Source organism: Telopea speciosissima, chromosome 11 (assembly GCF_018873765.1).
Source record: "Telopea speciosissima isolate NSW1024214 ecotype Mountain lineage chromosome 11, Tspe_v1, whole genome shotgun sequence".
In the NCBI taxonomy this organism is placed as follows: domain Eukaryota; kingdom Viridiplantae; phylum Streptophyta; class Magnoliopsida; order Proteales; family Proteaceae; genus Telopea; species Telopea speciosissima.
In genome coordinates this window covers 25,901,365-25,968,766 of record NC_057926.1, presented here as the reverse complement: position 1 = coordinate 25,968,766, position 67,402 = coordinate 25,901,365, and the positions used below count along the sequence as shown (strand labels likewise).

General features: G+C 40.0%; 1 protein-coding gene, 1 long non-coding RNA gene and 1 pseudogene across 2 annotated transcripts; all 3 read left to right on the top strand.

Annotated features, from left to right (window-relative positions):
- Positions 1–17,563: 17,563 nt before the first annotated feature.
- LOC122644897 (sialidase-like) lies at positions 17,564–20,981 on the top strand. Its single transcript, XM_043838265.1, is given in 5 exon segments — positions 17,564–17,715; positions 17,835–17,963; positions 18,766–19,726; positions 20,410–20,559; positions 20,561–20,981. Coding segments are annotated over 5 exon segments (1,653 nt in total). The 3' UTR covers positions 20,822–20,981.
- Positions 20,982–21,003: 22 nt separating this feature from the next.
- LOC122645451 lies at positions 21,004–42,602 on the top strand. The gene is made up of 3 exons (XR_006330454.1): positions 21,004–21,023; positions 22,205–22,206; positions 42,531–42,602. It is a non-coding gene; the product is annotated as an uncharacterized LOC122645451 (long non-coding RNA).
- A 19,521-nt stretch (positions 42,603–62,123) lies between these two features.
- On the top strand, positions 62,124–64,529 carry LOC122646908 (annotated as a pseudogene).
- The last annotated feature ends 2,873 nt before the right edge of the window (positions 64,530–67,402 follow it).

The following is a 67,402-nucleotide window of genomic DNA, read 5'->3' as shown; positions in this document are numbered from 1 at the left end:
ATCAACTTTTCATCTGGTTTAGTGCCCGGTTATCAGCACAGCACGGCGCATATAGTTCAATATGGCATTCAATCAAAATATTATATATAGTCTGGGGTTCCAACATCGGCATTCACCGACACCGTAACCCAATAAGGAAAAAGAAAACAACCACAACATCATCATATCATCATCATTATAAATATGCAAAATGCATAAGCATGCTTAATAATTATTCTACTAGCATGATACATGTATATTTAATGATAGCAAGCCCAAACAAGACTAAACCCACTCACAGTATGTGTTATGCCCCGATGTTACAAGTTGTCGCCGCGATTAAGTAACACGTCACAAGATGGGAATTTAAACCTAAAGAAAGAGTGAGAATAAGGTTAAATAAGTAAAGGGAAGGATTCCCAAAAGATATCTCATAAATCATTTAAGTATAAGGTTTCAGAGGCAAGCGATTTTATGGGTGGTCTCATGCCCAATTCCTGCAACCACATGTAAATCCTAGCTAAACAGGGGCTTAGGAAGGTCTCTGCCAAGGGTGGTTTGTCTCAGAACATGAAATCGCATCTAAAACCGACTTTAACAGGGGCTTATTCAGGGGGTGATTGCAAGGGTGGTTTCTCATAGGTCTTGAAACCGAATGTAAAACCACATACCTGCATAACCGAAAATTGAGAGGTTTCTTACCAGGGGTTCCTTTTCCAAGGGGTTTAAAGGTAAGGAGGCTTCCTTCTAGGTCCATTAGGGTTCTAAGACCTCACTAGGTCCATGTATCCCAAAGGATTCAAGAGGAAAACCAAGGAGAACCTAATCTATAGCTCAAATAGGGTCGAAACCCTAGGTTTCTCAAATAGAATTAGATTGAGAGCTTTAGAGCAAGCCATGGAGTGAAATAACTCCACAATAACCAAGGCAAAGAGTTTCAATCGATCTTCGGGTTCCAAGACAAACCCTAGATCGAATCTTTCCTATTTTTCAAACCCCAAAACCCAAAATAGAAGAAGAGAGAAGGCTTTAATGGCTTACCTACCCCAAGGTAGAGAAGCTCCATATTGAGGGCTCCACAAGGTGAGGTTCCAAGCCTCCAGCCAAGCTTTTCCATTCTCTTTCCTTCTTTTCCTCTCCTTTCTTCTTTCTTTCTCTTCTTTCCCTTCTTCCCCACGTTTTTGGTTGGAGGAGAAGTAATGAGAAATGAATTCTTCTCCCCCCCTTTTGTCCTATTTATAGTAAGTGACTTGGGTCCTTTAAGCCAAATGGGTCATGAGAGCTAAATGGGTCGACCCACTAGTTTTAAATTGAAAAGAACTCAATAATGGATGGGTCCATTTGGTTGGGAAAGAAATAGAAGAAAATCCATTCTTGGGATAAATAAACTTAAATGGGCCACTTAAGTTAAATGGGCCACCAAAGTTGGATGGATCATTAAGCCAAATGGGTTATTTTAAGTTAAATGGATCAATCCATTAGTTCTAAATAGAAAATAAGATTATTAAAGAATGGAGTCCACTTAATAATGGAACACAAGTCTCTCACACGTTTCTCGAGGTAAATGGGACCCACAAATAAAATATTTCTAACTCAACTAAAATAGCCCGGACGATCCAAATCTCGACCCGCACTTCGAGGACACCAAAGAAAAGGGTAAATAAATAAGTTAAGGGCTAGAACTTACTTCTCCATTGCCATGGTGCTTCACCTATGATCCCAAGTAATTTCCTCCACAGGCAAACCTGTATCAAGGTCAATAATTTTGTAGCTGGGTTTGACCATCATCAAGAATAGGTCACCAGCATACATGGCAGCGGTAACTACACGTCATGGAAAAGAAATAATAATTAATTATAATCCCGGGTGCGGGTGTAACATAACTTGCATAATCTAGATAAATAAGGAGCACTAATATGTCCTAATCTAGTATGCCACAAACTAAAAGAGTCAACAATATAAACGGAAGAAGCACTCGGCTTATCTTTTATTACGTTAAGAACACTGATTACAAAAAGAACATCACTTACATAACCCTTTCCAATAAAAACATCATTCTTCAATAATACAAGTTTGTTAGATTCAAAGGTGAGTTTAAACCTAGCCTTATTGAGAAGTGGACCCGAAACCAAATTTCGCCTGATGTCTGGAACATGAAGCACTTCCCTTAAGACAAGTGTCTTACCCGAAGTGAGCTTTAATGTGACGGTTCCTTTACTAATAACATTAGAAGATTGAGAATTTTTCATAAAAACTTGATCACCCGAATTAACAACAGAGTAAGTACCGAACGCATTGCGATCTCCACAAATATGTCGAGTTGCACCTGTATCAAGTATCCAATCTTTTGGTTTTTCAACCAAACTTACTTCTGTAATCATCGCGGTGAAAATGTCCTCCTCCAATAAATTAGCCTTCACTTTCTCAGATTTCATGGACTTCTTGTTCCGACAGTCTCTCTTGAGATGACCATGCTAACCACATGTGAGGCACTTCACTTTTGACCTCTTGAAATTCTTGCCTTTCTTGACTTAAAGACCTTTTTTGAAATGACCTTGTTTGTTTGATTCGACAAGGTTGGCTTTGAGTCTTGTGTACCCAAGAGGCTTTGCACCATTGTCCTTGTTCCTGTTCCGCTCCTCGATCTTGATTCAGATCACAACCTATTCAAAGGACCATTCCTTTCTCTTGTGTTTCATATTATTTTTGAAATTAGTCCAAGAGCGAGAGAGCTTTTCAAAGAGGGAACTTGTGACGAAAACATCAGGAAGAATAACATTTTCCTTAGATAACCTTCCCACCAAGATTTGAAACTTATCAATTTGGGAAGAGACGCTTTCGTCGTCGGTCATTTCAAAATTCAAGAAATTTGCTACCACATATTTCTTGCTACCTGCATCATCAAGAGTATACTTGTTGCATAAAGCGTTCCAGATCATATATGCATACTCGTATGAGTTATACACATTGTATAGATCAATGGAAAGCGCATTCAATATCCAATTTTTACACTGAAAATCGGCTTGAATCCATGCAATCCATTTTACATCTTCTTCCAGAACCTCACTTTGTGGTGGTTTGGGATCCGTCAATGCAAAAGCAACCCCTATTTGGGTTAAAGCAAAAAGAAGCATTTGCCTCCATCTCTTAAAATTCTGCCCATCAAATTGTTCGATCTTATCTAACTCTCCAACAATACTCATCTTTTCCAATGCGGGTTGAAGAGTGGTAACAGCAGGGATCACATTAGTTAGAATAGGATCAACACTGGATGTGTCCTTTTGACCAAGTGTATCTTGTCCAACCATAGTCTTAAATCTGTTTATAACAGTATTAAGATCCACTGTTAGAAACAGTCACGATGTTTAAAGACCTTACGATTGATAGCACCCGACTATGGGCAGAACAATATAAGAATACAAACAGTAATAAAAGCATAAACAGCAGTACGAAACAAGAGTATAAATAATCAAATAAATATACGTACTTGTTAGTTGCAGGATAACGCCAAAGGAGACAGTAGGTTGGATCGAGTCATATCTAGATGACACTCTCCTTAAGGTCTTTAATCGCCCCTTATTAGTGCAGATCGGGAATAGTGCGATTATACCTCCAAGATGAAATGATCCACTAATCACTAAAGATGGCACTCCCAAAGTGATTACAGAAGGGGTCCAAAAGCTATACTCAACACACAGAGACAGTAAGGACGGACAGAAACACTTTCTGACGAAAACAGAGAAGAACCACTCCTTGAGAAGCAACAAAACAGGAAGAGACAAAGTGAAGTTACCCCTGCCAATACCCTTGTATATATAGAATACGTAGAGGCAGGTTGTAAAGGTACCAATACACACTCATATAGGTACTGTAGGTCCATGTATAAAAATAAAAATAAGATATTTATTTATACACACCCACACTAGGACTCGGACCCAGACCCGGACTCAGCTTGGCCTGGCTCGGTTCGGTTTGGCGCGAGTGATTTAAAAGCACCCCGGACCAACCCCCACACAAGTGAGAGGACACACTTCTCTCTAAGGAACCCATGCCCCTTAAGGACCCATGAATACTTATAAGCAAGCTAACATCCTTGAAGCTAACCAATGTGGGACTAAACAACATTGGTTCTTTTACAAATGCAACTCAAAATATGGAGGGAAATGAAAACTCAAATTTGAATAAGATTGGACAATGAAAAGACCTTTTAGACAAAAGACAAAGACCACATGTGACAAAGACCTTTTGAATATTTAGTATAATGAGATATAATGAAATTGAATATAATTTTTATCCAACAACTTTCTCCTTAAAAATATACAATGCAATGTTTCACACACATAGACCCCCAAAAATAATGTCACAAAAGCATGCAGCAAACATAAACATACACAGGTTGGTAGATTGGGTATAATTTTAAATTCATTTAAAGCTGAAGCTTTTGTGGACAATGATCTAAGCATAGAAGCTTTGAACAAGTGCACTTCGTCCTATCACATGGAAGAGTGATGTGACAATTTCAATCATGAGATATCTAATTAATTGTATAAATTGGTCCATTGCAGATTGAATTTCAACAATATACCTTCTTGTATATTGGCATACATTCTCACATATGTCCATGCACCCTCTCAGCCACATGGCCAACTCCGATTTGACTGAAATATGAAATGTCAGTAGAGTCCTTCGAGTTTATCTAACCACAAAATTTCAAATTCATATGAACTACCACGTGGCAAAACTATGTGAGAACAGTAGGAGAACACACATGCTTTCTCCTACCCCCTCAACCACCCCCCCAAAAAAAACCCTTATTTTACAACTTTAAAAAAATAATGGGAGAAAGAATGCTAACCGGCGGTGTTGTGTGTGGACGTGTAAGACACAGTCGAACATAAAAAGACCGCCACACCCTTGGACTTTTCAATAAAAAAGAAGACTTATCCTTCTTTTGATTGTCCATTGTCTAATTCCAAAAATCCTTTAGGTCAAGGCCTTAGGGGTAAAAAAGGAGTTTCAAAGTTATTTGAAATTGATTTACCATCATATATATCATTTTCAATAATTGTCATTGTCTCGCATCCTTATCGAGTACATCTTTTACCCCACTATAAGAAAAGCGGATTAAATCAAAAGAACAAAACAATAAAATTACAAATTATTAGTACAATGTATTTATTTAGTGCATTAGGTAACCATGGAATATACCATCTTTTTAACCTAAGTCATATCTAGCATTCTTGGATAAGTATTTTAATTATACGTATTCATTAAATACAATTAAATTATTGTATTATTTATACATAAGTTTAAAAAGTATAGCAAACTATCTACCCCTTTACCATTATGTCAAGTTTAACATTGTGGATTTAGAATTTGAGACTTATGGTATTTTCTGGAGTACCCACATCAAATATATGGGAAGCTGTTCTCTGCGTGGGATGCAGGGGCCACGTTGCACGTGCCAACCAATGAGAACATGCGTGACAACACAATGGGCGGCAAAATTTCCATCATACAAGAGGAGTATGGTGGTCATTCTGTCACCCACTATGTGTGGGTGTGGCCCCTGTGTCCCATGTGGGGAACTTTTTCCCTTAAATCATTCAAGTCAATCTATTTTAATTATATGTCACTCAATTTTATCTTACTATTCCTTTTTATTTTCAATGGCTAATGTTTTTTATTTTTCACTTGACTTTTTCACCAATTTTTTATCTCAATTTTTGCCATGGAATTATTTATTTAATGATTAAATCATTATTGTAAATCAAAAGAATTGAAAGGATAACCTTAAAAAATTCCGAATATCATAATAAATTCTTAGGGAAGTTTGTGGTTTGAAAAACGAAAGATTGGTTCAGATCACTCTTTTGTTACTATTATTTCTATCAAAGATTGGGTCAATTACTTGGAAATCTCCTAAACTTAGTAAATTTTTAAAATTAAAAAAAAAATAACAATTTATTTATTTATTTAATTTTTGGGTGTTCAAACCTCAACCCTTCCTAAGTAAGGGGGAAGGGGGAATTCATTCATAGTTGTGTGTAGAACTCATGGCAACATTACAGTACATCTTCTAAAGTCATGGATCAGAATTAATGGGCCAAATCATCGTACACGACACCGATATAACCTTCTTAGCTAAGGAGTCAACCAAACTATTAATCTCCCTTGAAACATAATAGAAGTTACAATCAACAAGAGTGGACAAAGGGACCATCAGTCTATCATAACCTTTACTGATTGCCTCAAGTAGAGCAGCCCTGATAGCCAATGCTTCACCTGCAATAGATTTAGAAAATTATAAAGACTAGATAGAGCAAGCACTGCATCTTCGGATGAATTCCTAAATATAAGACCAAGTCCTCCTTTATTGCTTCCTAATTTGAGACTGCCATCACAATTATCCTTGATCCAATCCGGTAACAAGCAAATCAACAGTTCGACACCCCCATCGATTTGTATTGGTATCAATTGTGACCGATATCGATACTTGACTGATATGGATCGATCAATTCAATACGAACATTAATTTTTTTTTCTTTTAAAAATGCTATATTGATTTCGTATCAACCTAATACGACTGATTCGAATCAGTATCGATATCTATATCGTCAGTGATCAATGCTAATGTCGATACTATCAAATAAATCCTTGGAAAATAATGTAGACTCCCATGAGTCTATGGGTTTGACTCTAAAGCATTCCTTTCTCTCCCTTCTCTTGTAGTTGTAATCAAAGTCCCATGAAACCATGGTTCAAGGTATCAGCCGATACTGCACAATGTCACTATTCACTAGCCACCAATCCCGATAATTGGATGATACCATATTGATGAAACGGTACAGACCAAGACTGAAATTGTCCAAAATCTTATTTTTTTAGAAAAACTACAGAGTACGGGCAAAACTGTCTAATACTGGTCAATTTGTATTGATAAGTATCAGTTTTCAAAATTGCCGATATCTGGTCCAATACCGTACACTAAATCCATGCATTAAGCAAGATAGCTAGGTCGAACCCCCCATGGTTCTAAGTATCGATATTGTATCGTCCGTATCGGGCGATACGTATCGGTTTTGCTAGTCACCAATACCAATACTGTACTGATATCATATCGGTAGCACTATACAGACAAGGGGTAAAATGATCAGAAAACTCATTTTTAAGAAAATTCAATGGTATTTTTATTCGATACAGTCGATCCAAACCGATACCAATATCGATATCGTATTGATTTTGCGAGGCACCGATACCCTTCTGAGATGCTTCTTTGTTGCTGACATAACTTGTTAGAAATCTGAACAAAAAAGGAGAGGACTGAAAGATGGCCTGAGTTGAACGAAATCGTTCTGTCCTTAAGACAGTATTTGCACCCTCCTAATCCTGCAAAGGGTTGCAGCAAACCTGCCTCCCAAGATAAATCAGGTGGACTGTTACATCGGTTGCAGGGACAGTAACACTGTGAAGCTATCAGAGATTTTTTGATATCTGGACTAAGAGAATTCGTGGCCCATTTATAGGCCCACAAGGCCTGTTCGGATGGGTCACACCCATTGGCTCATATGGCTTGACCTGACAGGTCATGACTATTGGGCTGGGCTCCCTTGGCTGTTCGTGTGGGCTGTAATTCTTGGGGTCAATGTTAAACCAAGGGTTGCACTCCCTCTTTGATCAGCCACCGATCCAACGGTCGGATCGATCCTAAGCACCCTTTGACCAGACACCGTCGATCCTGAAAAGATTAAGGTGACATATTGCGACGATGCGTAGTGCAATGTGCGCCATCAAAGCACCACATTGCGCCTCATGCACGCGTACGCGCACACGCACACGCACACGCGTATGCGCTAGGACGATTACCGTCCTCGCTCGCAAGTGCACCATACAATCTCTTCTAGCATTACATGTGATAATAATAACTACTTACTACTAACACATATAAACCCAATGAGCTTTCCTTTCATAGCCGATGTGGGACTAAAAGTCCACATCAATATTTTGAAAAATTCCAACAATTTCTCCCAATTTTTAAAATAATTGAGCCTCAGTCAATAAACTCTCTGTACTTCTAAATCATACTTACATAAATGTGTCTTTCGACTTGAACCTTTATGTTGTCAAAATACATTAGTACTTGTCAAAAACGAAGTAGCCGTAGCCTTGAACTTAGAATTTTATAGCGACAAATCTAATATACTAGACATATGACATACTTGAACATAGTTTCAATAACACCCGCACATTTATGGCCTTGTGCTTTCATCTTAGGTTTTTATAAGTGCCTTAGAGACAAGCTTTGAATCTCGCAGAAGCGGCTCCACTTCCTGCACTTATATAGGTGAATCTAATAAAATGCAATTGTATGACTTGCATTTCCTATAAGGCATAGACTCATTGAAGGATTGATCCTACCCTCTGTCGGTTTCTCCATACAAACATGCACTACCTTGAGATGTCAAGAGATCTTATCTCTACTAGTTGAGTGCATAACCGGTTATTACTACAAGTGTTTTTCAATTGAACTAGTTGACTAGATGTTGGTCTAGTGTCTAGTTGGTTTTCACTTGTAGGTTACCTCTCATTTACAAGCTTTAGACCCATCTTCCTGGAAGTCTTCCATACCACATCCCTACCCAGGCCTTTTGTAAAGGGATCAACCAAATTTTTCTTTGACTTTACATAACTAATAGTCACAACTCCTTTGATGAGTTATTCTCTTATATAGCTATGTCTTAAACTGATATGCCTTGACTTTTCATTGTAGACTTTATTATAAGCCCTTGATAATGTTGCTTCATTATCACAAGATATTGATATAGCAGGTATTGGCTTAGGCCACAGAGGAATCTCTGTTAAGAGGTCCCTAAGCCATTTTGCTTCCTTTACTGCCATTGCTAAAGCGATAAATTTAGACTCCATAGTGGAGTGTGAAACTACAGTCCGTTTCTTGGATCCCCAAGAAATTGATCCTCCACCCAAGATAAATATCCAACCACTTGTGGACTTTAATTCATCAGATCCTGTGATCCAATTAGCATCTGTGTATCCTTCTAGTACTGCGGGAAAATCCTTATAACTTAATGCATAATTCATTCTGCCCTTTAAGTACTTAAGTACTCTAGAAACTGCATTCCAATGAATTTGTCCAGGGTTATGAGTAAATCTACTCAAAACACCAACTGTAAAAGCTATATCAGGACGAGTGCACTGCATGGCATATATTAAGCTGCCAATGATACTAGCGTATTCTAATTGAGATATACAATTCCCTTCATTAGAAATTAATTTAATAGAATGATCATATGGGGTAGCAACTGGTTTACAGTCCTCATGATTGAATTTCTTTAATATTTTCTTTATGTAATGAGATTGTGTTAAAGAAATACAATCAGAGGATCTAACAATTTTGATTCTCAAAATTATATTTGCTTCACCCATATCTTTCATATCAAAACACGAAGATAGGAAAACCTTTGTCTCCAAAACAGTGCTTGTATTAGTATCAAAGATTAACATATCATCAACATATAAACATATTATAACACCATGTCCATTCTTGAATTTAGAATAAACACATTTATCAGATTCATTTATTCTAAATCCATTTGCTACAACCTTTTGGTCAAATTTATCATGCCATTGCTTAGGAGCTTATTTTAGCCCATATAAAGATTTGACTAGTTTACAAACCTTACTTTCCTGGCCTTTCAAAACAAACCCTTCAGGTTGTTCCATGTAAACTTCTTCTTCTAAATCTCCATTTAGAAAAGCAGTTTTAACATCCATTTGGTGTATAACAAGTTTATTAATCGATGCTAAAGCAATTAACAATCTAACTGTACTAATTCTAGCAACATGAGCATATGTATTGAAATAATCAATGCCTTCTTTTTGCTTAAAACCCTTTGCTACAAGCCTAGCTTTAAACTTATCAATGGTTCCATCAGCTATAAGCTTTCGCTTAAAAATTCACTTACAACCAATAGATTTAAATCCAGGAGGTAAATCTGTTAAAACCCATGTTTTATTACCCATGAGAGAATCCATTTCATCATTTATAGCTTCTTGCCAAAAAGCAGAATCTTGAGAATTCATGGCTTCTCGAAAAGTCAATGGATCATGTTCAACATTATACACACAAGAATATGTAACTTCATTTCTGTTTTCTTCTACCAAGAATTGATAGAAATCTGGACCAAAGGATTTTTCCACTCTAACTCTTTTACTTCTTCTAAGTTCAACACTCTCATTATTCTCAGAATTTGATTGAACAATATCTTGATCCTCCTTGTTTGTATTTTCATTCTTCCGTTTCCTAGAGAATGAATCCTCAAAGAACTCAGTATCTCTAGATTCCAAAATTATATTTTGGCTAACGATCTCTGTAGATTCCATCGTTAGAAATCTATAGGCCTTGCTATGTTGGGCATAGCCAATGAAAATACATTCAATTGCCTTTTCACCTAATTTAGGTCTTTTAGGATCAGTTAATCTTACCAATGCTCTACATCCCCATATTTTGAAATATCCAAGAGAATATTTTCTCTTCATCCAATATTCATAGGGAGTGATATTAGTCTTTTTATGGGGTATACGGTTAAGTATATGACAAGCAGTCATTAATGTTTCCCCCCATAAATTCTTTGGTAAGTCAGAAGTAAGTAAAAGTGTATTCACCATTTCTGTTAGAGTCCTATTTTTTCTTTCTGCTACTCCATTCTGTTGAGGACTATAGGGTGCCGTTGTTTAATGGATAATTCCATAAACTTCACAAAAATCATCAGTGGAGAAGTATTCTCTTCCCCTATCAGTTCGTAAGATTTTAATCTTACGATCCAATTGGTTTTCCACTTCGACTTTGTAGATTTTGAATTTCTCCAAAGCCTCATCTTTAGTCTTTAACAGATATACATATGTGTATTTTGAACAGTCATCTATAAATGTGATGAAATATCTTTTACCACCTCTAGTTAAAATACCTTCTAACTCACACAAATCAGAATGTACTAATTCTAAGAGTTGTGTATTCCTTTCTACTTTCTTAAAAGATTTCCTAGCAATTTTAGACTTGATGTATACAGAACATTTGTCATGACTAGAAGATGTGCATTCTGGTAATAAACCTAATTTAACCATATTTCTCATGCACTTATAATTAACATGCCCAAGTCTAGAATGCCATGTATCAAAAGTAGAAACAATATAAGCAGAAGATGAGTTTTCATTAATCATATTAAATTTATACATCCCGTTCGATGCATATCCTTTCCCAACATAAACTCCCCCTTTGGACACTATGATGTTCCCTGACTTAAATAAGATTTTAAATCCATGTTTGTCAAGCAAGCTTACAGACATTAAGTTCTTCCTAATATCAGGAACATGAAGTACATCATTCAAAGTAAGTTTTTTCCCGGATGTGAGATTCAGAACCACTGTGCCTTTACCTATGACCTTAGCAGTTGAAGAATTTCCCATAAAGAGATCTTGTCCATCTGCTATAGATTCATAAACTTTGAACAAATTTTTGTTCTTGGCAACATGTTTGGCTGCACCGGAATCGATCCACCATTCCTCATCATCACCCACTGCATATACCTCAGATATCATAGCAGCCCAGTCATCATTGTCAACCATGTTGGCTTGGTCTTGGTCCTTTTGTTGCTTCTCCTTGATATAAACTCTGCACTGTTTTTTGAAATGATCGGCTTTTCCGCATTTCCAGCAAGCCGCTTTGGGGTTAATAAATGTACCCTTGTTCTTCTCAGAAACAGTGCCTTTCCCATCATACTTTCTCTTCTTGCCCTTAGAAGATGCATTTTCTATGACATGAGCCTTTGGAGATATTTCCTCCAATTCAAGTTTATCTAGTTTGCGAGAATTCTCTTCAACTTGGATATACTTAATCAACTTTTGCATAGTCATTGCATCATTTTTCTGTTTCAACTCTTTCCGACAATCTTTCCAAGCAAAAGGTAACTTTGAAATAATAGATGACACTTGAAAAGATTCATCAAGAGAATGACCCTCAGAGATGATTTGATTCATGAGACCTTGCAACTCATAGGTTTGTGAAATAATAGACTTATCTCCTACCATCCTGTAATCAAACAACTTACTTATACGAAACTTCTTGTTGCCAGCATCCTCAATTTTGTACTTTTTGTCGAGATCCTCCCATAGTTCTCTCGACGTGCTGTCTGCAAATTTGGGCTCATACACATCATAAAGTGTGTTTGATAACCCATTGAGGATGTAGCCCTTGCACATGAAGTCGTCTTGCTCCCACTTCTGGCGCTGCTGTTTCTGCACCGGTGTCTCTCCACTTGAAGCTTCTGCAGTGGTGTCTGTCGGTGTCAGTGCTACTGGCTTCTCTTCGTTCAGGACATGAGCAAGTTTCAAAGCAGTGAGGAAGAAATACATCTTCCCTTTCCAACGTTTGAAAAATGACCCATCAAACTTCTCAAGTTTGCTTATCTCGTTCCCAGGTATCTTCATGATTGTAGTCTCCTCCATTGAACAAATACTGTCTTAAGATTGTTAGAAATCTGAACAAAAAGGGAGAGGACTGAAAGATAGCCTGAGTCGAACGAAATCGTTCTGTCCTTAAGACAGTATTTACACCCTCTTAATCCTGCAAAGGGTTGCAGCAAACCTACCTCCCAAGATAAATCAGGCGGACTGTTACTGGTTGCAGGGACAGTAACACTGTGAAGCTATCAGAGATTTTTTGATATCTGGACTGAGAGAATTCGTGGCCCATTTATAGGCCCACAAGGCCTATTCGGATGGGTCACACCCATTGGCTCATATGGCTTGACCTAACAGGTCATGACTATTGGGCTGGGCTCCCTTGGCTGTTCGTGTGGGCTGCAACTCTTGGGATCAATGTTAAACCAAGGGTTGCACTCCCTCTTTGATCAGCCACCGATCTAACGGTCGGATCGATCCTAAGCACCCTTTGATCAGACACCGTCGATCCCGAAAAGATTAAGGCGACATACTGCGACGATGCGCAGTGCAAAGTGCGCCATCAAAGCGCCACAGGCACGCGCACGTGCACACGTACATGCGTACGCGCTCAGACGGTTATTGTCCTCGCTCGCAAGTGCACCGTACAATCTCTTCTAGCATTACATGTGATAATAATAACTACTTACTACTAACACATATAAACCCAATGAGCTTTCCTTTCATAGCCGATGTGGGACTAAAAGTCCACATCAATATTTTGAAAAATTCCAACATAACTGGAAGCTCAACTGAATGGAACTGATATATTTACCAGTTCCAGCTGAGGTTTAAGTTAGTTTTAGATGGCTAATGCATCAGTTATCAATTTTGGAGTTCTATCAATGAATACACATGAATGTTAAAAAATTTAATGTACATAAAATCTCTTTGGAAGCTCAAGTAAACTACTCTTGGGATATGTGTGAATTACTACAAAGACTGATCAATGCTTGGGTACAAGGTTTATTTTCTTACAATTTAGTTTCAAAAAATAAAGAAAAACCAGTTCATCTATTGACATATGTAGATCTTGGCATGCTAATCATTTAGAAAAAATTCTTATTAAAATCAAGTAGGGAAAATTGAATAACACAAATACCATATTTTATCACATAATATTTTTTGTCAAAGAAGACAGCGGAAAGCAATGTAGTTGAAATAAAAGGGAGAGAGTATTTTCAAAATATAGGTCTTTCCTCTCTTTTAGATACTAATGGGTCAAAGGGTATCATTCAAATTATTACAATATTACCAAAATTGATACTTTCAGTATTATTTGACGGGAACTTTTGGTTTCCCTACTATTATCATGCTCTTAAGCTGAATATTGCATATTTACTGGGCTGTCTGCTTGTCGAGCAAACTTTTTGATACTTTAAAACTTGGCTGCTATAGTAAACTTGGTTGGTTGCCACTCTAGGAAGTTATTAGCCAACAAAATAATGATGTCAGAATATGGTTTGGTATTATCTTATAAAAAAAAATTGGTTGCCAGTGAAAACCATTGGTGGCATTATCCAAAGTTCAAGATTTCAAAATCCTGGTCGGCACCAAAATATACCACCTAAATGACTGAAATGACACTGAAATATGGATTTTACTCCTCTCAATTTCAAGATCCATTATTTCTTATTATTTCCATTCTTAGAGTGTGACACGTGGCAGCCTTCAATCTAACGACTATAAATCACTCTTTCTATTTTAGCTGACACTTAACCCTGGTTACACCAATCACAAGCCTAACCCAGGTCAGTGTAACCCAACCAATCCTAAACCCATGGTTAAGTCAAAATTCAAAATTGAAAACCCTAATACTCTTCTTTTACCCTGCTTTTTCTCTCTCCTGCCTCAGTCACACGAACATACAACCTCACCATAGAAGGTCGCCCCCAACCTCGCCGGAGACGACAAGGAGAACCAGAGACGAGAAGGACTCGAGAAGGAGAACCTGAGACCTCGCCATTCAAACTTGACAACTCTAATCCCTCTCTTTCTGTCTTCGGTCTCATTCACAAGAATCTCTCAACCTCGCCATTGAAGGTCGCCCCCAACCTTGCCGGAGACGAGAAGGAGACGAGAAGGAGAACCGGAGATCTATGGCCCTGGGCCATCTCGCCATAGAAGGTCTCTCTTTGCTCTCTCTGTGGAGTAATCCTACGATGCCTCTGCAATTTCAGGGACAGCTCTGTGGTTCAGCCTCTGCAATCGTGGTTGGTGTTAGTTTATTCAACTGGTTCAAGTAAGTTATCAGCTCTCAAATCGTTATGCTAAATATTTATTTCATTAATCAAGGCCCTAAATTTTGGTCTGAAGAGAAGTTTTCACCATGCCTGGATTCGGCATATCAATCTCCAGCCCTTGAGCTCAATGTCAATGGCAGCCCTTCGGTTCATAACAAAAGGGAAGAAACAGATTTCGGCATATGAATCTCCAGTCCTTGAGCTCAATGGATTCGGCATATCAATCAAGGCCCTAAATTTATTTCAGTGTTATTTCTTTTTTATCTGCAATAACAGAACCTCATTTCATTTCTTTACAAGATCGAATTCGACAACTACATAAACCAATAACCAATTACAACTTGTGTACTCCCTTGAACTTTTTGGTAGCAAGAGTCCAATCCATCAAATATTGACCAACTTCAGAAAATATCTTGGGAAGCTATCTTGATGTTATTTACATAGTGCTCACGGGTACTTGGACTATAAATTGGACAGGTTGCTCTGCTGGCACAGCTCTCAGCTTGTTAGTGCTGATCTGTTTTATTAAGAGTGAACAAGTGTCAATGTCATGCCTTATTTGTTACTACTTTATCCCTTAGCTTTTCAGGCAGAAAGGGAATTGGGGAGGTGGAAGTGGAATGCAACCTGTCATGTAGATCATGTAATTAGGTCTCTTTTTCAGATAGGGATATAGGGTCGAATTGCAATATGTAAGATACCAATACCTATAGAATTTTGTGTTTCTTTTCTATGTAAATGCTGAAGTGAATTAACATAAATCAACACGATCATAGAAACAGAGTTCCAACATGCATTGACTGTACTCTAGTGCAACAAAGAATCAAAGAAGGAAATAAAAGAACTAAAACAGAAATAAGAAGAAGAAGAGTACCACAATAGTAAGAGATAAATTGAGAAGCTCCATCCCTATTAAAATTCTCGAAATCGATTAATTGAAAGCAAAAGCTTCAGATATGAGAAAGGGATCCTGAATTGGGGGTTCTATAGTTTATCTGGAAAAAAAGTTAGGTGAAAAAGAAAATTGCGATCTTTATGTGAATCCTTAGCTCAAAATGGGAGAGCACCTGGGACTTACCCAGGTTATGATGGTTCGAATCCTTCAGGATTCATACATTTAACACGATTGTGAGAGAATGGTTTCAATAAGAAAAAAAGAGGCAATTCTTTACAATATGGGTGCTTTGGGGGTCTCTTGACTTCAAGTCAATACAATTAGGTTTTTTAGTCCAAGAAAAATCAAGCAAGTAGGATATGAAATCAATACCAATTTGAAGAAGATGACATTGACTAATTAATTGAAGACCTCCATGACTACTTTAATAATATGCAAGCAATGTGTAGAGCAATTCATTGAAAAGTTTTCTTGAGAAGATAAACACAAGAAGCACCAACATGGACACTCAAAAAACTCAACTTCATTGAATTGCTAGTATCATATAAAAGGAAATGATTGAAATAGGAGTCTTGGTGGATTCGAACCACCATCTATTGGTTGTAACCCCAGTTGCTCTTCCATTTTGAGCTAAAGACTCACCTAACTTGGATGAACTACAATTTGGATCTTTCCCTTCCTCTTTTCAATAGCTAGTTAACATTACAAGTATATTTAAGGAGGGAACTCTATGTTTTTAGGGCTGAGTACCTCCATTTAATGGCTGTCTAACATGTTTATGTGAAAATTAAATGCTTTAAATTTTAAAATAAGAGCATCTCCAACTGTCCGTGAACATAATAAAATAAGAACAATCAGATAGAATGTAAAAGAATCATCTTCATTTTTCTTCATTTTCACCCCCTGGATGAGTTTGCTTCAAGTTTAAAACACATTAAGGAAGGAATTATGAGGGGAACGTGGACCACCTGTGTGGTTTTGAGGTTCATTGTAAAGATTGCTTCCTGGAAATTACCCAGAAATGAGTCCATGATCAAAGCCCTAGTCACCATTATTACACCGATTACACTGAAGTTGGGAGAAGTATGAGCATCTGCTAAGGTAAAGATGATCAGACCCACTACAAGAAGCAGAGCAGAAACATATTCCAGGGCCGAATACTTCCGTCTCAGACCTAGAATAGATGCACCCATTACCATCACCGACAACACCTGTATTCCCACAGCCATACACAAAAGAGGAACCCAAGAATCAGAACAAACAGAAAGGCTAGATTTCTGAAGACATACTATCATTCAGTGTCTCATGATTTGAAGCATTAATCAGAGAAAGAACGGTTCTACCAACCAAAAAAAAAAAAAAAAATCAGAGAAAGAACGGATGTTTCTATGTGGATCTAATCCCACTTGTAGGATTAAAATCCGATATGGTTATGCATGCACTTCTACTAAGATCTTTTTATAGGTACAAAATCTCATTAATCGGCTGAATGGGATGCTGCACAAAATGCCATTAATCTCATCTCTCCAGTATTCCAAATGTAACAGAGCACCACAGAGAAGAACATTGAGCAGGACTAATCCACAAGGCAGAAGTTCTTAACATAATACTTAACATTTCCATAAATCTACAGTAGAGGTTACAATACCTATCAAAAGCTTTTTTAGTTTTTGGCATAAAAACCCTATCAAAGGATTTGAGTAGACTAAGCTTGACTTGAGAAAATATAGAACAATTACATGCTTGTATGTAGAATTGAAATGCACTGGAACAATTTAAAGTGCTGTGCCACAAGTGCAGCCCAGCTTACAGTTCGTCATCCTGGAGGTCCTTAGCTCCTCAGTAAGCAAATCACTCTTACAAAACCTGATTCCCAACAATTTTGCTCAAAGTTGAACATACAGAGTCAAAAACTAAAGCAATATTTTTTATGAACACCCAAGTTTTAAAAATCAAAGAACAGTTTTGGGAAAATGGGACTCTTCCTATTGCAAATGGAATTGAGCATGAGCCTGCTGAAGCATCGGATTCTCATACTGAGACTTCCAGTGAAGTTTCGGATGTGTCAACTATTGAACAGAAGCAATTTTTTTAATGATTTTGAACAAAAAATCAGAGATCAAAAACTGATTTTTAAAACTTGGAAATTTTCTCTATTTTTTTCTTGGATTCTACAAATTCACCCAAGTTTTAAAAATCAGAGAACAGTTTTGGGAAAATGGGACTCTTCCTTTTGCAAATGGAATTGAGCATGAGCCTGCAGAAGCATCAGATTCTCATTCTGAGACTTCCAGTGAAGTTTCGGATGTGTCAACTATTGAACATAAGCAGTTTTTTTAATGATTTTGAACCAGAAATCAGAGATCAAAAACAGATTTTTAAAACTTGGAAAATTTCTCTATTTGTTCCTTTGATTCTACAAATTCAATAGATCTCTATTTTTTTAAACTTGTGTTCATAAAAAAAAATAAAAAACGACGACATTGCCTGAAGTTACCTAAAGAAGTTCGTTGCTCTGTCCTGAAGTCGCAGCAGCAAGAAGTTGGTGGCAAAGGCAAAGTTGCAGCTCGTCGCTTGAAGTTGCAACGACAGCTTCTCCTCCTCGGTTGGGCTTCGTCTCACAATGAGGGCAACAGAACAGAGAGGCGATGAGATTAATGAAGATTTGGTCTCGAGAGCAGTAAGAAGAGGTGGGCTCCGGCGAAGTTGCAGCTCCTGGCTTCTGACGGCAGCTTATCTCAATGAGAGCAATAGAAGAGAGAGGGAGAGGAAGTAGAGATTAGGGTTGAATCTATCAGTTTGAGTTAACCGGGGTCTGACATTGGTTTGGTTAAACTTGACCCGGGTTAGAGTCTGGGTTGGGATAACCATAGTTAGTTCTTTATTCAAATTGAGAGAATGATTTAGAGCCGTTAGATTTAAGTCTACCACGTGTCGCACTCTGAAGGGGAAATAACAAGAAATAATGGATCTTGAAATTGAGAGGAGTAAAATCCTTGAAATATGGCCCATTTTGGTGAAAGAAACGAAACATTGAAGACACCTCAATGCGCATGCCATTTCTTTTCCGAAATATTTCGTTGAAACTTCGAACTATGGCATTAGCTTTCCAAAGTTTTTATTCATTTGAAGTGCTACTGTCTCATTCTCTCTCTGTTTGCAACTTTCAGCAACACATTCAGATAATAGTTATTCCTCCAGACCAATTAGAAGTAGTTCAGTTACTCGCCCTTCCATATCATCTACTGTGCACCACAATACCTATTCCTCCAATTCTAACAGGTCCTTCTCAATTCTCAACACCAGCTCAATGTCAGTTACATCTTCTAGACCATCTACTCCAACTAGCCGTTCAAGTTCTACATCTAGACCTATAACCCAATCTGCACGTCTAGTGCAATCACGATCATCTACTCCTGCCAAATCCCGGCCAGCTCCCACCAGTTCTTATGGAGAGAAAACCCGAGTTACCCAGAACTCAAGACCATCAACCCCAACTAACAGACATCAAACCCTTGGAAAATTGAGTTCTATATCCACTCGATCAAATTCACGGCCATCAACTCCCACTCGTCGGACCCCTACTCCAGCTTCTGTTTCAGCTCCAGCACCAGGTTGCTCCATTTCTATGGGACGTGTCCTTCCAAATGGAGGGAATCCAGCACCGCCATCTCGAGGAAGCTCTCCAGGTCTACAACCACGCCCTCCACAGCAGCCAATTGTTCCCCCTGATTTCTCACATGAAACACCACCAAACCTAAGGACAACATTGCCAGACCGACCTGTATCTGCTGGTAGATCTCGCCCATGTGTTACAATCACTGCCAGGGGAAACTCAGAGGCATCAGGGCCTGTAAATCCACCACGCAGGCAGCCATCACCGATTGTCACGAGGGGGAGGCTTCCAAAAATTTCTGGAAGGGGTCGGTTGCATGCCAATGGACACGACATTGGTGCACCTGAATCACAGAAGACACCACCAGTCCCAGAGTCTTCAATGCGGAAACCTACAAAGTCTACCTCAGCCACTGAGAGTACTGGATTTGGAAGAACAATCTCAAAGGAGTCTCTTGATATGGCTCTCAAGCATATGGTATGTCTCTTTTCTCCATTACAAACTGGAAAAGGGAATGTGTTAAAACCTCCAGCACGTAGGATCTTTATCGCCCCCTCCTATGCGCATCGTGCGGCGTAGCACGATCCATGTGTGCATGGTGGGGCCCACTGTGCACACATGGATCGTGCTGCGCCGCACGATGAGCACTGGACCGCCCCCAGTACGGCCCCCAGTACTGGGGGCGATAATTTTCCCAGCACGTACCCATTTGCGAACCCTTTCCAACTTTTCTGTGTTAGAAATGTGGTGGAAATTTAGGTGGTTCCAACTTTTCTATGTTTGAAATATGGTGGAAATTAAGGTGGATTGAGACGACCATTCATTGAGCTCATCCACAGTTATAATAACTTTTCCCACTGAATCATCCTAATTGTGTTGTATTTGAATTCTTCTTGATGTTAAAGCAATGATCTGGAGTAATGTTCTGAGAACCAGCCTTGCCCTTGACAAGTGAACAAGTTGGGGGTTATCTTATGAGGTCAAAATGGTTGACTTCCAGACCAGGCCTCAGAACACTGGTTATCTTATGGGGTCTTTTTCAGTGGCATGTCTTGTAGGAGGGAACAAAAGAACCATCAGTTTGGTTGGAAGTTGGTGGAACTTTACTTTTTCAGGTTATGTTGATATTTGTGTTTAAGTTACTATATTGCATTATGTAGGATATCTGGCATGGCGCAGGGGGCATTCGTTCCCTCTCAGGCACCACCCTTTTCCCTCAGAGCATTCGCTCTAGCGCTCCAAAAAATCAACTAGCTCGCCCATTGGATCCTCCAGTAGTTTCAGTAAGGAGTAACAGTGACCAACCGGCTTGTAAGCAATAACGGTTCCATGATAGAGAACGGAAATTGTATTGATAACTCTCTAGATGGTGAAGTCGAAGAAGATGATGGTCGACTTTCTGCAAAACTGAGTGAGCCAGACATTTATGAGAGTACCCGATATGATGCAATTCTGCTCAAAGAAGACTTGAAGAACACAAACTGGCTGCACAGTGTTGGTGATACATCTGAACAGGGACCCATATTTGATCACCGGTTTGAGTCACTACCTGAACCGTTTGGTCTTATATGAATTTTGAAGTGCTGGTTTATGTTGAATGTTTCTGTTGTTTATATGATTTGATCGAGAAAGGATCCATGTAACCGATCCTTTTCAGTTGGGATAAGGCTGAGTTGAGTTGTATTTATATGATTTGTTCATTGTCATGAATAAGTCCGTCAATCCTCCCTTGTTTTTGTTGGTTATCTTGAGCCTTTTTTTTTTTTGGGTACCGGTTGGAGCACGTCATTAACTTAGCTTTCTAAGTGACCTCCTAACACCAGAGTATTATGATTAATGCTAATTTATGCCCATGGTTAAGACGCCATTCGGAACCCCCTTGCCACATTTTTTGCAGTTCTATAGAAATGACTTTCCAAGGATTTAAAACTCGGAATCGGGATACAGATTGGGTCCAGCCAGAATCGGGCCAAACAGGTTAGGAATAAACCAAATCAGCCATAATCTGTCCTAACCCGAGAATCCTAAATAGGTTAGGAATAGACTAAAATCAGCCATAATCTGTCCTACTCAGCCTAATTCAAATCGGCCAGAATCAGGATTGGCCTAGGCTGATTCGATTCCGATTTTCGAAGTGTCAAAACTTAGAACCAGACTAACTTGAATTTGTGTTCAACTAATTGGTTAACTCAAAAGACAATCAGGTTTGGTCAATTTCTTTTTCCTTTTGCAGAATAGGGTACGGGTGAAAAACTCAGCACTTTATTAGGAGTGGAATATCGAACACACAAGTCAGGTAACTCCAATAACGAGAGAGAGAGAGAGGAGGCGAAAGGAACAGTGGGGTCAGTGAGCGAAGGCAGCGTGAGAGAGGAAACCCGACTGAGTTAGGTTGGGTGGGTTTTTGAGAGGATTCAAAAGTAACCGTTGGATGCTATTTATCTAGGTGTCAACTTTTTAGGTGGGTACTTACATGAACTTACAGATCTGGAAACTTGAGAGGAGAAAAATCCAGGGAGAAGAAGGGGGGGGGGGGGAAGGGTAGTCGGAGCCGGGGAAGGGGAGAGGGATGGGATATTACAAAAACAAAAAAAACACATAATAACATTGCAAATATAAAGAGTTGATGGGAAATTACAAAAAAAAACACATAATGACATTGCAAATATAAAGAGTGGACGCACATCGTCAACCTCAAAAAACACCACAATCAACTTCAAAACAGAAAACACCACAATCAACCTCAAAACAAAGAACATCAACCCCAGAAAAACAGACCCATACAAAAAAATCTTATTTATAAACTTTTTTTCTTCAAATTTCTTTTTCTTGGTCAATACATTTTTTCTTCAAATTAACGTTAATATAGCTGTTGCCTGCCACACCTTCCGCAAACTCATATGAACTTCCACATTGTAACTTTCTTCCTGTGAAGTTGAACAGTGAAAACAAAAGAAGTTTCCCGTTGATTTCCTCCAAGAGTAAAGATGTGCCGGAGTTCATAGCTTGGTGCAAAAAAGTCATACTAACCCCCTTGCTCGGATCTTTTCTTTTATTCCACTCAACCCCAAAATATCCTGAGGAGGTCTTGTTAAAAACCTCCACTGGAATAATCAGGCGACCAATGAACACTCCCTCTTGTACTTCGGAAGGTTCTGGGTTGGTTGGGGGTGGTGGAATAGTTGTATCCTCTTTTTTAATGGTTGCGCGAGCAGGAGTTTTTCTCCATGGCTTTTTTGGAGGTGGAATAATTATAGCCTCTTTCTTCACTGCTGGGCGAGCAGAAGTCTTTCTCCAAGGCTGTTTTGGAGGTGGAATAGTTACAGGCTCATTCTTAATGGCTGGGCCAGGGAAATTCCTCCGGTGTGCTGCTGCCATGGGTAGCACACATAGCATGCTCATCAGTGACATGACTTGCGATGAAGTATTTCAGATACAATTCCCACTTTGCTGTGCCGAGGAGACTGATTTTCAGAGGGTGTTTGAAAGCTTTTTTGATTTCCTCCAAGAGTTAAGATGTGCTGGAATTGATAGCTTGGTGCAAGAAAGTCATGCTAACCCCCTTGCTCGGATCCTTTCTTTCGTTCCACTCAACCCCAAAATATCTTGAGGAGGTCTTGTTAAAAACCTCCACTGGAATAGTTAGGCGACCAATGAACACTCCCTCCTGTGCTTTGGATGGTTCTGGGTTAGTTGGGGGTGGTGGAATAGTTGTATCCTCTTTCTTAACGGCTGGGCGAGCAGGAGTTTTTCTCCATGGCTTTTTTGGAGGTGGAATAATTATAGCCTCTTTCTTCACGACTGGGCGAGCAGGAGTTTTTCTCCATTGCTTTTTTGGAGGTGGAATAATTATAGCCTCTTTCTTCACGGCTGGGCGAGCAGAAGTCTTTCTCCAAGGCTGTTTTGGAGGTGGAATAGTTGCAGGCTCTTTCTTAATGGCTGGGCCAGGGAACTTCCTCCGGTGTGCTGCTGCCATGGGCAGCACACATAGCATGCTCATCAGTGACATGGCTTGCGATGAAGTATTTCAGATACAATTCCCACTTTGCTGTGCCGAGGAGACTGATTTTCAGAGGGTGTTTGAAAGCTTTTTGATTTCCTCCAAGAGTAAAGATGTGCTGGAGTTGATAGCTTGGTGCAAGAAAGTCATGCTAACCCCCTTGCTCGGATCCTTTCTTTCGTTCCACTCAACCCCAAAATATCCTGAGGAGGTCATGTTAAAAACCTCCACTGGAAAAAACAGGCGACCAATGGACACTCTCTCCTATGCTTCGGAAGGTTCTGGGTTGGTTGGGGTGGTGGAATAGTTGTATCCTCTTTCTTAACGGCTAGGCGAGCAGGAGTTTTTCTCCATGACTTTTTTGGAGGTGGAATAATTATAGCCTCTTTCTTCACGGCTGGGCGAGCAGGAGTTTTTCTCCATGGCTTTTTTGGAGGTGAAATAATTATAGCCTCTTTCTTCACGGCTGGGCGAGCAGAAGTCTTTCTCCAAGGCTGTTTTGGAGGTGGAATAGTTGCAGGCTCTTTCTTAATGGTTGGGCTAGGGAACTTCCTCCGGTGTGCTGCCGCCTTGGGTAACACACATAGCATGCTCATCAGTGACATGGCTTGCGATGAAGTATTTCAGATACAATTCCCCCCTTGCTGTGCCAAGGAGAGTGATTTTCAGAGGGTGCTTGAAAGCTTTTTTGTGCTGTGGGCTGAGGTTCTACCTGGCTTAAATATAAAGGCCTTGGGCAAAATAGTCACTCCAACTTGTTACATGGGTGCTTGCAGAGACTATTATTTTAATTTCTGGACTTCATTGGGGTTCTTTCTATTTTTTGGTTGGAACTAAGAGACCTGTGATTGAGCTATTTAATCCCCAAGTTTGATGAAATTTCATACTCTGCATTGGTTGCTGGTTCCATTAGAAGGAGTCCAACTTGCTTGAATTTATAGATTTGCCACTGTTTTGCTTGATTGGGATTTAATTGATGAGAGTTGAACCAAGCGACCTAATTAGGGTTTTGGAACTTTGGGTTAACAACAGTTCATTTCAGTTCCAAATCGGATCACTAAAAAACTTCTAAACATTATCATTTTCCAAAACTCATTTTGGGTTTCCACACAAAACCATTATTTTCATGATTTCATCTGGACAAAAAATAGACTTTAGGATAGTGCAGAAAATCAGGATTAAAGAACACCTTAATCCAAAATTTTGATAGATTAAATTTTGTGAAACCAATTCTTTTAAATGATAGAAGAGTGAAAAAAATAATTAATGCGGAACCCAGGTCAAAATACTATATTTGGTTCGCTTATGGGCACACTAAAAAATGCCATAGCCAAATAGTAAGGAATGAGGATCCGACTCCTCTACTTCTCTCAGGACTGTCTTCTTGTCCTCGTTATCTTTTTTTGGGTAGAGGGCAATGTGGTAATATATATAAAATCTCCCTAAAATCTTTCATCCCTCTATTGCAACCCTGGTTTATACTGGAACTACTGCTGCAAAAAGTCTATTTGAGAAGACGATCGGACAAAAAAACAAAAAACGTAAAATTCTTCGTTCCCTTGCTCTCATCCCCTCCTCCTCCTCCTCATCAATGCAATTGCAGAAGATCCTACGTTTTCTCTTGCCACCATCAGCATCGTCAAATGTTACTTCGTTCCCCTGCTCTCATCCCCTCCTCCTCCTCCTCATCAGTGCAATTGCAGAAGATCCTACTTTTTCTCCTGCCACCATCAGCATCGTCAAATGTTACTTCATTCCCCTGCTCTCATCCCCTCCTCCTCATCACTGCAATTGCAGAAGATCCTACTTTTTCTCCTGCCACCATCAGCATCGTCAAATGTCAGTTTTTCAAGGATGAAGGCTCGTAACCCCATTTTTTTCTTGGATTCCAGTGCATGACATCGTCTATTTCTGCCTTCCTGTGTCGATTCCACCTTGCACAATTATTTCCATTTTTTTTGGGGGTTTTTTTTGGAGTTTTTCTTATTTTCTATTGTTCTGTATCTCTCATTCTCCTGGTCTTGCGAAATCTTAGCTAAGAGAGGAGGATGAAACAGATGATAAACTGAAAAAGAGGAAAAGGAATTAAATTCCTCAAAAAGAAATTTGAAGAAAAAAAGTTTGTAGGTAAGATTTTTTTGTATGGGTCTGTTTTTCTGGGGTTGATGTTCTCAGTTTTGAGGTTGATTGTGGGGTTCTCTGTTTTGAAGTTGATATATTGTGGTGTTTTTTGAGGTTGACGATGTGCGTCAACTCTTTATATTTGTAATGTTATTATGTGTTTTTTTTATTTATTTATAATTTCCCATCAACTCTTTATATTTGCAATGTTATTATGTGTTTTTTTTTTTGTAATTTCCCATCCCTCTCCCCTTCCCCGGCTCCGGCTACCCTTCCCCCCCGCCCTCTCTCCTCCCATACAGCCCCCTGCACATGTGTCTATTTTAATATTCCTTCTAATATCTCTACCCAAAAGTCTGTATCGAGAGACTATGGGACGTGTCATGTCATTTCAATTGATGGCCCAATCAGAGTCTATGAACAAAGTAAGGCAGTTCATCAAAACCCATTTCAGAGACCAGTCACAGACATCGAACCATTAATAAGCTAAAATGATGATTAGAACAAGGGAAAAAAAAAGGCTCTGCAACCCACCAATCTAGAGACGAAGGTGAAACGGCTTTGCCAGAAGATGTAGACCAAGGAGACTCCGCCGGAGGTTGCTGTGTGCTTTTAGAGGAGTGGAGAGTGGAGAGTGGAGAGAGGAGAGAGAGAAAAGCGGGAAAAGTGGACAGAGGAGAGGATAGAGAGGGAACTGGATGAACAGAGGACTGAGGTTGCTGTCTGCTTTTTGAGGGTAAGCCTTTTGCTTATATCTTCTCTGTTACATTTTTTAGTAAAAATTTCAAAAAGACTATGGCACCACTTGATAACCTTACCTGGTGTTTCTGTTCTGGAAATGTGCTGGGAAACATGAAAACATTTTTTTGTTTTTCAACACAGTTTTTTTCATTTTCTTTGCTGAGAAACTATTTTTTACCCGCTTGGTAAATCTGTTCTGAAAACGTTTCCAGAAGACAGTTGAACACCATTGGTGCTTGGTAAAATCTGTTTCTGTTATGGAAATGTGACCAATTTTAATAATATTTATCTCGAATAATGTACTTTAGATAATAAACATTGTAATTAAAAAATATCTTCCCTATTTGATAGTAATTATGATAATGCCACTTCTTTATCAATTACACCAAAAAAAGACTTGTAATAGAGGGGGTGGAAATGATCACCTTACCCTTGCCCGCGTGAAATCCACACCCCCTCTATTAGAGGAACTTGGGAAAATGGAACAGAACAAAATTAGGGGGGAGGGAGAGGGGCTGAGGAAGTGGGTTCCACGTTTTATATTAAAAAAATAAAAAATACAGCCAAAGGGTTTCCCAAAATGTAATTGCTACTAGTCCACATTTTAATTTGATCTGCTGCTACTTGTGATTATGGGAATTCAAATTGGCCCATATTTAGAGGTTTACTTGTCATGCCTAGACCTGTACTCGACCTTAATATCAGCATCTGTACTTGTCTGAATCCTGCATAAGCCTAAGTTCAGCCTCAATTGGTCGTGGAGGTGGGTTTGGAACTTTGGATAACCTTCAAGTAGAAGATATCAATAAAGCTGTTAATCCAAATGGTCGTGGAAATATGGAGATGAGGTTGGTGGTTTATGGAGATCTGTCATAGCTGCCAATTGAGCAAGATAATGTGTATATAAATGAGCAACATAATCTTAAGGAAATACTCACTAGACAGCAAGAGAAAAACAAAAAAATAGTGAAAGAACAAAGAATCGGTCATAGAAGAAAATAAAAGCAGAGTGAATATCTAAGGCATGAATCTTGATGGACTCGAACCATCATCTCCTAGGAACAAACCCGGGTGCTCTTCCTGTTTGAGCTAAAGACTCATCTATCTACATAAACCATGTTACTTAAGGTCTATAATAAAAATTTAATGAATCACATAACATGGAATGATGTAAAGAACAAAGAAAGGAAAAAAACAATTCAAATTTCAAATATTGTGACTGGAGGACTTCTGGCAACATTGTCAAGGCAGAATAGGGAGTTAGGGGACCAACATCTCACCAGATGCAACAAATTCATGGAATTTAATGAATTGAAAGTGATCAAAGTCCTAAGGAGAAATTGACCAAAATTAAGAGATACAGTAATTCTGTGATCTTCTGCAGAGGGAGAAAACCTCACTGCTAGGCTGGTGAATTGATGTTCTTACAGTTCGGCCATCTCTAGAAAGGCCATGTAGTGTCTGGGTCACGAAGAAGGCTGAGGCACTATCCACAAAATCCAAATGACAACCCCATAATAATATAAGTAGTTAGTTCTTAGTGATCCAAACTAGATGAATGTAATTTCGGAAGGGTTCTTGTCACTACGGGTGGAGAGCGACTGCCAGGCGCTTGTCTCAGCCATCCATAAACCGATTGCAACAAAACACCTGGCTGCTAGACCGGTTATTGAGGATATCCAGTTCCTTGTCTCTTACTTTGATGAATGTAATTTCATGTATATCCCAAGGGCGGCAAACGATGTTGCTGACGCCCTTGCTAGGAGGGCTCTGTCCGTTGCGGGTAGGACTGTTTGGCCCAATTCCGATCCTTGCTTGGTTACCCCCCAGGGGGTGGTCAGTGGGAGTGTAATCCGCTCTTCTTAATAGATTATCTTTTCTACCAAAAAAAAAAAAGAAGGAAAAACGAAATGCATGGAAGAAATTATATAGATTATGATTTAAGGAGTAATTAAATACAACCAGTGAAAGAAAACAAAGAAGAAAAGTAATGACAGTTGATGCAACTTTAAGATTTAGTGGAAGAGCAATAAAATTAAAACAATTAGCCTCTTTTTATACAGAGATTTATCTGAGCCAAAGTAAAATTTTACATACTTGCTGCCCTACACCTGAGCACAACCCCCCCCCCCCCCCCCGGTTGCAGCCCAATACCTGAGCACACACACACCCCCTTGCTGCCCAATACATGAGCACACACACCCCCCTTGCTGCCCAATACCTGAGCATACACCCCCCTTGCTGCCCAATACCTGAGCACACACCCTCCCTTGCTGCCCTATACCCGAGCACACATCCCCCACCCCCTTGCTGCCCTACACATGAGCACACACATCCCTTATATGCAACCAGGAAAAAAAAGGGGAGAACAAATAGGGGTAGTTGGGGATGGATGGGTGAGTCTCAAGTAGTTGCAAGTTGCAACTAACACCTTTACTACATACAAACCAATCAAAAAGAGCAGATAATAAAAAAAATGATAGAAGAAGAATCAAGGTAAAGAGAGAGATCGGATTAAAAAGGGGGCAATGCAAAACAGAAAGTCTTTCACATCATTCCACCTCATCCCAATTGACAACATGGAGCTTAACCACATCATTCCACCCATACCAAGAGACCACTATCGACAAAAGAGAGGAGCTTTATAAATATGAAACATAAACATAGGAAGAGGGTGACACTAGGAAAGACAGATCCATTTTCAGCAGGACTCCAGCTGCTACTAATAAAAAGAGAGCTTCCAAGCCTATTTATCAAGATAGCATAGCTCTCTTGATTGTCTACGAATTTACACAATTAAGCAATGTATTTTGATAACTAAATAACAACAGAATAAAGTTTTCTACACATATCTAAGTTTTTTATACCAGCAATCACAGACCTGGGTCAAAACTCTAGGTTGTGTTTGAAAATTTTTTTAGGGGTAACCTACATATACCGGTTCAAAATGCTTATTATTTTCAACAGACATCATTTGGAGCACTCAAAACTAGAGATCTACCCCAGTGTTGACTGAATAAATTAGACTGCCAGCAGGCAATCAGAATGCCATAAGTTGTTCCATTCCTTACAAATCAAAGACCTGAAATCCTAACAAAACTAGGTCTGTTTCTATTAACGGCTACTGCTTTCATCCAGGAATTGTGGCATCTTTCATAAACATAATGGTACTCCGCAATAATCAATCCTCTGTAACAATAAATCATGCAACCAGTGGCAGTCAAAATACATTAAAAAAAATTAATGCATCTATACAGCAACATTCCTTTGATAATCTTTTCTACAAAACATTCCTGCATCAATTCTTACCCATGTTAAAGAATTAGTATTCATCGGTTTTTAATATATATAAATAACTCAAAATTCATAACTACCTATATCTGAATCATTTGAACCTTCTCCAACCTAATTTGACTAGAATCTTGATTTCCTACCTAAAACCCGCTTCACTTTTCACTTCATAGCAGAGCAATTTCTCCGCTAAACTTCAATAAGTAGGTCGTAATTATGTGTTCTGGAAATCCATTGCTTTTAGCACCTTAAATGAGTAATTTTTATCCAAAATAAGATCAAAACTCTCCACATTTATAACCAGAGCAATCTCTCCTCTCCAGCAACATTAAGCGAAAAAAAAAAATCTATTTTAAATCAATACTCTGTCATAACGTTGACTTACCCATTCACCATAATTAATTTCTTCAAGAACCAATTCGAATCCAATTGTAAAAGAGAGACAGAAACACAGCCATGGCGATGCCCTTCAGTTTCCGGCTTCGAAATGTCCGTATAGAGAGCTTCGACGATTTCGTTCTCCGTTTCAGAAACTAGTCTGGCGATGCCGTTCAGCTGCGCTACTCTCCATTCATAGCTCTTTGTCTTGCCGGATGCGTAGGTGGTTCTAAGCTCTTTCATGAGTGATGCAGCGGCGTCGCTATCGAATCTCTGCTTCTTGAGCTCCTTCTCACCCATCATGATTGAGAGATAGAGATACAGATTTTAGTTTCAGAAGAGTAAACGATGAAGGGAGAAAGCAAGAAGGAGTAACTTCAGACTTGAGAGAAAAGCAAAGCAGCTAAGAGAGCGAGAAAGCGAGAGAGCGAGAGAAGAAGACAGAGACAGCGACAGTGGTTAGGTTTTAGATTTCTATTTTATCGAGCACACTTTTGGTCCAAATGTGCTGAGCAATGCGGGGAATAGAAATTATGATTTATCCATTAGAAAACAATTTCTGTGAAACAGTGTTTATCAAACACTTTTTAGGTATTTTTGTGTTTCTCAGAATAAAAAAACACTAAAAACTGATTCTAAGAAGGTTATCAAGCAGTGCCTTATTACTTTTAGGGATGAGGATCTTTCCTTTCCTATTTAATCTAAACTCTCAATATATGCAGAGTGCAGGACACTTTTTTTTTTGGAAAGGGATAGAGAGAGAACAGCGGCGGAAAGAGGGTTTAACTTTAACTCTTCTCAGGTGGAGCTTCTTCTCCACCTCCCCTCCACTTTCCAAACGCTGATAAAGATGAACGTACACGCTGTGTCTTCCTCAGGGCTTGAATTTGAAAAACTCCAATCTGTGAATAAGGAAGACCCTCTGTATATTGGCAGAGAGAGACACCCAGATTCCCACACTGACTCACAGAGAAACCCACACACGCACACACAGAGAAAAGGGCATTGAAGAAGGGCTAAAAGGTCGCAGCGCTCATCGTAAAATAGTGCTAGCAGTGCTACATGTAATGCCAACCATTGATCTACTTCAAGGCTAATCCTAACCATTCATTACTTTACAAGCCTTCAACCTATTATCTGCATTTAGTTACTTCTCTGGTTTTAGGATGCTTTGATTGGCAGCGTAGCTTAGATGTTTGAATTATGGACAGTTACCCTTATTCTTAATAAGTACTTCTTAAGAAGATAATCTTTGACGTTAATAGAGGGCAATGAATAGGTAAGCCTCTCTAATTTGCTGTTGTAGGAAATAAGCTTCTCTTCTGGTGCTTAAGTTATGCCTCTTAAGGTAATTTTATGACATGGCTTTCGTACCCATCTTCAAGTCTTTATCTTTTATAGCTCCTCCATACTGGTTCTGATTTTAGAATTAATCAAGTTTTGAATTCTAGTCTTTCCTGAGGTGCCCCAATGTTTAGGTGGATGTCCATGTAACTAATTACTCAGGAAGATCTCTTGGGAAGATTGTCTTTTGTTTCTGCATTATTTATTCACTCTAGTTTATCTGATCGGTTCACAAAAATTTACTGAACCTTCTTCTTGATAAAGCAATAGCTGGCTAATTTCATTGAAAACAGGTAGAAGAAATAGTTTATGGGCAATGTTGTCAAAATTCTTTGTTGACCGTAAGTGGTGACCTGATGACTGGCAGCAGTGGTTATTGCCTCATTCCTAGGGTTCAACTCAACTCTTGAGTTTTGCCCATATTCCTTTCAACTAAAATGCATGTGATTATACAGTATTACATATCAATATGTGCATATAAGCTGTATTAACTTAACCAGTGGAGAGTGTGGCATATATTCCTTGCAGTTGGTTACATAGTGTAGCTAGAACTTTTAGTTTCACTTAGTAGCTGTAGCAATAGAGAAACAAATAACCAGTCCTTACACAGCCTTAAGAAGAGAAAGAAGAAGAAAAAGGAGAGCCCTAGAGCCGCTGTAGGATTCAGAATGAATCCTCTCATGGCCTAGGCCAATGACTTATATCAACTTCGAGCACTAGAGTCCTACTTGGAGTCAATTACAAACAGAATAAAATAAAAGACTAACAAGATATTATTAGATTAAACATAAACAGCCACTACTAAACTAATATGGACTTAACAAGGGAGGGACTCCCCCTCACGGAACACATTTAACAGTAGCTATTATTTTTCAGACTTAGTGTGCTCTCATCTCCTAGTACACACCTAGGCATTACTGATGACAAATTTACCCTAGTTCTGGAATTGTTTGGGCAAGCTTGGGGTGATTTGCTTAAGTACAAACTCAGGGTGAACTCTGAAAAACTAGACCTTAGGCTTTTTGTTATTTAAATTACTGCTATTGCTAAAGGCAGTTAACTGATTCGTTTCATTCCTTCTCAATGAGAATACATTAATTCCATAGAAAGTGATAATTCTCTTTCCTGGATTCCATAAACTTGCTTTTAAGACAGGAACTCCAAAAATCATCTTAACAAAAATTTCCCTAGTTTTCAATTTCAAGATTTGCGTTTGGGATTTGTGTTTCCTATCATTTCCAATTTCCCTTGCACATTGTAGGTATTTGTCAGTTCCTACCCACAATGAAGCCTCCAGAATCTGAATTATTTCTTAGAAGACCAGTTCCTCATTTGTATAGTGCATGTTATGCTTTCCTTGTATTTGTTCTCAACTCCATTTCAGTCTTCTATATATGCTTAATCTTCTTCATCGACTGTAGCTTTCCCTCAATAGGAAGTGCAATCATCCCTACCTATCTTTGATTCCATAGCTTCCAATCCACTTGGCTGAGGTTGTGACCATTTAGTTGTTGGACAAGTGTGTGTCCATCAAACCCGGTTCAGTCCGGTTCAACCCGGTTCACCTTTGTATTGAACATTTATACATTTTAGTTTGATATTGTCACATGCGATATAAACTTTTTGAGCATTATGTGTCCCTAAGTTTTACTTAAAATGGTAGTCACGACTAGGGTTTGGGTTGGGCACCCTTATCATATGGTTGTCGCATTGGGTATGCCTAGACATGTGATGTCAGGGTACGAATGCGAGTGCTCACATGTTTGATGTGTGCATTGACGAAGAATCTACTTTGTCGATTCCCTTATGTATTACTGCCAGATGTAGGAAGGGATAGAATGTGTCACTGACACCCTGTGCCTGAGGGAACCCTGTCATTGCAAAGTATGATCGCATTCTTTGGTTCATCAATGACTGAGACTCAAGCGAGTCAAAGCCGGTGTTCTGGGAATGCGTGAACACTTTGTGAGTGAAGGAGTTATCCAACACGGTCACCACTGCCCAATTGAAAAACACAAAGATAGAGACTGTCTGTGCATGGTCGGATCAGAATGTGGATCCAGTGCCGTTTTGGAAATGGTTTTGCAAAAATCTATTTTACATAAAATGATACATTATTTATAATTATTTGAACAAAGTATTTTATCGAGTTTTGCGGGATCCGATTAGATGCACAGACACTCGTATATGGACATGTACTATGGATTGGGGTTTGGCAGTACAAGTGTACGTGCCCTAAATTCCATAATGATGGTGTTGATTAGTGGGGGGTTGTTTATGATAAACAGTTATCATATAGGGAGTTATTTGGAATTTGCTATTTTAATTAGTACTTTATTTAATTAATGGATATGGTGCTAATTGTAATTATCCATTAAATACAAAATAAAGTAATTAATTAATACTTTCCCTATTAGATTCTGTTTCTTCACCTGTGTAGCACTTTGAGTTTAAACAGAACTGCCAAACAAAGGGAGAGAGAGTCAGACTCTCAAAGGGATTGAATCTTATCCATTCAGGGTTTTTAATTAAACCCTGGCATTATATAAAGGGGACCAAAAACGTAGAGGGGGCAGTGCTCCACATTTTTTGCCTAGCCCCCTCTTCTGCATTTTGGTCTCTCTCTCCTTCTTTGAGATCTCTTCTTCTTCTTCTAGTTTCTCTCATCTGTGTTTGAGAGTTAGGGTTTGTGAAACCCTGGATCTATGCTGAAGAATTTGAGAGCATCTGGGATTGGCTTGAAGAACCTTGGTAGTACCATTGGAGGTTCAGTTCTGTTTGCTTGGAGCGCTCACTGGAGGAAGAACCACTGTCTATTGGAGGAGCAACACTTGAGGCTCACCAGGTTAGCAGTTCTTCATTAATTTCTTCAGTTTATTGATTATTAATATTTATGGGATGCGAAAGAAACTCGAATCGACCTTTTTCGCTGCGCATTCGAGTTAGGGATGGATCTCCCTTGCCATGTGATGGACCAGGGATGAGTTTCTTCGTCCCTACTGTGATAATAAATTTTATGGGACACATGAGGGAAGGAGAAACCCTAATAGGGATACACTAGGGTTCCCATGGGTGACCATGGGAAGCGCTAAAAATTAAATGGGGCACCCATGTGACACCATGGGCTAACCCAAGGCATGCAAAACCCTGAGGATAAATATCTTGGTCTCCCTAGGGAACCATAGTTTGATCCCTGGACCGTTGTTTGACCAGTAGTGTGGTATCAAAGCGACCTTTTCCACCCATGAATATTAGATAATTGATAATTTAATGTAATTATCATGAGTGGGATGCAAGTTGCACATGGGAGGTTATAATATGGTTGTTGTAACAACCTTCCCATATGCACATGGGTAGTTACAAGGTTGTTAGTGTAACAACCTACCCATGTGATGATGGATTTGATTGCAATTTGTTATTTCCAATTATTGAAAGATGTATCCATGTGTGTTATGATCATTGATTTTTATTTAAATATTTCTTATCATGATTTTATGGAGGGAGGGGGGGGGGGGAGCGCACGCTGCCAAGCCTTTGTGCACGCCCCTCCCCTCATATGTTATGTTGTTTTTTAAATACCCATATGTGCGCTGCCCATGTGCAGCCCTGGCAGCAGCTAGTGCACTGGCTGTGTACGCGCGGCCTGTGCGTTGGGTGCGACCGGCGGGTGGTGGCCTATGGCTGCTGCGCGTGAGTGTGTGTGGCCTGCGGGCTGCGCACATGGGTGCACACGGTCTGCCCAAGCAGGCCGCATGCACCCTGCCTTGTTTAGCCTCCAAGTTTAACAATTAAAAAAAAAAAAAAAAGTTATTTTTCAAACAGAATTTTATTATTTTGTTTTGTTTTTGGAGGATGATGATGGGTGAAGAGATTCCCTCTTTACCCACTTGCAATTAAAATGCGATTTTAATTTTATGGGCTTGGATACATGTTCTCACATGCGATGTGATGGTTCAATAATTGAAGGAATCCATGTTTTAATTTTTGGTTCACTTGCGTTAATGCCCATGCATGAAATTATATTATGTTGTGATTATGGGAATGACATTCTAATAAATGGATGGATTGTTTATGTATGTGATACATGGGGTTATGGGTGGATGTGATGCTTCTCTCTCTTTCTCTCTCTCTCCCTATCTTTTTTATAAACAAATGTACTCCACCCCATGGGCAGCCCAAATGGTGGGTTGGTTTCTCCATGCGGGGTTTCTTTATTATTTTGGAAAGGAAAGTGTATAGATTTTTTCCTAAGTTTCCATTGTAATTTTAGAGGAGCTAGGACTCCTAGGACATGTTGATAATGATTCACATGTGGTGTTCAAAGCTTATGGAGATGCAAGTCACCTACTTTGAAGACGTGATCGGGCGGAGGAGATGATCGAGGCGTGGCATCCATGGCATGATAAATGCACCCAAAATTATTAGTTTTATTTTTATTGGGAGGGTTCCTTAATTGCTTCTGATAAAAATGCCGCCATCCCATAATCACTTTTAATTAATGTTGATTAATTATGTTGTTTAAATCTATCCATGTATGTGAGAGTTGCTTAATCCCTCTTTAATCATAATACATGTATGATATGGACTAGTCTTAAACGGTAGACATGTCCATGACCTCCTATTGAAGATAAATGTAGAGATTGTGTGATATGCCCCGCATACGCCGACAGGACATTTCCAGGACCACTGTCACATTTATCTATATTTACCTCTATCTAGATACGTTAGGGTATGGATAGTGAGAGGGCACTGCGATAGTGGGCCATCTTTCATGATTCCATGATTCTAACTATTGCAATAGGTAAGTACATGACTTGGGTGTATGTCAGCCGACAGGATCTGGACATGACACCCAGATGGCCGAAAAAATTAGAAGCCCATGAGGCAGACAGCTTAGTCCACACTACCACGGTGTGTATAATGACTCCCGACAAGGTAAGTTATGCATGCAAGGGTTGTAGATATCCAATTCATCTTTTGGGTTATGAGGAAAACCCAAATCATGAAAGACCATTGATATGTGTGCTCAATTTATTATTTTCAATGGTCATTAATTAGCATGTGGTTATTTACTTGTGCATGTGTAGATTAATATACGGTGGCTGCCGTTAATTCCAACCTGTTAACACTCATTAGCGAATACAAACTTAATGGTACAAACTATGTCGATTGGTACTGGAGCATTAAGTTGCTCCTGACTGCTGAAGGACTGTACACAGTTCTAGATGAACAAGTTCCTCCTCAACCTGACCCGAACGATTTTGAGGCAAATGAAGAGATGAAGGAGTTCCTCATGAGGGATTCCAAGGCATCACTCTATATCCTAGGATCGTTGGCAAAGTCAGTTGTAGACTCGGTCAAGGATATACGCACTGCTGGGGGAAAAATGGATAAGCTTGCTGAATTGTTCAACAGGCAGTTGACAAACGCACATTTTGATGCGGTGAGTCAAATCCATAACTCCAAGATGTCCCTGGGGACTCCAGTGATGGATTATGTAATGAAAATGATCAATCTGTTTTGAAAAACTGGAATCCATGGGGACTGATTTCAGCTTGCGATACAAGACTGATGTGATCTTAGCGTCACTCACTTCTGCCTACGCAGCTTTTAGGATATCCTACAAGATGTCCAAGAAGGAGATGGAGCTCACCGAGCTTGCTAATGCACTGGTAGAGGCTGAAGCGTCCTTGAAAAAGGACAAGGCTGAGGTCAATGCAACTGAGGCAAAGCCTTCTTCAAATGGGAAGAAGAAGAAAAAGGGAAGTAAGGGTAAGACCCTGAAAGGCAAGGGTGGGAAGTCTGGCAATAAAGGCAAAGGCAAGTGCTTCTATTGCAAGAAGGAGGGTCACTGGAAAAGAAACTGTCTTGCTTACTTGGCAACTTTGAAATATAAGAAGCCGGATGAAACAGGGGCAGCTAAAGAAGGTACATGTGATGTTCATATTCTTTATGAGTCTAATTTATCTTTTGAACCGATCAATTCTTGGTTGGTGGATAGTGGATCCACTGTTCGCATTTGCAATAATTTGCAGGGGTTCAAGGAGACACGAAACCTGGAAAGAAATGAAGTGCGTCTTCGGATGGGCACTGGAGCTGAGACCATGGCGTTGGCTGTGGGAACTTTTATTTTAAATTTTAGTTCTGCTAGTTTAGTTTTAAAGGATTGCTATTATGTACCCTCTTTCCAGAGGAAGGTAATTTCAGTTTCAAAACTTGTTTTGGATGGATATAGTTTTTCCTTGAATTCTTAATTGATTATTCGTTTTAATAATTCCTTTGTGGCATCCGGATATATGCAAAGTGGTTTGTATTTTCTAGATTGCCCTATTAGAATGAATGTTGTTTTAAATGCTGATTTGAAACGGAAAGTAGCTCCAGTGAACTCAACATATCTCTGGCATCTAAGATTGGGTCACATTAATGTGGATCGAATCAGTAGATTGGTGAGGGATGGGCCCTTAGAGAGTCTGAGGGTGGAATCATTCCCCACCTATGAGTCATGCCTTCAGGGCAAAATGACCAAGAAACCCTTTAGCAATAAAGGTGCTAGAGCCACAGATCTGTTGGAGTTGATACACACTGACGTGTGTGGACCCATAAACATACAAGCAAGATATGGGTATGAGTACTTTATCATGTTCACCGATGATTACTCTAGATATGGTTACATATACTTGGTGCGTAGAAAATCCGAAGCCTTTGATAAATTCAAAGAATTCTAAGCCGAGGTTGAAAGACAGCTCGATAAACGCGTCAAGTTCTTACGATTAGATCGTGGAGGGGAGTATCTATCGGATGAGTTTAAAGAACATCTCATATCCCAAGGAATAGTTAGTCAGCTAACTAATCCAGGCACACCACAACAAAATGGTGTATCCGAACGACGCAATCAGACCCTATTGGATATGGTCAGGACGATGCTCACTTATAGTGAGTTGCCTCTTTCTTTTTGGGGGTACGCTTTAGAGACGGTGATATATATCTTGAATAGGGTTCCATCTAAGTCTGTAGCCAAGACACCCTTTGAGTAGTGGAAAGGGCAAAAGCCCAATATTCAACACCTTAGGGTATGGGGTTGAATAGCATATGTGCGAAAGCAACAGACAGACAAGTTGGAATCCAGGACTTTCGAGATGCTATTTCTTAGGCTACCCCAAAGGCATGATAGGCTATTATTTCTATGACCCAGTTGACCAAAAGGTCATTGTAAGTAAACATGTCACATTTTTGGACGAAGAAATGATGACCTAGAGGTCCAAACCAGTAGTCATAAAAGAGCTATCAGATGGCTCAGAAACGTCACTTCCAGAAGTGAGACCAACTAACATACCCGTTGAAATACCAACACCTGAGGAACCTCGACGCAGTGGGAGGACTATTAGACCATCCACCAGGCTAACTCTTCTAACCGAAGAGGAAACAGTGGAAGAGTTCCACATGGTATCGATTGAATCGGATGATGATCCGATGACATACTCTGAGGCTCTAAAGGATGTTGATGCCACTAGGTGGCTGAAAACAATGCACTCTAAAATTGATTCGATGCATTCCAACAAGGTCTGGACTCTAGTCGATCCACCACTTGACGTCAAGCCGATTAGATGTAAATGGATCTTTAAGAGGAAGAAGGGCGCAGATGAAAAGGTCGAGAGATTCAAAGCGAGACTGGTGGCAAAGGGTTATACCCAGAAAGAGGGTATAGACTATGAGGAAACCTTTTCACCAGGAGCGATGATGAAATCCATCAGGATTTTATTGGCTATCGCAGCACACTTTGATTATGAGATCTGGCAGATGGATGTGCAGACTGCATTTCTAAATGGGTTCCTTCAAGAGGAAATCTACATGGAACAGCCAGAGCGGTTCTCTTCCTTGGAGGAAGAAAGAAAGGTGTGCAAATTGCAGAGGTCCATTTATGGGCGGAAGCAAGCTTCCGGAGTGGAACATCGAGTTTGATCAATCAATCAAATTGTTTGGTTTTGATCAAAACATGGATGAACCATGCGTTTACAAGAAGATCCGTGAGAGGGCAGTATGTTTTCTTGTTTTATACGTAGATGACATATTGCTGATTGGTAATGATGTAGGTTTTCTTTCATCAGTAAAACAGTGGTTATCCACAACGTTTTTTATGAAAGACCTTGGTGAAGTTAGCTATATCCTTGGGATCAAACTCGTAAGAGATTGTCAGAAAAGGATGCTAGGCTTGTCACAGGCTACCTATATAGTCAAAGTCCTGGTCAGATTTAGTATGGATATCTCCAAGAGGGGAAGTGTTCCCTTCAGACATGGAGTCAGTCTTTCCAGATCTCAATGTCCTCAATCTCAGACAGACACTGAAGAGATGAAGAGGATTCCCTATGCCTCAGCAGTAGGGAGTCTTATGTATGCTATGTTGTGTACGAGGTCGGACATTTGCTATGTAGTAGGTATAGTAAGTCGTTATCAATCTAACCCTGGACGCGAGCATTGGAATCCAGGAACTACCTGAGCTGGAATCCGATGCATTCAAACTATCCAAAGTCTGAGGAGTTTGATCCCATCAAGAGAACAGAGAGCTTAAACCTTATGTTAATGAACCAGTCTAAGGTTCACAATTGCCAGTGCCATTGTCGTGGTCACATTACTTTTGATCTATACACTTCTAGCTCCCATCAAGTGATTTGACCTAATTCCTGCAAAGCTGAACCTGGTCTCTGAGGATACAAGATTATTTCCCACAAAATGGTCAATGATTTGAACAGCCATCTCCTTGTGCAATGGTTCCCAAGGGAATGAAAGAATTTGTGCCCTAAGGGAACAGCTTCAGCTTGATTGCTCATAAGATGGCTGACTGGTGTCTAAGAGAGTTAAAGTCTAGTATGAAACTCCAGTCAGGTAGGATATGATGCTATTGATATGTATGAGTGTCCTGGAATTTGGTTTTTAGAAACCGATGAAAGAAAACTAACCGGACCAATGGATCGAAACTACCAAATGGACCAAACTGGACAAAAAACAGTAAAAATCGATATTCTATAATGTGTTTTTTTGTTTTTTATAATATATGAAAAACTGAAATCGGATTAACAAGGAACCAACCGATAAGAGACTGTAAAGAGAAATCTGTAAAAGGACCAAAACCAACCGGACCAATACTTATCTGGTTGTGGTTTTGATTCTATAGACTGAACTCCATATCAGCCTAAAGCCAGAACGAATCGATACAAGAAAAGCTGACCTAAACCAGATTGAAACAACCTTACCATATATTGGAAGACCATGGTACACCTCGTCCCTATGATTTTGTTTGAATATTTCTCATTCCCCTATACTTTGGAAGCATAATTGGCAGTTCTTTAAATTCACATGAGCATGGAAGACTTCTTTTTTTTTGTGTCTATTTTCAATTTCTTACTGGAGTAGAAATAGTTGAATTCTATTTTTGAATTTTGGAGGCAATTATCTGGTCTAATGCTCATTTGAAAATAAAAATTGTACTGATATTTATTTTGCAAATCTGGTATTGAGAGAAAGGGGAGGCGAAAAGATAAACCTATGGGAAAAAGATTCCTACTGCCCAGCTACATGGACATCTGATGTAGCTATTTTGAACAATGGACAGAGGGTCTCGATTAGCCTCGAATCGAATTTTTGGAGCCTAATTCAATCAAATACACTTTTATGTATTGGCATGCATCCCATGTATGTCAAAGCACGATTATGGTACATCAACCATTGTGCACTCTGTCATGGCCCTAGATTTCAAAGCTTTATTTTGCCATGTGACAAATTCGGGTAGAACTAAAACTTAACCTGTGAATAAAGGACCAATTTATTCATAAAACTTGGGTCTTCTCTGTTCTGCCATGTGGTAAACTTTGATAAGACTAAAATTCAACATTTGAGTCTGTCCATGAAATTTGGGCCTACTTGATCTAGCATATGGAGGTTGTTGGATTGATATTAGCATATAAGTAAAGGTTTACCAGAGGCCTAGGGGTGTAAATGAATAGCCGAAATCCGTTTTCGTATCCGTGTCCGTATCCGTTTAGTACTATCTGAATCCGTCTGAAAGCTAAACGGATGCGGATACGGATAGGTTATATCTATCCGAAAAGCTATATTTACATGTAAACGGATAAAATATCCAATCCGTATCCGTGTCTGTATCCGTTTAGCACTATCCCAATCCATCCGATAGCTAATCGGATGCTGATGCGGATATAGCACCATCCAAGTCGAATCTGATCTGTTTATAGGCCTACAAAGGCCCATATGAATTGGGCTGCCAAGCCCATACCCATGGATTATTAAGTATATGGTGTGGGACTGTTATTCACTTATAGTATCCCAGCAGTACTGTAGAGTGTGAAAGCTTGCGACCCAAGCAATTAGTTAATAGAGTCCTTCTCGGATATGGATCGGATATTTTATCCGTTTACATGTAAATATAGCTTTACGGATAGCTATAGCCTACCTGTATCCGCATCCGTTTAACTTTCGAACGGATTCAGATAGTGCTAAACGGATACGGACACAGATTTCGGCTTTTCATTTACACCCCTATGCTGCACAAAATTTTATGAGTTTATAAATACTTCTATCTTTTTCATTTTCATCTGCTCTCTTCACCTGCTCTGTTCTACACTTCAAGCTCTGCTACTGCCCACAAGAAATTTTTTCAATTTCTGATTTTCGTCTTCTTCTTCTGCTTCTTTCTGCACTTTGAATTCCTCTTTCTTTCAAGAAAATCCACTCTGTTGTTTCATTTCCTTGCTTGGTTTGGTTTGCCTTCTTCCCCTGCCCCATTTGCGAGTGGATTTTATTTTTGGTATAATTCCGACCCAATTCACAGCAATGGAGAACAAAGCTGCCAAATCCGAGAAGAAAGAAGTCCGCCTTCCCCCAACGAGAGGAGAGATCAAACGGAAGATCTTTGCTGGGTTGGTCAAGTCGATCATGGCACTAACCCCTAAGGTAAAAATGGCAGCTCCAGTGCAATCATGACCTCCACAAGCGCCTACTCTTCAGAGGGTTATTCCGATCCATAGTTCTTATCCTGACGGTATGGATTTATGATATCCGACTTCACCAATTCGAGTTTCTTACTTGCTTCTGCGACCTTTTTCCTCCCATAGTTGTTGTATCTAATAGATGGGGAGAGGAGCTATAGGTGGGTTGCAGAGGCCTCTGATCTGAATTACTTCCTTTGGGAGTAAGTTGTAGCTGCTTAATTTATGTTGTTGATAGTGGGTTATCGAAGATGGGTTCTATTCCGATTCCTGAATGTATCAATTTGGTGATTCTGTTCTTCATTGATTTATTTGCAAATCAAAGAAATGGACTTGGGAATTGGGATTAACCAAGTTGTATCCATCATCTTTTCTTTTTCTGGGTTGAAAAGTTGTATCTATCATCAAGGAAAGTATATTTATAGAGTAATTGGGTCTGAGATTGGTGGGTTTTGTGATTGTTATTATGTTGAGTTGTTAATATAGATTTATGAATGTATGATGATGAAGATCTTCGTATTCTATATTTTTTTTTAATGGGTACTGAAGGAAGAGAATAAATTGTTGTTTTATATCAATTTCAATTGTTATCCAAGCTTCTCTGCTTCTCAGTTATTTATTTAGTTTTTGCCTTCTCAAAGTAATCCGTGAAGATCAGAGTATGAAAAAGTTTTCATTTCTTTTCTGTTCTTTTTTCTCCTTGGTTCATAGAACAGAGCAAGAAGGAGAACAGTAGCTTAGTTTGAGAGTAAACAACAAGACTCCTACAATGGCGGTAACACCCATTAGGTTGCTACCCGTCACATTCATGCAAAGGGGAGAGAGTTTTAAAAACCTAAATCTCTCCGCTTAAAAGCCATTAATTAGATGCTTGCTTGTTAAAATATCCGTTAATGTTAGTGAGGCAATTTTGTTAACCATTGGAAGGATCTCCATTGATTAGCGATTTGGCTCTTGTCCTGCAGTGGCGGGAGTTGGAGCGTCCAACTCACCTAAACAACAGCAAAAACAGGGGTAGGGTGGTCATTTCACAGATAGATCCCACCTAGGCCCCACATGTGAAATGACCACCCCACCCCCTGTATTTGGGTGGTTTCCTTGGGCTGCTCCAGCTCCCGCCACTGCAGGACTGGAGCCAAGTGGCTTTTGGTTAGTGGGGAATTAATCTGATGCTGTGCTTTCTTTCTAATGTTAATTTTTTTTTTGGTAAGACTTTCTAATGTTAATTTAATTGATCGTTTCCAATCAAAGATGACTTTTAAATTAGGTTATTTTGATTGGTCGCTATATAATTTCTATTGGGTTTAATCCAAATGAGATTTTTTTTTGTTTTTATTTCCATAAAAGAGGTCTTTTGTTTTCACTGTTAAAGCGGCAATGATGGGAAGATAGGGGTTGTGAGGGTGGTCCATTCCTTGCTTTATTTTACTATGAATGATTAGGAGATTATTTTCATGCAAAAAGCCGGAAAAAGAAAATTTGTATGTAATACAAGATATTTTACTGTTTGTTTTAGGAAAAAAAATACAACAGGGATGGATTGAAGAGAAACACTTTCAAGTAAAATATCGTTTGCCTGAAAATTTTTAGAAAGAGCTTGAGGAATGGAGAATCAGATCGATGGATTGGCCGATTTGGGTTGGAATTGAACATGAATGTTTTGAACAAATCCAGCTGATTCCGATCGATTCAGATTGGAATCAGTACTGATCAATTTGATCCTTAATTCTGTTTTTTGAAACATAACCTACTTCCTACATTACTAAGGGAAAATAAGGTTTTATTATTATTTTTTTAAATTAGCTATAGCCTATATGTCTATTGTGTGCAGAGATAACCCCATGGTACCTATATTACTTATCAAATTTGAACTCAAATAGAGTGTGCCATGTGAGTATTACAAAGCGTAAAAGATACATTGCAAAAGGATCGTGTTTATCGGATGTGATCAGATTTGGATATCTCTTGACCGTTTAAGTCTTTCTCCCCCACCAAATACAATTCACTCTCAATCTATGTCTCTCGGCATTTCAAGAACTTGTTCGAATTTTCAAGAACCATCTGGATCATTAGCTACTTAATTTTTCATTATTAGTTAAATATCTAGTTGAATAAGATAGAATATGTTTGGAATCATCCAAATATGTATAATTGAATTTGAATTTTCAAATATCTATTACATCCCTAGAAAAGATGCGAATAAAAAGAGAGAAACTAATTGAAAATTGTGGGAAACCAAGAGATGAGTGAACCGACTAAAGAAACTTTAAGGAAACCTTATTTTTCCTTAGTAACGTGGGGCAGTGATGTTGGACAAGTGTGTGTCCATCAAACCCGGTTTGGTCCGGTTCAACCCGGTTCACCTTTGTATTGAACATTTATACATTTTAGTTTAATATTGTCACATGCGATATAAACTTTTTGAGCATTATGTGTTCGTAAGTTATACTTAAAATGGTAATCACGACTAGGATTTGCGCTGGGCACCCCTATCATATGGTCGTCGCATTGGGTATGCCTAGACATGTGATGTCAGGGTACGAATGCGAGTGCTCATATGTTTGATGCGTGCATTGGCGAAGAATCTACTTTGTCGATTCCCTCATGTATTACTACCAGATGCAGGAAGGGATAGACATGTGTCACTGACACCCTGTACCTGAGGGAACCCTGTCACTGCAAAGTGTGATCGCATTCTTTGGTTCATCAATGACTGAGACTCAAGCGAGTAAAAGCCGGTGTTCTGGGAATGCGTGAACACTTTGTGAGTGAAGGAGTTATCCAACACGGTCACCACTGCCCGATTGGGGAACACCAAGATAGAGACTGTCTGTGCATGGTCGGATCAAAATCTGGATCCAGTACCGTTTTGGAAATAGTTTTGCAAAATTTATGTTACATAAAATGATACATTATTTATAGTTATTTCAAATAAAGTGTTTTATCGAGTTTTGCGGGATCCGATCGGATGCACAAACGCTCTTATATGGACATGTACTATGGATTGGGGTTTGGCAGTACATGTGTACATGCCCTAGATTCCATAATGATGGTGTTGATTAGTGGGGAGGTTGTATATGATAAATTGTTATCATATAGGGAGTTATTTGGAATTTGCTAATTTAATTGGCTCTTTATTTAATTAATGGATTTGGTGCTAATTATAATTATCCATTAAGAATTAAATAAAGAATCTAATTAATACTTTCCCTATTAGATTCTGCTTCTTCACCTGTGTAGCACTTTGAGTTTAAATAGAACTGCCAGACTGAGAGAGAGAGAGAGTCAGACTCTCATTAGGGCTCTATTAAATCTATCTAGGATTTAATTAAACCCTATTATTATAAATAGGGGACCAAAAAAATGAAGAAGAGGAAGCTCTCCCCGTTTTTGGAGCAGACACTCTCTCTCCTACGTTTTTGGTTTCTCTCTCTCCCTCTTGTGATCTCTCTTCTTCTTCTTGCTTCTCTCACCTGTGTTTGAGAGTTAGGGTTTGTAAAACCCTAGATCTGTGCTAAGGAGTTTGAGGGCATCTGGGACTGGCGTGTAGAACCTTGGTAGCACCATTGGAAGTTCATATCTGTTTCCTTGGAGCACTCGCTGGAGGAAGTACCACTGTCTATTGGAGGAGCAACACTTGAGGCTCACCAGGTTAGCAGTTCTTCATAAATTCCTTCAGTTTATTGATTATTAATATTTATGGGATGCGAAAGAAACTCGAATCGACCTTTTCCACTGTGCATTCGAGTCAGGGATGGATCCCCCTTGCCATGTGATGGACTAGGGATGAGTTTCTTCGTTCCTACTGTGATAATAAATTTTATGGGACACATGAGGGAAGGAGAAACCTTAACAGGGATGCACCAGGGTTCCCATGGGCGACCATGGGAAGCCCTAAAAATTAAAATGGGGCACCCATGGGACACCATGGGCTAACCCAGGACGTGCAAAACCCTAAGAATAAATATCTTGGTCTCCCTAGGGAACCATGGGTTGATCCCTGGACCGTTGTTTGGCCCACAGTGTGGTATCAGAGCCACCTTTCCCACCCATGAATATTAGATAATTAATAGTTTAATATAATTATCATGAGTGGGATGCAAGTTGGCATATGGGTGGTTAGAATATGGTTGTTGTAACAACCTTCCCATGTGCACATGTGTAGTTACAAGGTTGTTAGTGTAACAACCTACCCATGTGATGATGGATTTGGTATGTTTTATTTATTCCAATTATTGAAGCATGTATCCAATTAGGTTGTGATTACTTATTTTTAATTTTAAAAATTTTTAATCATATTCTATATGCGGGGGGGAGCGCACGCTGCCAAGCCTCTGCGCACGCCCTCCCCCATGAACCTACCCTTGTGCGCATCCCCTTGCGGGCTGCTGCCTACGGGCAGAAAGCTTTTGGGTTGCAGGCTTGCAGGCTGCTGTCCGTGGGCTTTAGCCTACTGGCAGCAGGCCTACGGCCTGCAGCCCAAGGCTGATGTCCGTGGGCCTTGTGCCTATGGGCTGCGCAGGGAGTGCCTGTAACCTGCGCAAGTGGGCTGCATGCACCCCCTTGTTTTCCCTCTAGTTTAACAATTTAAAAAAAAAAAAAAAAAAAAAAAAGTTTTTTCAAAACAGAATTTTATTATTTTGTTTTGTTTTTTGGAGGATGATGATGGGTGAAGAGATTCCATCTTTATCCACTTGCAATTAAAATGCGATTTTAATTTTATGGGCTTGGATACATGTTATCACATGCAATGTGGTGGTTCACTAATTGAAGGAATCCATGTTTTAATTTTTGTTTAATTGCTTTAATGCCCATGCATGAAATTATATTATGATGTGATTATGGGAATGACATTCTAATAAATGGATGGATTGTTTATATATGTGATACATGGGGTTTTGGGTGGATGTGATGCTTCTCTCTCTTTCTCTCTCTCCCCCTATCTTTTTTATAAACAAATGTACTCCACCCCATGGGCAGCCCAAATGGTGGGTTGGTTTCTCCATGCGGGGTTTCTTTATTATTATGGAAAGGAAAGTGTATAGAATTTTTTCTAGGTTTCCATTGTAATTTTAGAGGAGTTAGGACTCCCAGGGCATGTTGATGGTGATCCACATGTGGTGCTCAAAGCTTATGGAGATGCAAATCACCTACTTTGAAGACGTAATCGGGTGGAGGAGATGATCGAAGCGTGGCATCCATGGCATGATAAATGCACCCAAAGTTATTAGTTTTATTTTTATTGGGAGGGTTCTTTAATTGCTTCAGATAAAAATGCCGCCATCCCATAATCACTTTTAGTTAATATTGATTAATTATGTTGTTTAAATCTATCCATGTATGTGAGAGTTAATTAATCCCTCTTTATTCACAATACATGTATGATATGGACTAGTCTTAATCGATAGAAATGTCCATGGCCTCCTATTGAAGATAAATGTAGAAAGTGTGTGACATGACCCCGCATAAGCCAACATGACATTGCCAGGACCTCTGTCACACATTTATCTATATTTACCTCTATCTAGATACGTTAAGGTATGGATAGTGAGAGGGCACTGCGACAGTGGGCCATCTTTCATGATTCCATGATTCTAACTAGTGCAATAGGTAAGTACATGACTTGGGTATATGTCAGCCGACAGGATTTGAACATGACACCCAGGTGGCCGAAAATATTGAAAGCCCATGAGGCGGACAGCTTAGTCTACACTACCATGGTGTGTATAATGACTCTCGACAGGGTAAGTTATGCATGCAAGGGTTGTGGGTATCCAATTCATCTTTTGGGTTATGAGGGAAACCCAAATCATGAAAGACCATTGATGTGTGTGTGCTCAATTTATTATTTTCAATAGTCATTAATTAGCATGTGGTTATTTACTTGTGCATGTGTAGATTAATATACGATGGCTGCCGTTAATTCAAATCTTAACACTCATTAGCGAATACAAACTTAATGGTACAAACTATGTCGATTGGTACCGGAGCATTAAGTTGCTCCTGATCGTGAAGGATCAGACACGTTCTAGATGAACAAGTTCCTCCTCAACCCGACCCAAACGATTTTGAGGCAAATGAAGAGATGCAAGAGTTCCTCATGAGGGATTCCAAGGCATCACTCTATATCCTAGGATCGTTGAAAAATTCAGTTGTAGACTCAGTCAAGGATGTACACACTACTGGGGGTAAAATGGATAAGCTTGCTGAATTGTTCAATAGGCAGTTGACACACGCACATTCTGATGCGGTGAGTCAAATCCATAACTCCAAGATGTCCCAGGGGACTCCAGTGATGGATCATGTAATGAAAATGATCAATCTGTTTGAAAAACTGGAATCCATGGGGACTGATTTCAGCCTGCGATACAAGGCTGATGTGATCTTAGTGTCACTCACTTCTGCCTACGCACCTTTTAGGATGTCCTACAAGATGTCCGAGAAGGAGATGGAGCTCACCGAGCTTGCTAATGCGTTGGTAGAGGCTGAAGCGTCCTTAAAAAAGGACAAGGCTGAGGTCAATGCAACTGAGACAAAGCATTCTTCAAATGGAAAGAAGAAGAAAAAGGGAAGTAAGGGCAAGACCCTGAAAGCCAAGGGTGGGAAGTCTGGCAATAAAGGCAAAGGCAAGTGCTTCTATTGCAAGAAGGAGGGTTACTGGAAAAGAAACTGTCGTGCTTACCTAGCAACTTTGAAAGACAAAAAGCCGGATGAAACAGAGGCTGCTAAAGAAGGTACAGGTGATGTTCACGTTCTTTATAAGTCTAATTTGTCTTTTGAACCGACCAATTCTTGGTTGGTGGATAGTGGATCCACTGTTCACATTTGTAATGATTTGCAGGGGTTCAAGGAGACAAGGAACCTGAAAAGAAATGAAGTGCGTCTTCGGATGGGCACTGGAGGTGAGACCATGGCGTTGGCTGTGGGAACTTTTATTTTAAATTTTAGTTATGCTAGTTTAGTTTTAAAGGATTGCTATTATGTACCCTCTTTTAAGAGGAAGATAATTTCAGTTTCAAAACTTGTTTTGGACGGATATAGTTTTTCCTTTAATTCTAAATTGATTATTTGTTTTAATAATTCCTTTGTGGCATCCGGATATATGCAAAGTGGTTTGTATTTTCTAGATTGTTCTATTAGAACGAATGTTGTTTCAAATGTTGATTTGAAATGGAAAGCAGCTCCAGTGAACTCAACATATCTGTGGCATCTAAGATTGGATCACATAAATATGGACCGAATCAGTAGATTGGTGAGGGATGGGCCCTTAGAGAGTCTGAGGGTGGAACCATTCCCCATCTATGAGTCATGTCTTCAGGGCAAAATGACCAAGAAACCCTTTAGCAATAAAGGTGCTAGAGCCACAGATCTGTTGGAGTTGATACACACTGATGTGTGTGAACCCATAAACATACAAGCAAGATATGGCTATGAGTACTTTATCACGTTCACCGATGATTACTCTAGATATGGTTACATATACTTGATGCGTAGGAAATCGGAAGCCTTTGAAAAATTCAAAGAATTCCAAGCCGAGATCGAAAGACAGCTCGATAAACGCATCAAGTCCTTACGATCAGATCGTGGAGGGGAGTATCTATCGGATGAGTTTATAGAACATCTCATATCCCAAGGGATAGTTAGTTAGCTAACTAATCCAGGCACACCACAACAAAATGGTGCATCAGGACGATGCTCAATCATAGTGAGCTGCCTCTTTCTTTTTTGGGGGTACGCTTTAGAGATGGCGATATATATCTTGAATAGGGTTCCATCTAAGTCTATAGCCAAGACACCCTTTGAGTTGTGGAAGGGGCGAAAGCCCAGTATTCAACACCTTAGGGTATGGGGTTGCATAGCACATGTGCGAAAGCAATAGACAGACAAGTTGGAATCCAGGACTTCGAGATGCTATTTCTTAGGCTACCCCAAAGGCACGATAGGCTATTATTTCTATGACCCAGTTGACCAAAAGGTCATTGTAAGTAAACATGTCACATTTTTGGAGGAAGAAATGATAACCCAGAGGTCCGAACCAGTAGTCATAAAAGAGCTATCAGATGGCTCAGAAACATCACTTCCAGAAGTGAGACCAACTGACATACCGGTTGAAATACCAACACCTGAGGAACCTCGACGCAGTAGGAGGACTATTAGACTACCCACCAGGCTAACTCTTCAAACCGAAGAGGAAACTGTGAAAGAGTTCAACATGGTATCGGTTGAATTAGATGATGATCCAATGACATACGTTGAGGCTCTAAAGGATGTTGATGCCACTAGGTGGCTGGAGGCAATGCGCTCTGAAATTGATTCGATGCATTCCAACAAGGTCTGGACTCTAGTTGATCCACCACTTGGCGTCAAAGCCAATTGGATGCAAATGGATCTTCAAGAGGAAGAAGGGCGCAGATGGAAAGATCGAAAGATTCAAAGCGAGACTGGTAGCAAAGGGCTATACCCAGAAAGAGGGTATAGACTATGAGGAAACCTTTTCACCAGTAGCGATGATGAAATCCATCAGGATTTTATTGGCTATCGTAGCACACTTTGATTATGAGATCTGGCAGATGGATTTGCAGATTGCATTTCTAAATGGGTTCCTTCAAGAGGAAATCTACATGGAACAGCCAGAGGGGTTCTCTTCCTTGGAGGAAGAAAGAAAGGTGTGCAAATTGCAGAGGTCCATTTATGGGCTGAAGCAAGCTTCCAGGAGTTGGAACATCAGGTTTGATCAATCAATCAAATCGTTTGGTTTTGATCAAAACATGGATGAACCATGCGTTTACAAGAAGATCATGGGAGGGCAAGATGTTTTCTTGTTTTATACGTAGATGACATATTGCCGATTGGTAACGATGTAGGATTCCTTTCATCAAGAAAACAGGTTATCCACAACGTTTCGATGAAAGACCTTGGTGAAGCTAGCTATATCCTTGGGATCAAACTCGTGAGAGATCCCCAGAAAAGGATGCTAGGCTTGTCACAGGCTACCTATATAGACAAAGTCCTGGCCAGATTTAGTATGGAGAACTCCAAGAGGGGAAGTGTTCCCTTAAGACATGGAGTCAGTCTTTCCAGATCTCAATGTCCTCAGTCTCAGACAGACATTGAAGAGATGAAGAGGATTCCCTATGCCTCAGCAGTAGGGAGTCTTATGTACACCATGTTGTGTATGACGCTGGATATTTGCTATGCAGTAGGCATGGTAAGTCGTTATCAATCTAACCCTGGACGCGAGCATTGGAGTGCTGTCAAGAACATCCTCAAATACTTGAGAAGGACTAAGGAATAATTCTTGGTTTTTGGATCTGATCAGTTGTCAGTATTGGGATACACAGATTCAGATTTCCAAACTGACAAGGATGATAGAAAATCCACGTTCGGGATGGTATATCTAATGGGTGGAGGTGCCATTGTGTGGCGGAGTGCGAAACAAAAGTCTACAGCCGATTCTACTACCGCGAATATCTTGCGCTTGTGATGCAAAGAAAAGAAGGTGTTTGGTGAGAAAATTCCTATCGATTTGGAGGTAGTCCCCGATCTTGTCAAGGGCCCTATTCTCCTGTTATGTGATAATAGAGGGGCCATTGCACAAGCTAAGGAGCCTAGGGCTCATCAGAGGAACAAGCACGTGCAGCGAAAGTATCACCTCATTAGAGAGATTATCCAGCAGGGTGACGTGAGTATCTCCAAAGTGGACACAACTGAAAATGTGTCTGATGCCATGACAAAGGGTTTGTCACTAGGTGAGTTTGAGAAACACATGGAGGGCATGGGTTTAAAATGTATGGGGAATTGGTTTTGATGTACAAGTGGAAGATTGTTGGACAAGTGTGTATCCATCAAACCCGGTTCGGTCCGGTTCAACCCGGTTCACCTTTATATTGAACATTTATACATTTTAATTTAATATTGTCACATGCGATATAAACTTTTTAAGCATTATGTGTCCGTAAGTTATACTTAAAATGGTAGTCACGACTAGGGTTTGGGCTGGGCACCCTTATCATATGGTCATCGTATTGGGTATGCCTAGACATGTGATGTCAGGGTACGAATGCGAGTGCTCACATGTTTGATTTGTGCATTGGCGAAGAATCTACTTTTTCGATTCCCTCATGTATTACTGCCAGATGTAGGAAGGGATAGACATGTGTCACCGACACCCTGTACCTGAGGGAACCCTGTCACTGCAAAGTGTGATCGCATTCTTTGGTTCATCAATGACTGAGATTCAAGCGAGTCAAAGCCGGTGTTCTGGGAATACGTGAACACTTTGTGAGTGAAGGAGTTATCAAACACGATCACCACTGCCCGATTGGGGAATACCAAGATAGAGACTGTCTGTGCATGGTCGGATCAGAATCTGGATCCAATACCGTTTTGGAAATGGTTTTACAAAATTTATTTTACATAAAATGATACATTATTTATAGTTATTTTAAATAAGGTGTTTTATCGAGTTTTATGGGACCCGATCGGATGCACAGACGCTCTGATATGGACATGTACTATGGATTGGGGTTTGGCAGTACATGTGTACATGCCCTAGATTCCATAATGATGGTGTTGATTAGTGGGGGGGTTGTATATGATAAATTGTTATCAGATAGGGGGTTATTTGGAATTTACTAATTTAATTGGCTCTTTATTTAATTAATGGATTTGGTGCTAATTGTAATTATCCATTAAGAATTAAATAAAGAATCTAATTAATACTTTCCCTATTAGATTCTGCTTCTTCACCTGTGTAGCACTTTGAGTTTAAACAGAACTGCCAGACTGAGAGAGAGAGAGTCAGACTCTCATTAGGGCTCTATTAAATCTATCTAGGATTTAATTAAACCCTATTATTATAAATAGGGGACCAAAAAAACGCAGAAGAGGAAGCTCTCCACGTTTTTGGAGCAGACACTCTCTCTCCTACGTTTTTGGTTTCTCTCTCTCCCTCTTGTGATATCTCTTCTTCTTCTTGCTTCTCTCTCATGTGTTTGAGAGTTAGGGTTTGTGAAACCCTAGATCTGTGCTGAGGAGTTTGAGGGCATCTGGGACTGGCGTGTAGAACCTTGGTAGCACCATTGGAGGTTCAGATCTGTTTGCTTGGAGCGCTCGCTGGAGGAAGAATCACTATCTATTGGAGGAGCCACACTTGAGGCTCACCAGGTTAGCAGTTCTTCATTAATTCCTTAAGTTTATTGATTATTAATATTTATGGGATGCGAAAGAAACTCGAATCGACCTTTTCCGCTGCGCATTCGAGTTAGGGATGGATCCCCCTACCATGTGATGGACTAGGGATGAGTTTCTTCGTCCCTACTGTGATAATAAATTTTATGGGACACATGAGGGAAGGAGAAACCCTAACAGGGATGCACCAGGGTTCCCATGGGCGACCATGGGAAGCCCTAAAAATTAAAATGGGGCACCCATGGGACACCATGGGCTAACCCAGGACATGCAAAACCCTAAGAATAAATATCTTGATCTCCCTAGGGAACCATGGTTTGATCCCTGGACCGTTGTTTGGCCAACAAGTGAATCTCTATTTAATCAAAACTTTTCTTCTTTCAAAGGAATAACCCCATCTCTAAAACGTGACTTAATTTTCTCAATTATATTTCCTTGATGGTGTTTTTTTTTTTTTTGGTTAAAAGGAGCTTATATTAGTAAGAAATAAATAGCTTACAATCGGTAACATGTAGGGGTGTCAATGGGTTGGGTTGGGCCGGGCCTGTCCTAAACCCTAACCCAACCCTATAGGCCTTAACCTAAACCCTGACTTGACCTGACCTGACCCTGCCAGGGCCAAGAAACCCTCAACCCAGTCCTGACCCTGCCAGGGTTTTTCCTAACCTGACCCGGCCCTGATTGACCCTAATAGGGTCGGGCAGGGTCGGGTTGGCCTTGATTGACCCTGTATTGACCTTGATCCTATCCTTGATTTTTTCTGTAATCCCATGTGCCTTTAGGGTTTTTTTTGTCTTTTGCTTTTTAATTTTTTTATTAGGCTATATATAAATAAATATTAGACTAAATATATATCTATATATATATATATGCAATGTTATATACTTATAATTAATACAGGGTCGGGTTGGGCCGGGCCGAGCTAAGCCTGGGATCTAAACCCTAACCCGACCCGACCCGACCCTGCCCTGCCAGGGCTAGACTATAACTAAACCCAAACCCGCCCTCAGGGTTGAAAAATCAGGGTCGGGTCTGGGCCGGGCTCAGGGCGTGTTCGGGCCAGCCGGGCTTTATTGACACCCCTAGTAATATGTCATTCCATTAGCATCATTCCTTACTATAGTGGAAAGAGCTTCTGGAAGACCATCAAGTCTAAAATCAACTTCATGAGATTGATGCACAAAACCAGCCAAATAGTCAGCACAACCATTAATCTCCCCGACATGATGTATGAAACAACAACTGCGAAAACTGTCACGCAAGCCACGGATCTCCTCAAGCAGCCATAATGCGTCCCATTGAGGTTGAAATGACCCCACAATCATTTGCACCGTCACCATAGAATCTGAGCGCACCTACACCTGCTGTATCCGTAAGGCTTTAGCCTTCAATAAACCCGTTCTTATAGCAAAGAGTTCCATGAGGACAATACTGCTACATCGCATCCCACCAGCCAATGCAAAAACTGGGTCTCCCTGCTTGGAATTTTACGGTTTCTCTTAGTATAATTATCTTTAATCGATTAATCCATCGCATAGGAATTTGAAATTTTATTGCCTTCCATTAAATGTTTTAATCCAGAATTCAACAAAGTTTGGTTCTTTATGGTTTTTTTTTCCCTTTAATTCTCCGGTGAATTCCAATGTTTTTTTGTTCAAATTGAACCAAAAGATTAATTTTCTTTCATTAATAAAGGTCTCTAGTTTTTGTTCACCAATTATTAGAATGGCTGACATATCTAGTTGCAATAGTTGCAGTGTCACTTATATTGGGGAGACTTTCAGGTGGATCAGTAAAACCAGCTAGTAATGGAGCGGATGATCTACTTTCATCAGTAGATGGAGGCAAGCACGATTATGATTGGTATTTATCAGTAATTTCCTTCTCTAGTTTTAATTTGATTCAAAATCTTTATTTATCCGTAATTTCCTTCTCCAGTTTTAATTTGATTCGATATCTTTATTTGTTTTTGTGTATGTTTATCGTTAAATCCTTCACATTTTCCTGTCGGTCAGCAAGATAGCATTTCGTCATATCCGTTTATATAATTCTTAACTGCACTAAAACTTGTTTACTTTACTTTAACTTATCTATATATATATTTTTTCTTTGGAATATAAATGCACCTCACATTAGACGCGCAACAAAGTTATCTGAAACTTGTTGCTTTTTATGGCATTAACCAAATCCATACTGAACTGTTCAGACTTAAAATCCTCTTCAAAACTTCCTAATTATTGACAGCCTGTTATGAAATGTGTCTCACTTTATTAAATGAATATGTTCACATATATATACACAAGGGGTAATGGAATAACTAAATACAGTTATTACACGTGGCTAATCCTTATCACCCTCCCTCAAGCTTAACGGTGGTGAACCTACAGTAGCCTTTGAGCCAAGTAAACCATATCCGAGAAAGACTCTTAGTCAGTACATCGGCAAGTTGATCCGTAGTAGACACATACTGTACATCCAACTGTTTGGTTGCAACCATATCACGAACAAAATGGAAGTCAATTTCTATATGCTTCATCCGGGCATGAAACCCCGGATTGGCAGTCAAATAAGTGGCACCAATATTGTCACAGTGAATGATTGGCTATTGAGGAAGGAAGACCCCTAATTCTTGTAGCAAGGAGCGTATCCAGACATGCTCCGTGGCAGTGGCAGCAATGGCTCGATAATCAGCTTCAGTTGAAGAACGGGACACTGTCTTCTGCTTTTTAGAAGACCAGGAAACCAAATTGGGACCAAGATAAACAGCATAGCCAGTAGTGGATTTGCGATCATTTGGGCAACCAGCTCAGTCCGCATCTGCAAAACCTTGAAGCAAAATGGAGGAAGAGCCCTGAAGAAATAACCCCTCAATTAATGTATGCTTAAGGTACCGTAACACCCACTTTACTGCAGTCCAATGGAGATCAGTAGGGCAATGCATGAATTGAGCCAATTTATTTATAACAAAACCGAGATCTGGTCGAGTCATCAGAAGATATTGAAATGCCCCAACAACCCTTCGATACTCAGAGCCATCGGGTAGAGGATTCCCAGAATGCATGGTTAAAGGTGACCCTGTGGCCATAGGCATGGAGATAGGCTTGGCGTCAAGCATGGCCGTACTGCGAAGCAAGTCAGTAATGTATTTGCGCTATGAAAGAAATAGGCCTGTGGGCGATCGAGAGACTTCAACACCCAAGAAGTAGTTGAGATTCCCAAGATCCTTAAGGGCAAAAGTGGCTGACAGAGTGCCACTTAGAGCTTGTATAGTGGATGAATCACTGCCTATAAGAATCAGATCATCCACATATACTAAACAATACAAGACTGTGGTGCCATGGCGATAGACAAACAGAGACGTGCCTGTTTTGGAAGCAACAAACCCATAGGCAATAAGCCAACTCGAAGCCGTGTATACCAGGCCCTAGGCACCTGTTTGAGTGCATAGAGGGACCGACGAAGATGACATACGTAATCCGGGTGGGCTGGATCAACAAAGCCTGGAGGTTGGACCATATACACATCCTCCGTAAGAAAACCGTTCAGGAATGCATTGTTGATGTCCAATTGACGCACCGGCCACTGATAGGAGACTGCCAAAGAGAACCAAATGAACCGTGACCGGTTTTACAACCGGACTAAAAGTCTCGGCGTAGTCAAGCCTGGGACATTGATGAAAACCTTTAGCAACTAGGCGTGCCTTGTAACGTTCAATGGAGCCATCAGAATGACGCTTAAGGCGAAAAACCCACTTACATCCTACTACATTTTGCTGTTGTATGGGGGGGGGGAACTAATGTCAAAGTTCCATTGCGTAAAAGTGCATCAAACTCTTCATTCATAGCCGTACGCCACTCAGACGAACGAGCAGCCTATGTGTAACAAGTAGGCTCCTCAGTGGCCAAAGTAGTGGCAGTGAGAGTTAACCGATTAGTTGGTTTTAAATTCCCAGTACGAGACCTTGTGGTCATGGCCGGGATGAGATCGAGTTGCTAAAGAACTAAGCATTGGGCCTGTGGGATGTGACTTAGTAACACATTGCAGGCCTGAGGTAGATATAAGCGACAGTGGGCTTGTGGCAAGTTTCTCATTAAGTTGTTGTGGATCAGAACCTGATACAGAGCCATCCAGTGGGCCTGAGTTAGATATAATGGGTCGGCCCAACTCAACAGGTGATGTAGCAGATTGACCATGGGCCAAATCATTTAGCTGTGGTCCATCCAAGTGTGGACTTGCAAAAATTACACAACCAGTGGGCCTTGAGTTATCAGAAGGTGATCCAGTAGATGGAGCTAGACCTGAACATGGCAATAACACTGGAGGAATCACATCACACCATAAATTTACAACCGAGGAAAAGGAAGGTGACCATGAAGAAGAATCATGCGATGGAAAGACATCCTCCGCAAACTCAACATGTCTGCTAATATATAGCCGATTCGTGGCAGTATCCAAACATTTGTAACCTTTATGCTGAAGGCTGTAACCCAAAAAGATGCAGGGCACTGATCTGGGTTCAAGTTTGTGGGAGCTATATGGTCTTAACCATGGGTAGCAGAGGCAGCCAAAAGCTTTCAAAAATAGGTAATCTGGCTGAGTGCCAAATAGCCAGTGAAAGGGACTGTCAAGCTGAAGAAGAGGAGTTGGAAGCCTATTTATTAGATAAACAGCTGTAAGAAAGGCATATGACCAGAATTTTGTAGGAAGATTGGCATGAAACAGCAGTGCAAGGCCAGCTTCAACCACATGGCGATGCTTGCGCTTAGCCGCACCATTTTGAGCCTGGGTATGTGGACAACAAATGCGGCGAGAGATGCCATGAGCTCCCAAAAAAGGATCCAACTTTTGAAATTCCCGTCCCCCATCAGTTTGTAGGCACTTGATTTTAGTAGAAAAGAAGTTCTCAACAAGAAGTTTAAAACGTGTGAAGATGGGCAACACATCAGATTTTTGAGCAATTGGAAATAACCATTAGTACTTGCTGTAATCGTCAACAAACAGCACATAATATCTAAACATATCATGGGAAGCAATGGGGGTAGGGGCCCAAACATCACAGTGCATCAGTTCTAAAACATTAGTACAAACAGTAGGAGAAGAAACAAGTGGTAGTCTATGGCTTTTAGAACAGTGACAAACCTTACATGATGAAAGAAAATGACTAGAAACAGGCAAAGAAAAGGAATTAACAACATGCTTAACAGTTTTAGAAGAAGGATGTCCAAGTCTGGAATGCCAGCTATCCAGTGAAGCACGAACTGCTGAATTGGTAACACAGGTCATGGCGATGGGGAGATTCAGTTCATAAAGGCCATTTTTACTCCGGCCTTGGTACAAGATCTGGCCTGTCCTCTGATCCTTGATCAAAAAATAATCAAAGTAAAACTAAAAAAATGTCTGATTATCCTTATAGAAACGTTGAACTGAAGTCACTGCAGGTAAGAGTAACAGAACCAGAACGTTTAATAGACAAACCTTGCCCATTGCAAACAATGATTTGTTCTGGGCCACAGAAAGGTGTATTAAGAGCAAGATTGCTCACATCTGCAGTTCAGTGATTATTAGAGCCGGAATCTAATAACCATGTAGCATAGGAAGAACCAAAGGCAGAACAACAAAGAGGATTACCAAGAAAAGCATGATTATATCGTTGGGGACAAAGCGAAGCAGAATGGCCTTCATTCCCACAAATTTGACAACAATAATGAGCAGAGTTATTAGGAAAAACAAACTGACCAGATGGAGAATCCGATTTACCGGTGGTGCGCAGGCGAGTCTGATCAGCTTGGCGAGAACCACCAGAGTCTTGATAGCGATATTGGTCCTGATAGCGATTCTGATCTTGCTAGAGCGAATTATCTGAACGAGCTGGTTGATTGTTGTCGCGTGAATTGAAGAGGCGATTTCCCCGACGAGGAAAACGAGAAGCAACATAGCGTTTGTTGCTCTAGAATAGCGCATTCTTGGCATCAGTTTGACCTGCCGTCGCCATATTTGCCGTGGAAACAGAGGAGAAAACCTCATCAGATACAAACTGCAAAAAATTCTCATGACTGAGTAAAAGATCAGTCAGATCCACAAAGGAAACAGGTGCAGCTCTTAAGCGAATGGAAGTAGCGAAATCACGGTAGTCTGCTCCCAAGCCACGGAGAGTATTCAGCACAAGATCTACATCACTGATAGGATGATCAATCGCTGCAAGCGCATCAGCAATCGCACGCAACTTAAGGAGATAAGCACCAACCGAATCAGAACCTCTGTGTAACCGGAATAGGCACTCTTTCAGATCCAAAACTCGAGTGGGAGATGACGGAGCATAAACTCGCGCCAAGGTCTCCCAGGCATCTCGAGACGTTGCAGATCCAACGACATGCGGTACAGCCGCCTCAGAGAGGGACGAGATGATCCAGCTTAGAATAAGCTGATCTTGTCGATCCCACAGGGTAGAGATGGAGAATCCATCAGAAGATTCGCCTGCCGGATGCGGATAGCTGCAGTCGACAAAGCCAAGGAGATCGTAGCCTTTGAGAAGCGGCACAAATTGAGCACGCCACAGAAGGTAGTTCGACGAAGAGAGCTTCAAAGGAAGATGAGGGGAAGCATTGAGTGTAACCAGAGAGGAAGCATCACAGGCAGAGTTTGCCGTGAAAGGAAGAGACGTCACCATTGACGAGCAGAGAAAGCTTCAAGAACTCAGAAATAAACGAAAAAAGCTGAGATGAAAGCTTGAAAGAAACAAGAAAGCAAAAGAAACACCCCAATAGAAAACCAGGAAAAAGTGACTCGTCAGAGCAACAGCCAATATCTTATGACATGGACCAAAGAGGTGAATTTATTAAACTTTTATCAAGATCCAGATACCTAAGATTGTATTACACTGAGTTAATATTGACTTGGTAGGCATATTATCTACAACATCCGCCCCCCCCCCCCCCCCTCCCAAAAAAAAACAGAGGAGTTGATAGGCACATATGGCCCTTGAATTTCCTAGTCAGTGATATTATCTCTTCCCAAGTGACTGAAAATGAGTACGGTAAGTGTACAATTTCTTTCCTTTTCACGTAGGAGATAAACATTTTCTTGGTTTTTATTTTATTTTTTTGGGGGTGGGGGGTGGGGTTGGGGGTGTTGTTTCAAATGAAAATCTTTCTGGTAATCCTTTGTAATACTCACTGCAATAGTTACTTTATGAAAACGTAGACTGGTATTTGCAACTAATGCATGTCTTGTTTAATCTGTATGAATAGGCTTCTCACTCCTCCTGGAACTCCCCTTGTTTCTTCGTTGGATTCTACTGAGACTCAATCAACTTTACTGGCTCCTAGGAGCAGTTCCTCTCTGTTAGATCTGCCTCCATCACCAAGGCTTCAAGCGTACATTCTTCCTTACTTTTTTTTGTTTTGTACAACTCAATTTGTTCCAATTTTCTTAGTTTTTTGGATGTTTAAATTACTGAGGATGGTACTATAATAGTCATTTTAACTGTTTATCAGCATTTAACAACTGAAAACAATCACACCTGAAAAAAATGTAAATGACCACTTCCCGTGGACAAGAAGTCCAGCTTCCTATTGTACAACAAGGTGGCAAAAATGTCAAGCCACTCTGGTCATTGTATGCATCTGATCAGTTCATTCATTCTATCTCTAAAAGAGAGCTCCCCCTGTTGCATGTCAAGCAATGTGTTTCAATTCCCTTGGAAAAGTGAGCTGTACAAGGCATTCTGAGATGCTTCTTTGTTGCTGACATAACTGGAAGCTCAACTGAATGGAACTGATATATTTACCAGTTCCAGCTGAGGTTTAAGTTAGTTTTAGATGGCTAATGCATCAGTTATCAATTTTGGAGTTCTATCAATGAATACACATGAATGTTAAAAAATTTAATGCACATAAAATCTCTTTGGAAGCTCAAGTAAACTACTCTTGGGATATGTGTGAATTACTACAATGACTGATCAATGCTTGGGTACAAGGTTTATTTTCTTACAATTTAGTTTCAAAAATAAAGAAAAACCAGTTCATCTATTGACATATGTAGATCTTGGCATGCTAATCATTTGGAAAAAAATCTTATTAAAATCAAGTAGGGAAAATTGAATAACACAAATACCATATTTTATCACATAATATTTTTTGTCAAAGAAGACAGCGGAAAGCAATGTAGTTGAAATAAAAGGGAGAGAGTATTTTCAAAATATAGGTGTTTCCTCTCTTTTACATACTAATGGGTCAAAGGGTATCATTCAAATTATTACACTATTACCAAAATTGATACTTTCAGTATTATTTGACGGGAACTTTTGGTTTCCCTACTATTATCATGCTCTTAAGCTGAATATTGCATATTTACTGGGCTGTCTGCTTGTCGTAGCAAACTTTTTGATACTTTAAAACTTGGCTGCTACAGTAAACTTGGTTGGTTGCCACTCTAGGAAGTTATTAGCCAACAAAATAATGATGTCAGAATATGGTTTGGTATTATCTTATAAAAAAAAATTGGTTGCCAGTGAAAACCACTGGTGGCATTATCCAAAGTTCAAGATTTCAAAATCCTGATCGGCACCAAAATATACCACCTAAATGACTGAAATGGCACTGAAATATGGCCCATTTTGGTGAAAGAAACGAAACATTGAAGACACCTCAATGCGCATGCCATTTCTTTTCCCAAATATTTCGTTGAAACTTCGAACTATGGCATTCGCTTTCCAAAGTTTTTAATCATTTGAAGTGCTACTGTCTCATTCTCTCTCTGTTTGCAGCTTTCAGCAACACATTCAGATAATAGTTATTCCTCCAGACCAATTAGAAGTAGTTTAGTTACTAGCCCTTCCATATCATCTACTATGCACCACAATACCTATTCCTCCAATTCTAACAGGTCCTTCTCAATTCTCAACACCAGCTCAATGTCAGTTACATCTTCTAGACCATCTACTCCAACTAGCCGTTCAAGTTCTACAGCAAGACCTATAACTCAATCTGCACGTCCAGTGCAATCACGATCATCTACTCGTGCCAAATCCCGGCCAGCTCCCACCAGTTCTTATGGAGAGAAAGCCCGAGTTATCTAGAACTCAAGACCATCAACCCCAACTAACAGACATCAAACCCTTGGAAACTTGAGTTCTATATCCACTCGATCAAATTCACGGCCATCAACTCCCACTCGTCGGACCCCTACTCCAGCTCCTGTTTCAGCTCCAGCACCAGGTCGCTCCATTTCTGTGGGACGGGTCCTTCCAAACGGCGGGAATCCAGCACCGCCACCTTGAGGAAGCTCTCCAGGTCCACGACCACGCCCTCCACAGCAACCAATTGTTCCCCCTGATTTCCCACATGAAACACCACCAAACCTAAGGACAACATTGCCAGACCGACCTGTATCTGCTGGTAGATCTCGCCCAGGTGTTGCAGTCACTGCCAGGGGAAACTCAGAGGCATCAGGGCCTGTAAATCCACCACGCAGGCAGCCATCACCAATTGTCACGAGGGGGAGGCTTCCAGAAATTTCTGGAAGGGGTCGGTTGCATGCCAATGGACAAGACATTGGTGCACCTGAATCACAGAAGACACCACCAGTCCCAGAGTCTTCAATGCGGAAACCTGCAAAGTCTACCTCAGCCACTGAGAGTACTGGATTTGGAAGAACAATCTCAAAGAAGTCTCTTGATATGGCTCTCGAGCATATGGTATGTCTCTTTTCTCCATTACTAACTGGAAAAGGGAATGTGTTAAAACCTCCAGAACGTACCCATTTGCGAACCCTTTCCAACTTTTCTGTGTTAGAAATGTGGTGGAAATTTAGGTGGTTCCAACTTTTCTATGTTTGAAATATGGTGGAAATTAAGGTGGATTGAGACGACCATTCATTGAGCTCATCCACAGTTATAATAACTTTTCCCACTGAATCAGACATCACCTTGCAGGGAGCCGCTTAGATATTCTAAGAATCGATCGGCCTTCCAGGTGGTCTTATTAGTGGCAATGATGAGGGCAAAGGTCTGTGCCCATTCATTAATTGCCCTATCATAGTCCTTAATAGGTATATGGGTTAAGTCGAGGTAGGTACCTCCAAAGGCTAGCCCATATTTGTGCAGGTCATCTTTGCGGGTATATAAACCTTCTATTTCTCTGGTAAAAACAGTGTCATGACCGAAAGTTTCGCGTTGGCCTGTCTGACGACAGAAATCCTCATCAGTTTCCAGATGGTCGTGATCTTGGTCTTGATCCATCTTACGCTTAGAGCTTTCTCCAACAGTTGGGGTACTGTGGGGAAGAGGGTTGGGGTTTGAGTCTGGGGAGTCAAAATCAGAAGAGGTGTCGGATTCGACGTGAATCTCTTCCTCATCATTGAAGAAAAGAACAAAGTTGGGTGCTTCAAAACTCTGTTGGTTGTCAACATAGAATTGTTGCAACCTAATTGTGTTGTATTTGAATTCTTCTTGATGTTAAAGCAATGATTTGGAGTAATGTTCTGAGAACCAGCCTTGCCCTTGACAAGTGAACAAGTTGGGGGTTATCTTATGAGGTCAAAATGGTTTGACTTCCAGACCAGGCCTCAGAACACTGGTTATCTTATGGGGTCTTTTTCAGTGGCATGTGAGGGAACAAAAGAACCATCAGTTTAGTTGGAAGTTGGTGGAACTTTACTTTTTCAGGTTATGTTGATATTTGTGTTTAAGTTACTATATTACATTATGTAGGATATCCAGCATGGCGCAGGGGGCATTCGTTCCCTCTCAGGCACCACCCTTTTCCCTCAGTTTCAGTAAGCAGTAACAATGACCAACCTGTAAGCAGTAACGGTTCCATGATAGAGAACGGAAATTGAATTGATAACTCTCTACATGGCGAGGTCGAAGAAGATGATGGTCGACTTTCTGCAAAACTGAGTGAGCCAGACATTTATGAGAGTACCCGATATGATGCAATTCTGCTCAAAGAAGACTTGAAGAACACAAACTGGCTGCACAGTGTTGATGATACATCTGAACAGGGACCCATATTTGATCACCGGTTTGAGTCACTACCTGAACCGTTTGGTCTTATATGAATTTTGAAGTGCTGGTTTATGTTGAAAGTTTCTGTTATTTATATGATTTGATCGAGAAAGGATCCATATAACCGATCCTTTTCAGTTGGGATAAGGCTGAATTGAGTTGTATTTATATGATTTGTTCATTATCATGAATAAGTCCGTCAATTCTCCCTTGTTTTTGTTGGTTATCTTGAGCCTTTATTTTTTTTTGGGCACTGGTTGGAGCAATTCATTAACTTAGCTTTCTAAGTGACCTCCTAACACCAGAGTATTACGATTAATGCAAATTTATGCCCATGGTTAAGACGCCATTCGGAACCACCTTGCCACATTTTTTGCAGTTCTATAGAAATGACTTTCCAAGGATTTAAAACTCGGAATCGGGATACAGGTTGGGTCCAGCCAGAATCGGGCCAAATAGGTTAGGAATAGACCACATCAGCCATAATCTATCCTACCCAGAGAATCCTAAATAGGTTAGGAATAGACCAAAATCAGCCATAATCTGTCCTAATGAGCCTAATTCAAATCGGCCAGAATCAGGATTGGCCTAGGCTGATTCGATTCCAATTTTCGAAGTGTCAAAACTTAGAACCAGACTAACGTGAATTTGTGTTCAAGTAATTGGTTAACTCAAAAGACAATCAGGTTTGGTCAATTTCTTTTTCCTTTTGCAGAGTAGGGTATGGGTGGAAAACTCAATACTTTATTAGGAGTGGAATATCGAACACACAACTCAGGTGACTCTTATATCAATACCAAGTCCCAAGTACTTGGAGTGGAACTTTGGATAAATACCTTAATCATGGCTTAATATAACTTTTACAAGGAAAAATATTGATAGAAAAGTGAATTAAAAGTTATTTATCAATGCTTAAAGAACTATTTTTAGAAGTTCCAACTCCCAACTACTTTGGCGTGGGGAATATTGGGGGCTAAGTTCTTCTCGTTTCCCTTTCCCTTTGATGTAGAAAACCATTTGTTTCACTAATTTTTATCTGAGCTATGAATTTTCACTCTCTTTACCTTTCATCCCCCAAAATAACATTCACATGCAATAACATCGGGTGATCTGATTCCTGTTGGTTCATACCACCAGAATCCCAGCCATCAAATACTTGGTCCGATCCTACACAATCCCAACACTGTACCGGTGATTCTCCTAGCTGAAATCCAAGCAAGGACGATATCCCAAATGATGAGTGTCTCTCACAGTAAGTTATCTCTTCATAACCTTAGATACTAGTCTCCGTTGCACTATCGTCGTGACGTCGCTAGAACACTCCAGCAACGAGAGAGAGAGAGAGGAGGCGAAAGGAACAGTCGGGTCAGTGAGCGAGGGCAGTGTGAGAAAGGAAACCCGACTGAGTTAGGTTGGGTGGGTTTTTGAGAGGATTCAAAAGTAACCGTTGGATGCTACTTATCCACGTGTCAACTTTTTAGGTGGGTACTTACACGAACTTACAGCTCTAGGAACCTGAGAGGAGAAAAATCCAGGGAGGAGAGCGGTCGGGGGGGAAGGGTAGCTGGAGCCAGGGAAGGGGAGAGGGATGGGAAATTACTAAACAAAAAAAAACACATAATAACATTGCAAATATAAAGAGTTGATGGGAAATTACAAAAAAAAACACATAATAACATTGCAAATATAAAGAGTTGACGCACATCGTCAACCTCAAAAAACACCACAATCAACTTCAAAACAAAGAACACCACAATCGACCTCAAAACAAAGAACATCAACCCCAAAAAAATAGACCCATACAAAAAATCTTACCTACAAACTTTTTTTCTTCAAATTTCTTTTTCATGGTCAATACATTTTTTCTTCAAATTAACGTTAATATAGCTATTGACCGCCACACCTTCCGCAAACTCATATAAACCTCCACATTGAAACTTTCTTCCTGTGAAGTTGAACAGTGAAAACAAAAGAAGTTTGCCGTTGATTTCCTCCAAGAGTAAAGATGTGCTGGAGTTGATAGCTTGGTGTAAGAAAGTCATGCTAACACCCTTGCTCGGATCCTTTCTTTCGTTCCACTTAACCCCAAAATATCCTGAGGAGGTCTTGTTAAAAACCTCCACTGGAATAGTTAGGCGACCAATGAACACTCCCTCCTGTGCTTCGGAAGGTTCTGGGTTGGTTGGGGGTGGTGGAATAGTTGTATCCTCTTTCTTAACGGCTGGGCGAGCAGGAGTTTTTCTCCATGGCTTTTTTGGAGGTGGAACAATTATAGCCATGTTGAATTTAAGGCACCCAATACTGGTGATTTCACAGATTTTGTTTTCCTTTCTCTATTTTTATTTGGAGAAAGGTCTCCTCTACGCCATGTGAAGGAATAAATACTGCCATCAATGGTTGTGTTTGTCTGCCCCAAAATTTACGAATGATTGATAATACCCCCATCCTTAGCACGACACCCTCTTAACACCATCCAAAGGCTTTGGTTAAGGAGGGATTCTCCCTTGATCGTGACTATAAGAAAACTTGGTCCTTCTAATTTTGGATGCATCTTGTTGCCACAAAGTAGGTGAACTAAGAAGTTATAAACTTTACTTTTTTGTCCATTGTCTTATGCCTAAAGGTTATTTAATGCAGTAATTAATACAGAGGTAATCTTGTCATTTCACATATAAAACGCATTAAATACAACAACACTAAGGGTCTTTTTGGTATTATTTTTTATTTTCATTTTCTGGCAATTTTTCTCTTTTTTCATGCGTTTGGTATCATTTTTTGAAATTTGTTTTTATTTAAAATAAATGAAAACATCTCCAAAATCATAAATACAAGAGTATATTATGGATTATAGCCAAAAACGTTTTTCCTTCATTTTTTCGCTAGTTTAATGAGCATGTGCTCTTAATCCCTCAAAGTTGAGGGTAAAAATATCATTTGCTTTTATTATTAGAAGGGCATGCTCCCACCACTCTTTTCTTCTTCTTCTTCTACTTGCAAAGCCTTGCGACCTCCCTCTCTCATCTTTGTTGTTCTCCATCTCCACTCCTATTTTCTTGAGCAGCTGGTATCATTTGCTTTTATTATTA